The sequence below is a fragment of the Carassius auratus genome, chromosome 25 (genome assembly GCF_003368295.1).
Source record: "Carassius auratus strain Wakin chromosome 25, ASM336829v1, whole genome shotgun sequence".
Lineage (NCBI taxonomy): Eukaryota > Metazoa > Chordata > Actinopteri > Cypriniformes > Cyprinidae > Carassius > Carassius auratus.
In genome coordinates this window covers 12380498-12439549 of record NC_039267.1, presented here as the reverse complement: position 1 = coordinate 12439549, position 59052 = coordinate 12380498, and the positions used below count along the sequence as shown (strand labels likewise).

At 37.2% G+C, this 59052-nt stretch overlaps 3 protein-coding genes and 1 long non-coding RNA gene across 14 annotated transcripts; all 4 read left to right on the top strand.

The window, feature by feature from the left end:
• The first annotated feature begins 3675 nt into the window (after positions 1–3675).
• Positions 3676–20473, top strand: LOC113043374 (uncharacterized). Of its 10 annotated transcripts, none has more exons than XR_003275721.1 (7): positions 4002–5448; positions 5699–5716; positions 5922–7351; positions 10814–10916; positions 14997–15124; positions 18277–18372; positions 18724–20473. It is a non-coding gene; the product is annotated as an uncharacterized LOC113043374 (long non-coding RNA). The 10 variants fall into 10 exon arrangements; XR_003275722.1 differs by lacking the exon at positions 4002–5448 and adding an exon at positions 5459–5614; XR_003275723.1 differs by lacking the exons at positions 4002–5448; positions 5922–7351 and adding an exon at positions 3676–3988 and having other exon boundaries at positions 10803–10916.
• Positions 20474–22235: 1762 nt separating this feature from the next.
• On the top strand, positions 22236–37285 carry LOC113043362 (very-long-chain 3-oxoacyl-CoA reductase-A-like). Its single transcript, XM_026202695.1, has 11 exons — positions 22236–22537; positions 30446–30492; positions 31312–31387; positions 33173–33280; positions 33624–33688; positions 33778–33822; positions 34171–34205; positions 34667–34748; positions 35069–35134; positions 35908–36057; positions 36146–37285. Exons 1-11 carry the CDS (start codon positions 22360–22362, stop codon positions 36251–36253), a joined length of 960 nt encoding a protein of 319 aa, XP_026058480.1. The 5' UTR covers positions 22236–22359; the 3' UTR covers positions 36254–37285.
• An 819-nt stretch (positions 37286–38104) lies between these two features.
• Positions 38105–51522, top strand: LOC113043364 (alpha-ketoglutarate-dependent dioxygenase alkB homolog 3-like). Of its 2 annotated transcripts, none has more exons than XR_003275713.1 (10): positions 38105–38196; positions 38579–38671; positions 42407–42480; positions 42579–42613; positions 42707–42754; positions 42853–42959; positions 44610–44698; positions 44782–44991; positions 46167–46261; positions 48527–51522. XR_003275713.1 is itself a non-coding variant. In XM_026202696.1 (10 exons), exons 2-10 carry the CDS (start codon positions 38596–38598, stop codon positions 48629–48631), a joined length of 843 nt encoding a protein of 280 aa, XP_026058481.1. In that variant the 5' UTR covers positions 38105–38196; positions 38579–38595; the 3' UTR covers positions 48632–51522. The 2 variants fall into 2 exon arrangements, 1 of the variants encoding a protein (XP_026058481.1); XM_026202696.1 differs by having other exon boundaries at positions 46163–46261.
• A 3442-nt stretch (positions 51523–54964) lies between these two features.
• On the top strand, positions 54965–56321 carry LOC113043371 (uncharacterized protein C11orf96 homolog). Its single transcript, XM_026202709.1, has one exon. It carries the CDS (start codon positions 55203–55205, stop codon positions 55569–55571), a length of 369 nt encoding a protein of 122 aa, XP_026058494.1. The 5' UTR covers positions 54965–55202; the 3' UTR covers positions 55572–56321.
• The last annotated feature ends 2731 nt before the right edge of the window (positions 56322–59052 follow it).

Below are 59052 nucleotides of genomic sequence, written 5' to 3'. Positions count from 1 at the left end.
AAAACCACCACGACATGTCCACTAATTAACGTTATTTACATTAACAACTGTGCCATTTAATACAGCCGGGTCACCTGAGGTTTCACAAGACTCTATTGGGTTAAGTGAAAATATTTGCCTTTTTAGGACATCTTATTTAACATTTAAACGTTATAGTTCCGGTAACGTTATACGTTTTTGAATTCTTTCCCCGCCGATGCGAAGCTGTTAAATACTAGACACTGTTACATGCATTGCTATTAATTAACCACACCACCGATACTGTAACATACAGCGTGCTCCGATTCCTGAAGGAAAAACTTTTAAGATCCGTTTATGTTATACATTTATACATTTAGCAGAAGCTTTTATCCAGAGCGACTTACAGTGCATTCAGGCTATACATTTTTCTTACCAGTTAATTATTATTAGTTATTATGTTTTATTTACAAAATAAATAACAGCAGTGTAGTTCGATTTTCTAAAGTGAGTCGGTTCTTGTCTCAAATGAGTCGGTTGTTCATAGGAAATCAGTATAGACGGATTTCCAACTAAATGACTCATATCAACCGATTATTTTAAGTGAATTAGCTCTCAGTTTGACCAGTGTAGTTAAGTCCGATTCCCGAATGAAAGACTCTTATGAATCGATTCATTTGAGATATTTATAAGCAAACAGCATGATCAGTGAAGTCTGATTCCTGAGCAAATGACTCTTATGAACCGATATTTTTGAGAATTAAAAGCTGATTCCCGAGGAAATGTAATTTAATAGTTAACCAAGAAGAATTATTCTTTTTTTATATAAATTAAAAGCATTTAGCTTGACCAGTGTAGTCCAGTTCCTGAGTGAATGAATGCGTTTTAGTGAATTAAAAACATACAGAATATCCAGTGTAGTCCGATTCCCAAATGAATGCCTCTCATAAACCGATTATTTTCAGTGAATCGAAAGCATACAGCAAACAACGGACTCTAATATGGTTCTTTTTAGGGAACACTTAATGAATCAGTCAGAGCAGTTACTGAATAAACAGTAAGAGCTTTTATTGTTTTTATATTGTAGTAAATGACTGGTCCTTCATGTATAGTTAAACAAAAAATATTTTGAGTATCGCATACAAATAAATATTTTTATTTGATAAAATCTTTTATTAAACATATGATTTGAACCATTTACTGTTTTTTATTTATTTACTGTTTATATTGTATTTTTATTTATGCTACCTATTATATCTGATTTTTTATGTTTGTACACGATAAGAATAGCATTTCTTATGTCAAAATTGTCCCCCTTCAATGTTTCTGCTGTGATGCATTCAACTAAATGTCATTAATTTGAACACATATTCATTTGTTCGCAGCGTTGTTCTGCAGCAGAAGTTGAGTCGTCGCACCTTGCACAGACACGCGACACAAGTACGGCTGAAGAACTGCAAGAAAAGAATGCTATCCTCTTTTTCATGAAAGACTACTATCCGCCCCCTCATGTACAATGCCTGGAATAGTAACAGCACTGCCAGGCTTACTAAATATAGCAACCAGTGAGTGTTAACATGTCAACTAGGAACCCAAAAGAAGTGGTTTCCACACGTGTGGCTGTTGCTTTAAATAGACTAATAGCCTATGCAACGCCTTCAATAACTTATAACCCTCCATCAAATTGTTGCACATCAGTGTTGCTTAACCATGCACATGTCAGCTGTCCAAGTTATGTTAACCGTAAATACATTTTAATACCTTTCTCTCTTTCATGCAGGCTTGTTATGTAATGGGCTATGTATGTGAATGGAGACAAGGGGTTGGATGAAACGTGAAGGATCATGCAATGTGGGCAAAGCAGCAGCAGCTGAGAGATGCAAACAAGGCAGGACCCTTCGGGTTTTCGCTCGCACAAGTTAGTTATTTGCTATTTTGTGCTTCCGGGAAGTTTCAGTCCCAACTAACTTTTGAATGAAAGAATGAATAAATTAGAAGAAGGGAGTAATGAATCAATAAATGGCAAGGAACTTTATGGATATGGTGAGGATGTGCACATGAAAGCCGGTCTGACTTTCTTAACATGTTACGCAGGAGGAACATCATGTGACAGCTTGCCCGTTCATAAATATTCACCATCTCTATTCATGCAGACTCTTCTCTTGAGGTAGTCATTGTGCCTCGGCTCTCAACCATGTGATTCTGATGGGAGGGGGAGAGTCTATAAATAGCTCTATAGCTCGGCTTCCATTGACATCATTTAGGCAGGAGAGATGGAAAAATAAACAGAGAGAAAGGGCTATAAGGGCGGAGATTCTTAATCTGAACTTGAAATTCAAACAAACCCTCATCAATTTTGATTCCCCTCTCAACTCTCCAATTGAAACCACCGGGCCAGTGTCCATTTCGTAGAACATCTACGTCTCTCCCCGTGGTGGAACAGAACTGAGGAAGGAGAGAAGGAGGGAGGGATTGGGGAGGGGGACATCAAACAAAGGAAAAAGAAACGTGTGACGGAAAGCCAAAGCAAATATTTTGGATTATGTTATTAATGGGAACTGGAGGAAGATTATGTGCAAGACTGCCTATGTGTCAGTCTCTGTCAACAATAAAGATCGATGACATGCTGCCATCCCAGCAAATAAACTTCAGGAGTAAATACTGAATCGTTCATGTCTGGTCTGATACTGATGGTCGAAGAACACATTAAACATCTGAGCAATGCAAAACTTGATGCTTGACAAACGTTAGGATTGACATTCTGAAATATGATTCATTCAACACAATTATTGGCTTTATGTGTAATGCACTGAGAAAAACCAGGGTGTTTTTTGGTGAGCACACGTAAGGTGCCCAGGAAACCCATTTTGACCCCAAAATCATACATAAGGGGATGAATGCCTTTTTTGATCTATTAATTTTGACTTTTAATACTACCACTTGTGGAACTCAAATCACTATTCAGATAGTGGATTTGTATTTGAGACAGAGACTGTGCATCAGTCTTGAATTTTATTAAATTGAATTATATATTACACATTATATATTTTATTATTTCATAATAGTAATAATAATAATAATAATATAAAAATATTAATATCATAATTTACCATTATTGCAGTCTTGAACTTTTTATCATATATATTGTTCAGTCATATAAATATTTATTTATTTATTTATGGATTTAATTATGTATTTAATGATTCTTTCATACATTTCCACTTTATTTAATGATTTCATTTTGAGTAATTTGGCCCTCCATACCATATATATTTCATAATATATAACTGAATAATATAAATATATCTTTATTATAATATATTATATTAGAATATTATAATATATTATTTGTAAATATTATAATTTATTATTTATTTGTTTTTAAATTGTATATTATACATTTGATATTTTACTATATCATTAATAATATTAATATAGTTTTTATTTAATTAAAAATATATTATATATATATATATATATATATATATATATATATATATATATATATAAATAATTTTTATTATTTCTTTTAAATTTCCTTTTTTATTAAAAAAATATATGATTTAATTGTATATTAGATATGTTATATATTATTTTTTATCACTAATTATAATGATATAATACATTTATTTATATATGAAACATTCTTATTTTAAAAACGTATACATTGTTGCTCTTTTTGCAGACTGCTGTCCCTGTCAGATTTGAAGTAAGGTGGGTTAAATGAGAAGAAGCTCTGAGCGAGCTCAAGCCCACACAGCCGAAATTGAGGTATTTTTAGATTTAGCGGAGGGTGCAAACGTCCAGCTTCATTGTCAGATCAAAGGCGCCACTTATGGCACTCCTGGCAGAACACTGATGTATTTCAAGGGAAACATGATGACACATGCTATATTTACGCCCTTGATCTAAATATTTACCTATTTCCAGTTCCCCCCACACAACTCGTCACCGCCCGCTCATTCACGATCCTCCCGTTTTAGCAGCAGGAGTCCGACAAACACTCCGGAGCATCCCGAGTGTGGCGAAGGTAGGAGCATCCGTGCACACCGCAGTACATCGTGTTGTTCATGAATAGGATCTTCTGTTCATTCATACACTTGTAGCTAACATGTCAGAGCGATGAAATGGTGTCTCCATGCGTTTAATATATTATAAACAGCCTTTGCGTGTGTGAAACGTATTTAAAAAATGTAGCGTCTGTGGGGAAAACACTGCATAAAGCTTAATGTAATAGCCAAGTCAATATTTCAGCACCACGGACAGCGACACTCCAGGGGGGAAAAGAAAAACATAAACTCTGCTTGACTTTTGCCATATTTTTGATTATAACAATAAGTAATTTAACACATAAAGACACAAAAAGTAAAAGACTGTAATAAGTAGATTTTCAGATCAGTTTTAAGTGAACAGCGTTAGTTTTAGCAGCTCTCGGGTGGAGTTTGGCGACACCATGCGGCAAGACGCTCAATTTCTTCCCTCCCGTATGTTTCTACCGCACTGGTCAAATTAGTGTACTTTGTGTTCTGCACGTTCTCTTTTAGTGTTGTGCTTTGCAATTCGACAGCTTTAGACGCTGCAGACTTTCTGTGACTATTGCACGGTCGTTTATAACATCACATCTATTTAAAGCAGAAACTGAACATATTAGAAACGCCTCTTTGTATAAACGAGGCATCCCCAACTTTTCTCTCTTAATGATTTCCCTAAACAAAACCCCAACATGCGCAAAGCACCTACCAGGCTTAAAGAACACATATAGGCTAGTGGTGCGCGCCTGCCACTGAATCCATTGGCAAATGAGTTTTTCACGATGCCTGGCAACTGCAAGGAGTGGTTTCGCTCTGGGAAACCGGGGCTGTGGTCACTTGCAGCGCGGACACTGTCCGTCTTTCACCTATTTAGCCCGAGCCATTTTCATTAACGCGAGGCTGTCTGCAAGCACAACAGGGACGGTTGTTATCAGCAGCCATAGACTGTGAAGTGGGAGAACCTAAACGTGACGTCAATGCCTAGTAACTGACGCAGCCCTCAAAAAAAAGAGAGATTCTGCAAGCGTTAATTATCATCGTTTGAGTACTGCTGTAAAAACAAAAACATTCCGTTCGCAGTGCAACTGATTACTGTTGTTTGTGCGCGAGGGTCCGTCTGTGTGAGTGTGTGCGTGCGTGTGTTTTCTTTATGAGCTGCGAATCCGTCCCGAGTTTCCAAGCGAAAGTTGCATGGAGACACGCCGCGTAAGACGCGTATCATAAAGAGGATGGTGAGCAACATAAAGGAACGAGGAGAGCAGTAACAACTTGTGCTGAGAAAGCCAACGTTTAAGAAATATTTAGCCCGTAAGAAAGAGGGGCATTGAAGCAGTTCGTTTGGGGGGGAAATCACTGCAGCGATGCATCGGAGGCAAGTCGGAGCCCTTGTATGGAGTTGGAGAGGCAAAATTAATGTACATTACATGCACTCCATGTAACGCTCCTGAGCGATGTCTTTGTAAGTGTTTTTTTTTCTTTCTTTTTTTTTCTTACTGGGTGCTAAAAATAGCATCAGTGTTTGATCGTGGTCCAGAAATAGGCAGAGGGTATCACTTGTATAAAAAGGGACTGCGATTCTGAGAAAACTTCTCAGACGTGTTGCTGAAGATTGATGTGAATCAAGGGTAGTAATTGATTTTCGTCTTGCTTGTTGTTTTTGTTCACATATGATGGTTTTATACTCATGTCTGTGTTTTCCCTGCTTTCAGCCAGGGCTTCCTGCATTGGTAAGTACACATTCGCGACGATTTCTTTGGTTCGTTAACATGTTTATTTGATTTCTTGCACGATTTCTTGCATGCATTAAATAACGTGCCATTCCCTCACCGAACACCATCCATTCGTTTCACGCATACTGTGTGCACTTCTTAAACAGGTGCTTTGTTGTTTTCACCCACTTGTTAAAAATGAAATATACCACTCTCTCTTCAGACCAGGAATCTCGCGAATGGTAAATAAGTGAAATCCAAATCCAAACTCCTTTGTCTGACGGCGCTGTTGAGTCGTTTTTTGCCTCTTCGCTACAGCTGAAAGTGTGAATGGAAACCGATAACACTAGAAGAGTAAGGGGACATATCTCTCAAAATATGTGAAGAGGAAAACAGGCTAATAAATATAGGTGGAAGATGCTGCGCCAAAAGGAAAATCACCAGCAACAGCCGACGAGGGAAGCCCTGGTGTGGCGTCAAGGGGTTCCGTGCATCCAAAATCGCCCTTATATGTCCAGCCCTGTTTTGGCCATCACCCGCGAAAGGGATGCCACTAGGCACACGGTCTCAAAATGCAGCTTAAGGTTTTTTTTTTTTTTTTTTTTTTTGTGCAATGTTCCCGCTTACGTTGTTTGAACACTTCCATCAGATGTGCTCGAGACTGTGTAGCTATAGGCGGATTCACATGGATTACTCTTCCGCCCACGTCATTTTCATTATACAGTACTGCAATCGACTGTTTTCTATTGCTGTGGACTATAATACTGGTCTTGTGCCAAAACTAACGCGTCTGTGCAGTTGCGCAAAACAATCACGATGTGATCGCCAGTGTTGTTTTAATCAAAGCATCTCTTAATAAATGTCTAATTTATAAATCCTGCAGCGTGCACAAGTGCCTTAAGCGTTCGCAGACAGTATATTTCGAATTATTTCAGAGGGTTTAAATGGACATGTGCATGTATTCACAGGCAAAATTTAAATGTGAGTTCGCGTAAATACTTAAAACCGTACATGCCAGAGTAACGAGTCCAGGAATGACCGCGGATCTTTGCAGAAAAAAACTCATTACCTTGACCTTTTCAAAGACACTGTGGCTCTCTATACACCTATCCCAGACATAGCAAGATCTTCTTAAGTCAATGCTGGAGTTGTAATTTTAGTGGAAACACGGTTTTATCCGAGTCGTGACTGCTATAATGAGTAATATGTGCGCGTTGGCTGCGTCAGGAGATGCAGTCGCTGTGCGGTGCAGACAGAAGGGGGAGAATCGTGACTGACTGGAGACGTCCGCAAATGATACGACCACCAAATAAAATCCTCATAATGGTGGCATCTGCGCTTGATTTTTTTTCTTTCTTTTTTTATCTTCTTCCTTTTTTACACTTGTTACATCTCAAGCCACATCTCCTTTGCCTAGCCACCTCAACCTCCCCTTGCACCACGAAGGCGCAAGAAGAATATCAGTGATTAAGGGGAAGGGAGGGGGAGAGCTTGGTTCGGGATGAATTTAGACTGAGTGGGGGGGGGGGGGGTTGTCCAGATAAAGATCGTGACCCTCCCACTTCGTATAGTTTCTTGTAGAGTTCCGAGAAGAGCCACTCTTTAACAATTTTGACAAATGTTCTCGTTGGATGCAAGAAAAGAACTTCACTGGTAAGTGAAATGAAGTAACATTCCACAGCTGGATTGAGTTTATGGCCAAAATATACGACAGAGGGATCCCATTTTTCCTGTGTTGTCATGCCACTATTAATTGTTTCTCTCAAGTTCAGAGAAATGTTGATGCTGTTGATGCATTTGCAAAATGTTGTTGTTGTTGTTGTTGTTGTAAAGTTGGGTCTAGAACATTTATGTAACGTTGTTCTGATGCCAGTCGCCCAGTAACGCATCATTGTTTTGTTTGTTGTGCCTGCAAGCGATGATGCAACTGTAATGTATAGAATTTATGTTCTGCTGATAGTTTAGAGACCCCCGTGTCCTCACTGAGTGGTATCAACCAGTGAACTCTCTGTGGTCATGCAATGAAATTGCCTCAGAAGCCTGTCATGTTGTTGTCGTCGTGCTGGCGATGTGCTGCTTTGTTTTACATGCACATTAGAAAACCGACGCCTCCAAAATGTTAGTCGTTTAAAAAAAAAAAAAAAAAAAAAAAAAACACTCTAATGTCTGTTTTGAATGGATACGTGAAGATGTACTTGCAGACATGAATGCACGCCACCTGACATGGTGTGCGCGAGACGTAGCAACATGTTTTGAAACGTGACATGGCGAACAAATTCGGCTTCAAAACAGAAAATGATAAAAACATTTAATGTTATTGTCTTACACTGAATATTTTTGGTCACTTGCGCCAACTAGAATACAATTTGGTTTCCCCTTTCTTTCTTTCTCTTTTTTTTTCAAAAAGGGGGGTCCCTATATGAGCAAGAAACCGATTGGTGGATGACGATTTTTTGTTTGCGCCAATAAAATCTCTCGCTGCTCTCTATTTATTGCGGGCAGATTACAGACTGCTCTCTCCTCACCAAGAGCGCTTCATCAGCTCAGTTCTCCGGCTTCACGAACCAGAGGATGTATTTCATAGTAGCAACAAAACGGCGAGGCGAAAAGAAACGAGCTCAATGATTGCTCTATCATATGTGTTTCTTTGTTTAAATGCAATAATCGCAGCCCACGTCGGTAGGCACGAGCGACTAGAAAAACCAGCGAAAATAAACTACTGGGAAGGAGTGAATTCAGCACCGCGGACAGCGCTCGCACGCAGAATACAGGCATTTGGATGCTGGCTGCTCTCAAAGCTTCCCATGCTCGTAGAATGTGAATGAGTTGGATACAGTTCAGCCACGGAGAAGGGCTTCGCGGTCTCGCTTTTCCCGATGTCTGGACACAATAGGATTGGGAAACCAGAGCCATGCACAAGCCACCTGGATGCCACTGTTTGATGTCACGGACTTCAGACTGCGATTTGTCTTTCGCGAATCTTTTTGCGGTCTGGGCTTGCTGTTCATAAGTATCTAGCTGGGAAGCCCTTACCCCAAAAAGCATTTGCGGAAGGCGCATTCACCGACTGATGCTCCCTACGATGCGTGGATCAAATGATTGCATTATTATTGTTATTATTTTTATTACTGTATTTATTTTTTACAAACACTTTAATTTTTTTTACCCGCAAATATGTCATCACTGTATTGCGGCTCAAATGTAAAGCCGAACTTCTCTCCCACTTACGTCCCCAAAGTCTAAGATCCCTCCCTGTCGAGAATTATCTGGCGTCTCCATTGCCAGAATATTTGCTCTCGTTAATACGATTACAAAAAGTCACCCAAACAGAACCACAGTTCCACCAACGAGCCTCCCAGTTTGCACGTGGGAAAACACAGTGGTCCATTCGGGGAAGAGAGAGAGAGAGAGAGGGGCATCTCGTTAGTGTGCTATTCACTTAGAAGCCAAACAATGTTGAAATGACCCCACCCTGTTCGCAATAACATATAAGCTGTATAACACTGCCGGACGCAGTTATAGTTCTACACATGTTTAAAATTAAAATATCAGGCCATTGACAGAGTGCCAGTGTGTGTGTGTGTGTGTGTGTGTGTGTGTGTGTGTGTGTAAGAGAACACGTCACCGTAGGTGCCCAAAGACAACAAGGTTTTACCCAACCTCCTCGGTTTCTTTTCTTTTATTTCTTTTCTCTCCCTTTTTTACACACCCTCGTTCCTTCTCTTTCTCTCTCTCTCTCTCTCTCTCTCTCACACACACACACACACAGTATTTGGAAATATGACACCTCGATGAAATATGGCACACCTACGCACACCCAGGATATAACATGTAGACACATTGGGTGATAAAGTTTTTATGCCATGCAGATACAGTCCATTGAGAAATTCTCAGCAACTGAGAAGTGACGTGATCCGTGTCACTACCATCTTCAAGGCAGGTCCCCCAAGTACCTCATAAGTCATTTCCCGTTTTTGGTGACACTCACCTGTCCCCTGGCCTATATGCAAGAGGAAGTGCAAGTACAAATGCCCTTATTATATGCTACAGTATTTGGAAAAGGCTCCAAAGTCCCTTAGTGACGACAACCTTAAATTCCTTCAGGTCAGACTAACATTAATTTCGTCTCAACCGTATGTGTTCCCTCACACATTATTGTATTATAAGAAAGATGCATCGCCTTTGATTATATGGTTATAAAATTAGCACAATTAAAAATGACGCGAAGAAGAGGTCCTCCTGAAACTGGTGAAGAAATATTGGAAAACTTTAACTTTAAGGAGTTTTGCATTTCACTTAACCATTTTTTTCTCTCTTTCTAATACTTAAAGAAAATTAGTTCGACGTTATAGTGAAACTTTACAAAACCCTTATACTAAAAATGATCTTTACTGATGGCTAAACTGTAAAAGGCAATAATGTAAGTGTTCGTTTTGCGTTTATTAAAGTGATTCGCTTGATGCTTACTCGGAAGCAAGCGGAGAGTAAAGGTTAATTTGCAGATATTAGAAGTAAAAAAAAAACGCTGATTTTTGTTACCTAATAAACTTAAATCATTATATAATATTTGACTGTAAGAATCCCTGATTAAATGGGGGTTAGAAGTATTATAATACTGTTTAAACAGCATCAAGAGGACGCTCCTACGCCATACGTGCATTTTCTTCATTTTGCTTGAACAGCATGTTTATTAACTTATACCAATAGTTTCTATACTTTCTAATCGATTTCAGGAGATTTCCGAGTTTTCTGCACTAAGGGCTGAATTCCGAGTGGTCAAAAAAGTGAAAGAAACTTTTCTAAACTAACAAATTAAGCCAGCTATTACAGTTAGGTTTTAAAGTTTACAGGCAAGATTTTTTTTATTGACACATATGTCTTTTTGTACTGTTTAAACGCATTTAATAACACTTTTCTTGTGTCCGTCGTTAGTGAGTAAATCGTTTTCTCGTACTCCTCGTATCCAAACTTTTTTTTTTCCGTGGACAGACTAGCACGATGTAGCTGCAAAAGGCTTTTTTTATTATCCAGAAGAATTTAAACTTCTCACATTGCGCTTTTAAACGATCCTACTGTTATTTATATAAAACTTTGTGTTCTTGAGTTTGTGTACAGGGCAGGACAAAACCTGAGACATCCATCGTGTCAAGTAACGGAGGGAGAAATGAACGGCTCGAAATCGAATCAGAACGTTCCCAAACGTGACGTCACTGTCTTCGTAAGTTCATTCTTTCAGTCACAGCCCTTTGCGAGAGTGACCTCTGTTTATATCATTGTCTGTCATTAAGCATTTAAACCTGTAGCAGGGACAGAATGTTTTTATTTTTTGGTAGATTTTTGACAGTATTTACAATTAAACAGTCGAAAAGTTAGTAAAGTGTGTATATAGTGTGCATCAGGCGATGGGGGGTTCTAGACCACAGTAAAGGGGTGGGGGTCAGACAGGGGTCACTTGTGCTTTTAGGGGGCAGAATTTTAAAATTCATCTTAACGTACTTTAAGTATCATTAATTCACTCATTTGTCACAGTCAGATATCACTGCAATCTCTAGAAGTACTCTATAGCAGCTGATTACTTCTACTGTATTGTAGTGTCAGGGGCATCATTTTTGAGGGGGCACAAGTGAAGGCAGGGGGGCTTTCATGCTTGTCATGTGACACATGACACACAGCAGCCACAATACCACTGTATAACTGATATAGGCTTAAAACCTTAAAAGAAACACAACAAATAACATTAAAACATTACAAACCATTAACTTTTAACCATTAAAACCTTTAAAAAATTGTTTTCTGTAGTGTGTTTTGGGACAAATTCCATTAGGATTTATTGGTTTTAACAAGCCCCCAATAGAAGGCAACCAATTACCAATAGAGACCATCAGGGTCCATTACCATTTCCAGTAAAACCAATACAAGTCCCATTATAACCAGTAAAACCATTAAAAAATTTCTAATGGTGTCTTTTTTTTTCAACAGGGGTTTTATAATTCAAAATATATCATGAAATATCTTGATTCTCAAATATGTGTGAGTAAATGCATTTTGCACCTTTATAGATTGTGTTAGGTGATCTACTGTATAATGGGCGATGGGCAAAGTATCCTAATAGTGTAATCTAGTAACATTGTATAAAAATCTGTCTTTTCACTTAAGTACTAGATATGGGTGTCATAAAATATTTTTAATATGACTGAGTTTGTATTCAATGTGAATAAAAAAAAAGATTGTAAGTTACTAATTAGACAAAAACACTTTATTTGCACAAAAAGAGAGCAAGGAGCGTTCACATTGTCAAAGAACATTTTCACTGCGGCCCAGCAAGTTCAAGCACTCTCAAAAAGTCCTGTAATAATCTTTAAAGCTGTTTACATTGTGAAATTAATATCTTACTCATATTAGTACATCTTCACTTTGTTGTTTCTGATGAGAGAGTTAGCCAGTGCGCGTGGTGACGAAACAGCATGCTATAGATAGATAGATAGATAGATAGATAGATAGATAGATAGATAGATAGATAGATAGATAGAATTTACATCACAAACTGCGCATTTCATCCAAATTTGTTTGGTGTGATATGATTAAAAAAAGAACCGCCCCTGGCATCAGGACAATTACATGGTCCTTTAAAAGTAATTATTTTAGTCTTTACATGTGAGAATTATACATTTTGATAGAAAAGCTTATGAAACTTTTATTGGTATTGCTTGTTATGGAAAATACAGCATGATTTTTTTTTCTTTAGTGAACTGGATCACTGCTCTGGTTCATATGTTATATATGTATGCTTAATACACCTTAAATTTATTTATTGCACATTAGCATTAGTTAGTTGCATTAGTTAGAATGCAAATACATTATCATAAGTATAAGTGTACTTGATATGAGCGTAAATGCATACACACAGAGACACACACACTCATTTCATATATGTATGCATATGTAGATAAAAAAAAAAGATATTTTAGTGTTTTTAAGTACAACAAAAAGATTTAAAATATTTGGGAGTTTTTGTGTATGTTTTAACTCTCATTGCATGCTGCTACTTATATTACACAGACTTGTATTGTCTTAGTCTTAAATGAAATGATTACTTAAGTTATACGAGCATTCAGTTTAAGCTGCAAAATATTAAAAACGAAGCTATATATGCTGAAAAAGTGATATATGCATTTGCTCGTCAACAGTTTTAGTTTCCTGTGGTGTTAAAGATCTTTGTGTGTTACTTTCAACAGTATTTTAAAAGTATTGTTCATTGCAGGTGGGTTTAGAATAATATGCAAGGATTATTTAAGATCATTGTTTTTTAAACTGAAAAAATATAAAGGTATCATAAAAATATTTATCACCGACAAAGTAAGGGGCAGTTATTAACACAGGCCGGACGGTACGACAGACTCTAGAAGATAAAATTAGCCAAGCCTTTTTTTTCCTGTCTTCCTTTTTTTAAACAATCTGAGAAAAAGAGTTTTAATACAGATTTAGAAAGGAACAGTTACAGATTTCATATTTAACACACAATATATAAAATTTTTAGTGAAGCTAGAATTGGATTGCAGCACTGGCTACAGTGCGCTTTTTTCATTTAACAGTTTTTTTTAATTGCAGATTTAAACACTTATCAAAATGAATATTATTGTTATAATATCTCATATTTATCTATATTGTTTTGTTACACCTGTGGTCTGACACTTGAGATGCGTTCAGATCTCACCAGCACTAGACGTAGGTACTTTTTTTTCTCAGAGAGAGACTTAGTCCTGGCTATGCTGTATGTGTTTCATATGTCTCTCCCTTTTAAGAATTGATTCAAACAAACACATTTATTGAGAACAACTATGTTTTTTGATAACTTAGCTATGGGTTTCTTCATTGATTATCTGGGTGAGCAAAAGACGTCACCTGGTTTTATCACTTTTAGCTTATTAAAGATGCACGTCTCCAAGAAAAGACCCTATGGTTCAATGTTGTGTTTGTTTGTTTGTTTTAAACAAATAATGTGTCATTTAATTTTTTTATTTTCTACTTTATCGAAACGGTATTGAGTTCTTTTTAACACTCATAAATTCTTGTTAAACTATTAATAACCACAATCTAAATGAAACTGAAAAGCATCACAAACAAATTATTTATAGCTTCAGTTATTTATTATGATTCAAAATCTGATGTTGCAGTTATTAAACATGTTTTTTGTCACGGAGCACACTGTTTTACGCTTTTTTCTCCTCAGCTCATGTCCTGTGGTCCCTCTCAGCGTATTATTTTTCAGTCTGAAGGGGATATATCGTATCAAAAACATGTACTTTAATCTCCTCACATTTCATTATTATACACCAAATAACATTTTTAGCCTTTCCACCTTATTCTTCGACTTTCGTAAATTGTTTGCAAAATGACATGATGTAGATTTTTTACTTTAACTGTCATTTTAATCAGTCCACAGGAACAGGATGCCAACATTGACCTGCTCTAACAACAAATAACAATAACAAGAGGAATATTTTCATAGTTGGCCCGCGTCCCTTCTTTCCCTCTTTTCTTACAATCCCATATGCATGGATGAGTCAGGAAAGGTGTGAGGGATGAGTCAGTTCCGGGCGGAATTTTTAGGGAAGGGGAGTGTCTGCTTGTTCCTAAGAGGGTGGTCCCGTCATGTGAAGATGGCATGACCTCACTGCCGCAGAAATACACGTTCATGCATTCACTCGGCATTAATGTGCTCTCTACATAATCAGTGCAAAAGCAGATCATATTCGTGTCTACATACTCCCAGTTAATTCCAGCTTTTAAATATAATCTTTTGGTAAATTACATTATTTAAATGTGAAGTTTTCAGTTACTTAAACATCACTAAATGGCACCAAAACTCTTACTTTTCATAAAACATAAACATACGTATATTAAGATTTGGCTCTTTTTAAAAAAAATCTCACTATGATGAAACTGCTTTTAGTATTTCACAGCCATATATATATATATATATATATTTGGATATGATGCATAAAAAAACTTGTATTATGAATGGAGAAAATATTCTAACTTTAAAGTGTTAGAACACATTCATGTACATAGAGAACAATTGAAAATAAGAAAATATATTATAATCAAATCCATTAAAACTATAAAAAATAGTTGTTATTAAATATGAAATGACAGTACTATTATTGTTCTTTTAAGATCAACCATTTTAGCACAAATAAATATTGTAGATGCTGTGTGTGTGTGTGGAGGGGGGTTGTTTATGTTTGCCTGCATGTCTAAATGTTTTTTGGTAATTGTTTGTGTCTTTTGTTTGTAGAAAATCTTGCTGATGACTGGACGTCTATGCAAAAGTGAGATGTGAAGCCAAACGGATGGTAGGGGAGTAACAGCTGACAGGAATAGAAGATGTTGGAGGTTAAAAGAAGGGGATTATCAATAAACAAGGTATCAGCCAACACATATTTAGACTCAAAAACATCTACAGGGAAGCATGGGAGTGTCCGGCCCTCGAATGAGTTGTAATGCAAAACGCAGTTTCTGTCCCATGACATGCATTCACACCTTAGGCTTTGCTGATGGGTGAAACTTTGTGACTGATCAAATGTGTAACTGAAGAGATAATTTGGCAAATGTGAATCAGTTCTAGAGAATGTGCAAAAATTGTCATTCAGAAGACTAAAGACCTTTAATTTTGCAAGACACAATGAATAATAAGAAAAGAAGCAGAATTCAGGTTTTTGAGCAGATGATGCAATAAAATCACCTTTAGAAATGTAAAAATCTTTCTCTTTGTCGAGAAATCAACTAAGCGAAAACTTCATGTGCTCACATTCTGTCCTGTTTTTGCAACCTTGCATCGTCTGCTTCGATTGAAAAGTCTTCCAAAAGAGAAATTATCCTTATTACATGTGGTAAAAGACAAAAAATATATGTTTTTCAATGGTTGCTGATCATGTATATAAAGTTAAAAAACAATAGAGATGTGACAGGTCAGGTCTGATGGCTCCAGCGGCACATAAAAAGATGACGACGTACAGAGGAATTTGAAAAGTATTAATCAGTTTTGTTAAACTATTAATACCAGAAATCCAGAAGAGATGTATCAAAAACAGAGGCATTGCACAAAAATCTTTGCTGAAGAAATAAGTTAGAAATAATTCAATATATTTGTTAAAGTGAAAGCAATACATATTTACCTGTATGTTTGTACAAATTTGGTATTTCATAGTTGTTTAATGATACGTCGACTAAACTGACATTAAACAATGAATAAATACTTAGTATGGATTTTATCTGACATTTAGCTGTTCTTCTTTAGTAATGCAAAAACATCCTTTAAAAATAAGACTAACAACTGAACAGAAACTAGTTTTATACTAATCATGTGGAAATGAACAGAAACCAGTGAACTAATCAGCATTGTCACTCAGTTTCAGCCTACTGCAGACTTTGAGGTAGTATGCACATTTTTAAGCCATCACATGAGTTTTTAAAGTCTTGTGTGAGTCCTGTGGCCTGTTTTTGATCATTTTTGTGTATTTTTTAGTTTGTATATGAATATAGAGCCAGCAGACTGAGCAGACTGACGTATAACAAAACCAGACGTTCAAGCACGCAACCTCAGACAGTAGTACTTGATGCACTAGAATATTATACATATATATATATATATATATATATATATATATATATATATATATATATATATATATATTTATATATATTTATATATAAGAATTTTATAATATAAGAATTTTTGCAACCTATGAGATTTCAGCGTTATCATTATTGAAATATTCAGTTTATCATTAGGTTTATATATATAGAGAGAGAGAGAGAGAAAGAGAGAGAGAGTAAAGCTAATTGTCATCATTCTATCTGATTTGATATTGATACTTAACATACTATATATTGTACCCCTTAACTAGTATGTACCGAGAGAAGTATGGAGGATCTCAGGAAACATATTTGACCATAGTGACGTTGTTTTTATGACTGTCATGAGCAGATTTTCATTCAGCAGGCCAGATCTGTTTGTGTGTGTGTGTCTCCAGTGCCCACATATGTGAGATGTGTTGCTAGTGTCATATGTTTGCATACCCACACAAAATGCACTGGCAATGTGTGTGCAAGTGTCAGAATGCTTTGTGGATTGTGGATGTGTGTGCAAGATGTCTTGTGTGTGTGTGTGTATATGTCTGTTAGAGAATGTAAAGGCAGATGTGTGTGTTTCATCAGTGGGAGATGGGAGTGTGTGTGCGTGATTGTGTATCAGCAAGAATGCATAAGAAATGTGTGTGTTTGTGTTAGTTTAGTGCATACATATAGTTTAGTGCTTGGTGTTAGTTTGCATATACATGTGTAAAACATGTATAAGTTGCGGTGTGTGTATAAAAATCTACCAAGGTAAACTAATGTGTGCACCAAAATGAGCGCAAAAGCAACGTGTCTGAGTGTAGCATGTTCATTTTGGTCATTTTTACAGATGGTGTATGTGTGTGAAGTCGTATACGAACAAAAAGTGTTTGTGTGTGTATATATCATTATGCAAGTCCTCTATGTGTGTGTGCAAAAGGTTTTGTGTGAATAAGAACGTACATGAGTGAGTGTGTGTGTATTTTTCAATTGTTCTGACAATATAAGTGTGTGTGCTTATTTACGTATCTTGAAGAGCGCACATGGATGTGTCTGTTTGTGTTGTAAGGCTTTATGTGATTGTGTAGAGGCCCTAAAAAATGCTTGTGTGTGAATGCATGCATATATGTGTGTGTAAATGCAAGTGTGTGTGTAAATATGCACAGAATGCTTGTGTATGATTGCTTGCGCACATGTAGAGAGCTGGATGTGTGTGTACGTTAGTGAGCACATGGCCAAGAGGTCATGAAACATATGCGTGAGCTTTGAGAAAAAGACGGCAGGCCCGACGAGCCGAAGACATGCAGTTATAAAGGACGATATGATTTAGTTACATTTATATTTATTACATTTTAGATTTCAAATGCAATTTGTACAGTTTAGTAAATATATTTGACGCACGTCTTATATTTAAGTGTTTAGTAAGCTAACATACGTACTTTACAAGTTATTTTGCTACATGTAAGCTTCTTTTATTAAATAAAGTGACGCTGAATAATTTTAAACATTGTTATCTTAATCTAAAATACAGATTTACTTTACTTTAGTAATTCACAGCAGTTTTGCTTCAAAATATATTAATTTGAACAAATTGTAGATTTTTAAGAAAGGAACTAGCAAAGACTTGTAAATCACTAGCATTTGTACAGATGTGATTAAAATTAAAAGGCTGTTTGAAATCTAATAAAACCTATGAGATGAAAGTGGACATAATACACGTGGATGTGCATGAAAAAAAATGACATGATGTCTTTGCATCTGTGGTGCATGTGTGTGTGTGTGTGTGTGTGTGTGTGTGTGTCTGTGTGTCATATTGTTTGTGATCAAAAAAAAATATACAATATATTAAACACCCTTAACAAATATTTATATTGCTTTAAATGTTCTTAAATCACTAATGATAGATAAAATCATAAATCTTCATCTGTTTTTGCATGCTTTCTCTTTCAAACCCCGTCTAGCGTTGCAAAGGCCTCAGGCGTGAGAATACCGTGGTGAAGTCCTATGGTTAATCATCTGATCTACAACATTCACATGTCAGAGGGAAGAATTAAAAGGTATGTGGCATTTTGTCAGTGTTAGTTTTTATTTATTTTTTGCCAGGTAATGTGACCTGAGTCAAGCTGACAGTATAGTCTCTGAATGTGCCTCTCAGTATATGTTATAGAGAAAAATAATCATTTTCAGTTTATAAATGTACTATAAACTGTTGGATAAAATATTACATTTTATGAATGAGCAGTAGTTGTGATAACAACTTAAAATATGTGTTTTAAAATGTATTTTAGTGCAATATAGTACCATCAATTATTATCATTATGTTTTTTTAGATGATACATAAATGATGTATGATTGAGAGGATATTACGTTAATAATCACTAAAATGTGCTTTATTTTTTCCCCCATAGGATGAAAAACTGGGAAAACTTTACCTTGTATCCTGCACAAAAGATCAAGGTCAACCCAACGTCAGCTAGACTGCTTTACCCTTGTAAATGGATATTCAGCAAATTAATAACTTTGTAGGAACAACATAACGCCGTCAGGTATTTGCAATATTTGTCTGTAAACTACATGGGGTTTAATAAATGAGCTTAACTTGTTTACGTTGTCACTTGCAGACGTCTTTAACGTCTGAGACGCATGAGCTCTGAGACGTAAGGAAATATGGAAATTATGTAGTACGTATTTAAGCTTTAAAAAAATGTTTACTTGCACATAACACCATGCATAGATACATTTGTAGTAATTGATCACCTGAATGAGAGAAACTGTAGAGACGAGACGCACATGAGCGCTTGTGGTGAGTTGTGTAGTAAGTTACGTGAGGGCAAACGCAGTCTGATTTAATCGTATTGCTTCTAATTAAATAACAGACTATATGTATCTTGAAATGGATTTGTTGTGACTGTGATAATAAGAACATGTGCGTAGCGAACGTAGGAAACGTCTGCGTCTGTGTGGAAATTACAGACGTGAGTTTTTTTTAGCTTGTGGTGTTTTATAATTGTGAGGGTGACATGTTTTACATATTTGTGGGATTCTAATAGTTTGTTTAAAATGTAATATGAAGCTGTAGACAGTTGGAGGGAGAGTTTTAGCTGCCAGGCGCGCGCTGTTCACTACATGTGCTGCTGCTGACGTATCACGTACAAGGCCAGCTGAGCTCAGAACTCGAGATTATGTTGCTTTTAAACGTTTATCGCGAGATATGTTTATTAAATTGTTTACATGTAATTAGGTTTCATAACTAGTGTTTAGGGAGCATTTTGAGCATAGTAAATGTGAAATATGTATTGTTGGAATTACCAAAGGGTCAAAGAGGGCTGGGTAGTGCATGAAGGGGGACAGATAAATATGTTTAAATTAAAGAATAAAGATTATAGGTGTCGAGTTATTCTTACGATGTCTGTGGTAGATCAGTGAGCGTCGAGGACTGAAAGCTGGAATGTATAATGCGTTACGTGAGAGAAAACGTGTGTGTGATTGTGCGTGTGTGTGTGTGAGAGAGAGAGAGTGAAACAGAGAGAGGGAGAGTGTGTGTGTGTGTCTGATCTCGAAAATGTTGTGCTTTAAGGTTTGTCTAAGCAAAGATAATTAAGTAAAATATCTACATTTTGCATCAGTTATTAAAGTATTATTTTGTAGTATAATAATAAAAGTAAAAAAAAAGCACTGTTAGTGCACAGTTTGATTATTTGTGCCTTAAGTGTCTTTTCTTTTTGTTGCTTTATAATTATAATATCTGTATGCTTTGCTGTTGTTTATCATGTAACCCCTAAATGTGCTTAACAGTTTGAGCTGAATTGAGTAAAATGAGTCAAGTGTGGTTGCTGCAGTGTACACGACGTAAGGACGTAATAACGTGTGGGTTCTGCATTTCTCGAAATTTGAATGTCATTTCTGTATAGTTAACAGAGAAAAAAAATATGCTGCATTAACTGTTCGACCCTGAATAATTGTTGAGCTATTTTCTTACATGAAACAAGCTGTAGGCCTACATGTGGTGTGAGTCTTAAGTGTGATTTTGTTACAAGACCTAAAAGCTGGAGGTCTGTCGTTCATGTGACAAAGGTATGAATCACGTATTTTGTAATCAAACTGTTTGTTTTCTGTATTCCCTATCCCATGTCAGGGAAAATAAAATGTTTGGAGTTATTTTAGAGTCTGCTTGCTTATTTGTGTGGGGAAATCTGGACGATTCACACTATTTTGTGATACATTGAAAATGTTTTATGTGTGTTAAGAGCCTTTCGGATATAAGAAAAGACGAAACTTAGCGTGACGGGCCAATACATAGACAAAAAGGCTTCCACGGTGAGAGTCCCTTAGAACTAAAAATACAGACATTAAAATGTGTTTCTTGAAGACACCAATTCTTTTTTTCTACTAAACAGCATGTGGTTCACATGTTCCATGTGATACTTGAATTATTCACGTAGCGGTGGGCTTAAATTTTAGGTTAAGTTTCGGCTCGTGAGTGGAGCGAATGGCGACAGTGGACACGGATGTGTTGGAGTGATCCAGCATGTGTGTTAGTCTGACTGAATGTCAAACTGACAAGCTAGGCACAAGCCAAGAGCAAAACATCTGACTGACGCGAGTTTCGCCGCTTACAACACTTGCGTATCGCTTTCGTACCCGCATGCATGTGTAAGTCGATTAAAATGTGATTTACAACAGTTCACGCTGTATTTTCACATGTTGTTCAGCTGCATATCTACTGTGTTTACATAACCATCCTCTCTTCCGCGTTACTCACGCAGAGAGTTCTCGCGATATTTCGGCGCAGCGCTGTGTGGTAGTTGTAGTTTCATGTGGAGGATGGTCACCGTTTGAATGAATATAAATAATAAGCTTGTTTACATTATAAAATAAGCAGAGTTTGATAAAAATAACGCTGTTCAAATCATCTTATCTTAGGCTACATACGATATTCACGGCGTAAAATATCAATTGCTTCCCCTTCCAATGACGTATTGCTTGTTACTATGTAGAACTGGTGGTGCTAATGTATTACATTACGTTATTTTCTACTCGAGTTGCTTTATTCACATTATTTTCAATGATTGTTCTAATATGACTCATACTACAAGGTTAATTAATATCATGCAATTTTGGCTTAGTTTTTGCTTGATTATGTATATATCCATATATAACTAAGCATTTATGTACTGCATCACTCTGTATGTATCTATGTATTTATAAATACGATGTCTTTGCAATGTTCAAAATACATGAATGGTTTTTATGTTGTGTTTTACACTGTGAAAACAAACGGAATGTGTATTCAAGAGGTTTTATTTCATTCACGAATGTTTTATGTGCTTTTGGAAACGCAAACATGGTCAGGAAAATTGATAACTGAGTCATACATGTGCCTATCGAGCTAAAATGCAGTAAATAAGCTTGTCTGTCTGATTTTTTCCCCAAAGTATGACTCATTTGTGTGACAGCGCTGGTGAATGAATGTGACTGGCGCTCATGTCGACCAATAGTCTCCCAGTGACTGTTCAGAAGAGGCGGGACAACAGGAGCCCTCGTGGCCAATGAGCAACAAACTTCATTCATAAAATAGTGTGGGGGTGATCGTTGGAAGCGTGGGTTTGGAAGTTTCGTAACCCTGACTGAAACAGAAAAACCAGTTCTGAATCACAACCAATGACATTATTTGAATGGAGGTTACCGTAATGTTTGTCCAATCGCTTCTCACTCAGAAGAGTTTTCGGTCCGCCCCATTGAAACGGGCAACCGAATGAATGAGAATGGGCTCTTTGTGATTGACGTGCACAACAGCCAATCAACGGTAAGTTGCGGTTGACGGACGCGAGTTTCGGCCAATCAACAATGGACGTGGGCTCGCATGGGCGGCGACGGAGTATGTGGGAGGTGTGCACTTAAATCTGGATAGACTAGTATGTTAGAGGAGTTGTAGGGGTGTGATGCCACAACCTGCTTATAAAGGGGCGCACACACTGAAGCTCTAACGCAGTGCATAACGACTAATTCTGCAGGTCATTCACCACACACAGCCAGCCGTAGACATGGAGTCGTTTAACGCGGTGGGGACGCTACAGCCTGCCGAGAGAGCGCTCTTTTGGGTCGGTGCACTCGCAACGGCCTCGCTGGCGCTGTGGCTTCTGTACAAGATCATCACTGGCTTTAGGATATGGGTGCTGGGAAACGGGGATCTACTGTCTCCCAAATTGGGGAAATGGGCAGGTAAGTTGAAAGACATGCGTTGGGAATGAGAGCCTGTGCTGGCAGGACATGGGTGGGATGAATGCAGTGCGCATTTGGCGCAGCCTTAAACTAAATAAAGATGAACTTCATGGATTTGGAGGGAGGAGGGGCTCATAATTTCAACTTTTTGCGCAGCAGATGTAACGCTAATTGAAAACATTTCTGTCAGCGTTTACTAAGAGCGAATGTTTATCACTCACGCACATTTGTAGTCGTTAGGATCAAGCAGACTAATTGAGGCGTTAGTATTTTACGCGTATGGTCAGCGGATGAGACGTGTGTCTCAGGTTGACTGATTGCGCCATACGTTCATATATTATGCGCAGATAGCATGTCACTCTGAGTCATTCAGGTATTTCAGCCTGACATTTTTAAATACTATATATTCGGTCAAATATATGAAAATAGACTAATTGGATTAAAGTTTATAGTTCCAAACCATTGTCAAAATCTCGCATTTTATTTCAAATGCATATTTTTTTTTATAATTGTTGTTGTTTTTTTAAACAACCCTTTATTTATTTATTTTTTCGGCTGTTTATCATTTGTCGCATTTCAAGTTTTTCCTGAATCATATGTGCTTGGCCTGACCCAGTTATCCAGTTTCCCGGATGCGCTTACAACAAACGCGCTTTTTCTCGTCGCTTTGGCAGGTTTCGTGGGGGGAATGTCGCTTAGTCTTTGAGTAGGTGTCTTTTTTGGCCGGTGTCGTCCGCTTCATCCCCTCACTGGGGCACTGAGGTTGGTTTTGGCAACATGACGCAGTTTAAAACGCCAATCTTAATTATAATGCGGGTCCATACCACGTGCGACATGTGAGGGGAGATTTGTGTGTGAGCAAATGTTCAAAAGCCGTGAGGTACAGCACGAAAATTTGCTCCTCACGCAGTCGCACTTTCAACACTGTTACTTCAAAACTCATGACACACTGTTAAAGGTTTTGAAATGGCTCATCATGCCGAGGATGTTGCCTAGGCAGCAGGTGCACTGTTCAAGGCCCCTAGCGGTCAGCTTGGGTAGTGCACATGCGATGTGATTTGAGGGGCGCAGTGCTTTCTGTAGCGCGTGCGATGATTATATTTATTTAAAATCTATTTATTTTAAATTGTGTTTATTTATAAAAGATGATTTGGAAGCATCGCGGCTTAAATTTTTTGAACTGACAACCCTTAAGGTTTTTGGGTTATTCTCACCCGTTCATATATCACTAAAGTAAAAGTGGCCATTTTTTCCCCCCTCAAAGCCAGTATTAACTGTTTGATATGCTTCATACAGCCAGTTACAACTTGCATCATCTTGGAAGAATGTTGTTTGACTTGTTACCTGCTAAATGTATGTCAAAGGTGGCTGTTATTGCCACATTTAGTGCCATTTATCGATAAATGCAATATTTAAGAACCAATTAAATGTAAAAGTGGAAAATACTGTTTAATATATTAATGACCAAATCAATTATAGGTCTTTTTAGACCTCTGTTGCATAGACGAAGCCTAATTATTGAAATAATTGGATATTTTTCCACTGTAATTATTTTTCAAGACAGTTAAATATATTTTTTGTCAACCTACTCCCATTACATTTAATATAAATTGATATTTTGCTTGACAACTTATTTTGCTTTACAATTACACACACACAAAATAAACAATCAAGTAAAATATTAATAGAAAAAAAAATGCATCGATATATGGGTATGTCCTCCCAATCCTCTTGAATTAACCCTAAATGATCAAATACATGTATAATCACAATTAAAATTCGGGGATATTTTGCAGTGAAATATGAAAGGCACATTTTCCCAGCAGGTTTTGCAAGAATCATCCCTTTGCTCGCTAGATGCCACCACTCCCTTTCACGTTTTGAACCGTTTCCTTCGTTCATTCTGTCAGTGTGAGGTCAGATATGGAGGTGATGAATGCCACTCCCAGAAACTAAAAAGGGTACCAGTCAGACTCGTTCAGATTAACGTGTGCTATCGCTCACAGGTTGGGGTGAATAAGTGGTGATGGGAGGAGGAAACTAGTTCCCCTTCCAGCCAATCCAGAAGCACAGGTCTTGTCAGGTTGAGCAAGACTCTGTTTCCAGATCTCGAAACTCTTTCCACGTCGATGTGAATGTAACTGCTGGTTCCTTGACACGTTTGCAGTCCCCCTCCTCTTCCCCTTCATCTTACAGACTTGTTCGTTTGCATGTTGGCCCAATGAGGTCACATCATAAGATCATGTTGTTTTGAATGTATAATGTGCTGAGTTTGCAGTAACCTGAAGGTGAGTCATAAAGAGGAATGTATGAAGAAAAAAGGCCCTATGGTGTGTTCCTGTAGCAACAGGCATCCCTCGCCTGAGTCGCTTACTGGAGACCCCTGGTGTCTGTCTTGGGGACTGCACCGCTGTGGTAAAGGTTATAAGCCAGTGGTTTAGATATTGTGCATGATGTTCCTGCAGCAGTGGAAGCACAGCCTTTTTTTAGACCATTGTTAATAGTCCTATGTGGCTTCTCTCTCTCTCTCTCTCTGCATTATTAAATTATACATATTACTGAGGAAACCCAGAGCAGCATTCTTTTATAAGGAATCACAGATGTGTTAACGAACAATAGAACTATTAAACCTTAAATGAGTTCTATGACATCACTTTTTTTGACAATAAGCATCTGAGGTTCATTATCAGATCTCATTCTGATGATTATTGCATGTCTGAGTAGCACATTTAACCTCAAAATTAAAAAGGACATTGTTTTATTTATTTTGCATGATGATTTTGCAACAAAGCACATAGTATCACAGCAGTGATAAAAAAAAAAAATACATTTATTATTATTACTCTAAATAATTAGATTTCGTTCATTGGGGATTCCCATCCTCATGCCAATAGTCAATTTTTTGTGCTCTTTAATTTATTTAAATCTAGTATTAAGGCAATAGAATACTTTATTTTTAATAAAATGAACACGTACCGCATGTTGTATACACAGAAACGATAACGACAGCGTTTTCAAAAACTTGTACATTGAAACACGTTTTCAAAAAGCCGTTTTCAGTCCCCAAAGCACAGTTGTCGTATAAATGAACAGGCAAAATGCATAAAAAGGTTCCAGTTTTGAGCTGAAAACGTGGTGTAACCTGCTCCTCAGACGTGTTCACAACTGGTTTAGTAACATTCGCCTTTTTGAGAACACTTAACTTTGATTGTTGAGGAAGAGACTTCATCAACACCAGCAACATAAATTCCATTACGAAGCACAGTCCATCAGTGTGTTTCTGTATGGGTTCAGAGAGACTTCCTATTGTTGGTCCCCAACTAGCAAGTTGAGTTTATGTTGGTAGTTTATGTGTCTGGTGCAGTGTACTGTTGGCCTTTCTCTGTGATGCTGACCGAACAGCGCGAGGAAGCCAGAATTAGAGCTCCATCATCACCCACCCACCCTTCCCCATCTCTCTTGTCCTCCAGTGGCTCACTTCATCCTTCCTTAGAACACTAAATGTGTTTGAGAATCACAGTTATGTAACAGAGCTGCAGTCATTCATGGGGATGGGGGCGATTGTGTCACACAAACTTGCTTTGACATTCAAATCGAGGAGTTTTTCCGTTTTAAAACCCGCTCCTAAAAAGGCCTTTCTCTGTCCGGGTGAAACTTAGCAGCATGTTGACTTGTTACAATACAGCTAACACTCGACTTTCTTGTTCTTGCTGATTGTGAGCGCACAAGTTTGTGAATAGCACCGTTAGCCCATTCATGCTAGCTAAAAGGGGACAATGTGAATGAAATATATTCCCCGGTGCGTGTGAGCGAGTGAACGAAGACTGCGCAACTTGTGAATGTGTGAACCCTTGTGTGCGGTGAATGATGACAGAGTGTGACTGGCTCTTGTGTTCAAGAGGTGGGGGGGGCTTCAAAGGGAACGCTGCCGTTCATGTGACTAACACGCTTGTTGCCACGTGCCAGAACTGAGGATTCTGGGTAAAACTGCTACCCCCTCCACCTCTCTCTGTCTAAGCCTATCTCCATCCTCCATCTCTTGCTCATCCCCTCTGTCTCCATCACTAGGAGCCCCTCTCCCCCCTCCCAAATCTGTTTGTTCGCTCTCTGCGAGCCCCCACCATCCCTGTTCTGTTCTGTCACGACTCTGCTCCATTTATTTATTTATTTCCTGGAAAAGGAAATCTTCCATCTGGCGTTTAAACGTTACACTTACAATTCACATCCCATTCTGACCTGCTATCGTGAGGCATGGCGTGTAGCATACGTTTAATTGGATCTCGTTGGCCACAGTTTTAATTCGGTTTTAACGAGAGAAGGCACTATTTGTGCATATTTTAACCATTTCGATACCATTTTTCTTGTTTGCTGTGTGCTAACATTCAAACACAATGTGAGATTTGGAGAAAATGAGAAAAGTCTACATTTTAATCAACATTTGAATTCAGGTTCTACCAAAAAATTCACTATTTGCACTCATTTTAATGGTTTAGATCCTGTTTTAGCTTTCTTTTTGCAATTCGCTATTAAGCACAATATAGCTGCACGCCTTGAATGAAACTGAATGTTCTCTAGTGTCCTGAATAAGCCACTCATTTACAGTACTTTTACCTCAGTTGTCTGTGACCGGTGTTACTTTTGCACAAATTTAACAGCAAGGCATTTTCTCTAGCATCTACCTCCAAAAATATACCAGCTCTATGTTTGGATGTTTAGAATTATTTCTGCCCTTTTCTGTTCCAATTAATTTTTTGCAAGGAGGAGACTGTTGCGAGGAGAACCATTGATTTTTTTTTACACCTCTTTTTTTGGCAGGCATGTGACTCTTTGCTGCTATTTCTGATATTGCACCCTCTTACCCCCACATCGGTTTTTTTTCTTCTTCTTCAATCCACCTTTATCCGAGTATAGATGCTATTTTGGGTGCTGAACTGCTCTGGTGTGTGATTTTTCCTGCAGGCCACGTGACTGGCTTGTGCTATTTAAAGCACTATTCTGCTTTGGGGGGGGAGTGGGCGGAGGTGTTAGCATTCTGCAGTGCCACCGAGCCAAAAACGGGAATGGTTCATTCATGGAGGGAGAGAGAGAGGGATGTGACAGATTGCATACAGTAGCAGTCTGAATGTGGACTGCCGAATCCCTCTTTTTAATTACACTACACTGGTCTGTGTTTTTTTTTTTGGAGCCCGAAAGCACTGTTTTTGTTCACGATTGTCCTCTGCAAGCATAAAATCCCTGTCCCATAAGAACCGGTCAGCTTTCTCTTTTTTTTCCCGAAGGCTCTACAGTGAGCTGGGTTGCTGGGGGGGATGCAGAGAGAGAGAGATTGAGGGTGAGCGGGCAGCATCTTGTTGGTATTCAAGTGCTGCGGCTGTTCCAGACGAGGTAGCTATTTTTACTCACTCGGCTGCTTTTTTTAGCGCTGGAATATTGAGTCGGAGGAGGGCCTGTGCGGCTCCGTATTTCTGAACGCACTGTTCGTGAACATACTGGAGCACGACTGCTCGTGCCATCTCGCTGTTCTGGGCCTATTTTTATACATTTGTTTTTGTGCTTTTAATAATGTTCATGCCAACAAAATACTCACAGAAGTCTCAAGCAGCAGTGGCTTTTATACTGTTGCCGCTTACATGCATCTTCATGGTTTGCCACGGATTTAGGTGTTTCTGTGGGATAGTCTTGGGTTTTGACAGGCGGTGGTTTATTTATAATCATAGATCATGTATTAACATCGTCTCCCATTATGCTCCCCAGGTATCTAGGTAATCTAGATGTTGATTAGTCTTGGATTATGTGTCTTATTTGGTTGGTTTATGACTATAGCGATGGATTGATGGCCCACTGTGTGGCTGAACATGTTCTTGTCCTTCCATGGAATTCTGGGAATGGTTCCCAAGCCCTTCTCAGTCCATGTTTGAAGACTCTCACAATAGACTTTAAGCTTGGAATTCCTCAAGTTTAGGGCAAATGTGAAACCGGTGCCATATCTTTTGTGAAATGTGACCCCATGCATGACATCTTATCTCATTTTTGGTGACTTTTCTAGAGGAATGTTTTTAAGAATGCTTCCAAGAGCATTTTAGTGTTTGTTCTCACTTTTCGAAAATCTCTGCGAATATTCAGTGGATAGTTCAATAATGTCATTTACTCACTCTTATGTTGTTCAAAACCTGAATTACTTTCTTCTGCAAATCACAAAATATGCTAGTCCTATTTTGAAGAATGTTTTGGTGATCATTGATTCAGTTGTATGGACACAGACGTTCCTTGAATTATATTTATTCCACAGAAGAAAGTAAGTCATATAAGGGCGAGTAGATGACTTTTCAAAAATAATAGTTTTTTTTGATGTGACCCATCTCTTTATGTAGATTGGATGCGCTTCATTCTTAGGATGAGTTTAAAAAGATGATCTTGTGAATCACTTTGTCTTTTGTTCCTTCTGTCTTTCGATCCAGTGCTCTTACTCCCGTTGTCGTGCTCTCTCACTTTCTACCCACATCTGACTTTGCGCAGTCTCCCATCCCCCCCCCCCCCCTTCTCCCTCTGGTTTCTATTTTTAGCAGCCCCCAGGATCCCTCCTCACCCCTCCTGTGCTGTCGTGCTCTACAGACGTCATAACCCCCCCCCACACACACACACACACTCTCCCCCACAGCCCTGTTCTTGCGAATGACCACTGCCCATACCACACTTTGATCAGCCATCACACATTGTGTCTTAATGCTCGCTTTTTGTATATCTATGTACGTTTTATAAAACAAGAGCATCATGGGATATTAGTAATATTTAATACTCTGTGTCTGGTCAGACTACAAGCTGTTTTTAGGTCAGAGTGAAGTGCTATAGAAGTAAAAACAAAAGTCATATTTCTAGGTGGATTTATGGTCACTAAAACATTATTTTGGTTCTCAGAGGATGGTTGTAAATGTGAAGGCTGTCATTTCTGTGTCACTAGAGTCCCTAAATGAATGTCAAATATGACTGTTTTCGAACATGTCTCCCATCTGAAAGCCACACCCCCGACTCGCATCACTGGTTGAGCCAGTGTTGCTGGTCAGAATTTTTAAATGACAAAATGTTCTTTAAAATGCCTTGGAGTCACAGTATTTATACTTCGAGGAAATCAACCTGGAAATGGCTTTCATTGTCTTTTTTTTTTTTTTTTCTTAATGTGTTTAAGCTGAGATATACAAGCCAGTGTTGCCATGTTGGGCTTGTTGTGATTCTCAACAAATGCTTTGAAAATGCCACATGAAGTAAGTTTTTACACTTTGAGGACATTAACGTAGTAATGGTTTTAGTCTATTGTTGCCTTCACATGTTAAGCTAAGAGTATTTTAAGATAAAAAATTATGCATTGTAGTTTTAAGAGAATCGTTGTGTTGAGTGAAATGAGGCTGAAGTAAATGATTAATAACCTCTATCATCTGCCTTTGTTTGAACTGATAGCTCTACCTTAGGCCCATTACTTGAGCCGGTGTTACCATGTTGAGCTGGGGTGCATTTCCCAAAAGCATCATTAGCTACCTATGATGGTAATTTCCACTGAACTCTATTGATAACAACAGAACTTGTGACCATAGTTTGTTTTGGGAAACGCACCCCTGGTTGGGATTCTCAATGGTCAGTACTCATGTTTTCATGGAAATCAACCTACGAATTGCTACTTAAAACCGTTTTTAAATAATAAGCTGAAATATAGTACTTTAACATTATTTTTAAATCAAACCCTTTAATGCTATCTTCACTTAGATGACAGTTTGGCAGGTGTAGGATAGTTTTGATTTGAACTCGGCCTATCGGAGTAAACTTTGCCCAAATTTACCATTTGACAAGTTTTTGCTAAAATGAGTAATTACGTTGCCGCAAACACTGATTCTGCCTCTTTCTTTCTCCTTTTTCCAGTTGTGACGGGAGCCACGGATGGGATTGGGAAATCCTATGCGGAGGAGGTAAGGGTTTCTCTTCTTATTTATCTCTTCGCTCCACGGAAAGCACAGTGACTCATCACAAGACAGAGGTTTCACTCTGAGGCCATGAGAAGGAGGGTGACTAGAAGACTGCTGGTGGAAAAAGACCTGTTACCTCACATAACTCGTACAGTTAAAAGCTGTTCTTTCATGTCACTGCTCACTCCTGAAATTAACATTCAGCTTTGTATTTAACTTTTGCATAAATGTTAAAAGTAAAGAGAGTAATCCACATTTGTGAAAAAAGAATTACTGTCTTCAAACGGGTTTCCCTCAAACACTCCCCTCATTTGTCATTGGTCTAAAAAAAAAAAATAGCCCCGCCCCTAAACTCATGTCATTGGTTGAGCCACTGTTGCTGTGCTGGGCTGGTCGGAATTCAGAAAATGTTTTGAAAACAAGTGTTTACATTTTTGTTCAGTGAAATCAAGTAACTTCTAGCTTGCTTCTAGTTGTTGTACATATTAACCTTAGGAAAGGACATTAATTAGATTTTGTTATCTTAAAAATGATATTTTGTCAGTGCTAATTGTCTGTCAGATATTATATGGTAATATCCAACTCTCTAAAAAGTTATGTTGATACAGTTGAAATCAGGTTAATCCATATTTAGTTGTAGAATTGTGGAAAATCTGAATCAAATGTTCAATACTCCAAACTCAAGTATGCTTTTTACCATGAAAATGGACAAAGAAGCTGACATGGGCCACTTTTATGAGATGTTTCAATGGCAGCTGTTAAATGCTTTGCAATGTTTCTGTCACAAATGAGCTGATTTAAACTATCTCCTCTGTCTCTCAGCTTGCTCGGCGAGGATTCTCCATGATGCTCATCAGCCGTTCCCAGGAGAAACTCGACGACGTGGCAAAGTCTCTCGGTCAGTATTTGGCCGTCTGTGTGTGTGTGCAAACCGCAGTGCTCATCTCTGTGAATGACAGGCAGTCCTCCTGATGTTAATGAAATTGGGTTTATTTTTAGCCCTGGCCTAAGAGGCAGGGTGGGGGCCTGGTTCACTGACTGGGTGGAGAGCTGATGCAGCCTGGCAGAAGTGCACAGTCAAAGGTCCACGCCAAGCTCCAGGGGTCATGCACGAAACTTCTCAGAATGGGGCCGAACCACTGTTTGCCCTCTGTGTTCCAGTAAATGTGAATTCTTTAGATGCTAGATAAATGCTCAGATGATGTACATGTTAGCATGAAGGTTATTCAGTCTGTCACTGGTCCTCTGAGTGCTGTATGGCCAAACATCTACCGTTTAGACCAGTCAGACGTGTAAAGGATCACAACCGATATTGTTACCCGTACAATCAGCTGAAATTAAGTTTCTGTCAATCATTAATTTGAGGCATTTGTTAAGGCTTTCATTGTAAAAGCAATTTCTGCTTTATCTCTTCATATGCGATGAACCAAGCTAGCCTTTGTAATATATCAACATATAATAGTAATTAGTAAAGTTAATTTTGCGTGTTGTATTAATTGTGCAAAGTACTATTATAGTATGTACTAATATTTTTAATAAGCTATTTGGGTTTTTTTTCAGTTCGTTTGTATGGTTAATTATTTCTCTTTTTTTCTCTTTTTTTTCATCTACTGAAAATGTAATATTTTAGTTGTCAGTAGTTTTTGATTTTATATGAAATTATAATATACTAAATAATAATTTATTAGTAGTAGTAGTATTACCATTTCCTCCCCTTTAAAATTTTAAGGTGCTTATGCCTTTTTTATTTTTTTTTCTTAATTTTCAATTTTTAACCCTCCTTTCTTTCTGGTATGAATGGAGTATGACAGGCCATGAGGTTGTGAATGGGAGATATTTCTGTACACATCTGGCCTCAGTGTGTGCACTGAATATAATGAAGTAACAATGCCTTGCCAGAGTTTCTTATCTGCTCATGATCAGCTCTTGAGAGCACCCAATTTACTCAAACACCCTGTCAGGAATCATTTAAGCTCATAAACCAAATGGTTGTTTTTAGAAGTATAAAATGTTTCTATAATCAACTTTTAAGCGGTCTTAAATGTAGCCGCTTAACTGCTGAGGTTGGAAGGGGAAAAATCCCAGTCTGCCGTCACCACAGTCGTGCTGGCATCACAGAACGGTGAAAGCGTGGGGAGGTTATGGTCACGAACCAGAATGTAATTTGCCAAATTTGGTTCTCAAACCTCACATTTGCATTGATCGAACACTCCAAATGGAGGATGAAGTCACCCAGAGCAGTATCCCACAAGCCCTCTGGACAAAAACAAAAGACTTTGGAGCTGATTTATGTGCATTCTTGTTCTTAAAATAAACCTTCAATTAATAAAGTGCTTCTTGCTGCGAGACCTTAGAGGAATTTTCCTCTTATAACTCACTGGAACAGTGTTTAGACAAATGAGCCTTTGGACAATAAATTCTAATTGCTGCAGGCACCTCAAACAAGCAGAGGAGGGGAGGGGAGATGTAGGAAGTTCCTCTGACAGCCTTTCTTTGGTATGCAGCGCCCCCTGCTGACAAGAAATCTGTGTTTTGGTGCAATGGGCAAAGTCCCAGAGAAGTTATTTTTAGAACAGTAGCAATAGCAGGGATGCCTGCTCTTGGACAGAGTTAGTTTTCCAATGCCAATATAAGGTACTATTATAACTTATTATTATAAAAATGTAAATGTCTCTGTTTACAGAAAGCGAATATAATGTGGAAACAAAAACCATCGCAGTGGACTACAGTAAGAATGACATATATCCTAAAATCGAAAAGGGTCTTGCTGGACTGGAGATTGGAGTCCTTGGTAAGTGTGTGGTTTTTTTTTTTTTTTTTTTTTTACGTCATTACATCTTGTAAGTAAGCCAAACCTCAAAGTTGTCGGAAAGCTGACACGCACGCAACTTTCTTTCACGATTCTCTGTCAGTGTTGCTTTGAAACCTCTTTTATTTGGCCTCATCTTCTCAGAAAGGTTTTTTTTTAGTTCACCTGAAATCGTGATAGTTTTATTTACCATGTCGTTTAGCGCTCGCGTCTCATTCCTTATGCTTTACCGCCACCTAGTGGTGATTCTTAAAACATGTTTATTTCAGAAACTAAATCATATTCAACCACATCTAATTTTCAATTTTTGTCTCTTGTTTCATAGTGAACAATGTAGGAATCTCCTATTCATACCCTGAATTCTTCCTCCACATCCCTGATTTGGAAAACGTGAGTCATTTCTTTGTCTGAGAAGGAAGGTTTAATCATTAGTAGCCATTGTCGTTTAGAAATATTCACCTGTTAATTTCCTTTCATAGTTCATCACCACCATGATCAATGTCAACATCACCTCAGTGTGCCAAGTAAGTAGACACAAACAACATACTGTGCTGATGAAGCGTTTCAGAATCTGTCATTTTGAACATTCTAAATTGTAAAAGTTCTGCAACGTGACCGCTTTGATGTGCTCCTTCTACTGTTGTACCTGTTCTCTCTCCCTGTGTTTTGCTGATCTCCACCAACGCTCCCCGTGTTCACCACCCACGCCTTCTCTCTCTCTCTCTCTCTCTCTCTCTCCCTCTCTCTCCCTCTCTCGCTCCTTCACTCCCTTTCTCTCTAATGCAGGAGTGAGATATTAGTGTTTCAGATTTTTTTGTTGTTGTCTCAAGTCATTTTAGAGCATGTGAGAACTCGTTTTTTTATCTTTCCAGATGACTCGTCTGGTGCTGCCTAGAATGGAGGCAAGGTGAGTCCTGGTGTTTGATATAAAAACCTCTTTCCAGCATCTTACTGGAATTCCTAACACAGCCGCCGTCACTAACAAGGAATTCAGTGCAGCTTTTAAAAACAGGGTTTTTCCTCCCCTCCTGTTTTCCGCACTCTTTGTGTGAAATTGAAAAGCAGCAATGCACTGATCCCATTGGCTGCTGCTGAGTCACGTGCAACTCTGGGGCCAATAATGGAGCTGGGTAAATTGTCCAAATGGGTCCAACCCTCTGCACTCCCCAGCACTCTGCTGCAGCTGCAGGGGTATTGCATGAGAAAGCTGGTGCCATGGCAACACACATGGCGACCATCATTAGACGTGTGTTTTGAAGTACATTGGGTGACGGTGGCTTTCAGGTTTCCACAGCTGGATATATACCTTATTTGATGCCAATGTCAAATGTGATTAGTTGAAATAAAGTTAGCTTTTTTCCATTGCAGAGCTAAGGGTGTCATCCTCAATATCTCCTCTGCCAGTGGCATGTTCCCCCTCCCACTCCTGACCATCTACTCCTCCACCAAGGCGAGTGTCTTCACAATATACTTCACAGAGATACCAGTGGTCATAATTATGGAAAAAACTTTAAGTTGTTAGTACTGAACAATCTAAAGCGAAGTTATTAGATTTATTTATTATTTGTATCAGTCGTTAGTGGATATGTGTGCTCATTTTCATTTGCTGTCTTTTAACGCTCGCTTAAACAGAATTTGATGTACTGTAATGTTATGATGCCTTAATTTACATGTTGCATTTTAGAAAATATTGGTTTTATTTTTGGTCTTATATTTTTTTTAGGTTGATTTTTATTTATTTATTTATTTTTACTTGTCATCCATCTATAGGTTTTTGTGGACTTCTTCTCACGTGGACTTCAAGCAGAGTACAAGTGCAAAGGGATCATCATCCAGGTGAGAGAACCAGCATTAAATTAAATGATTGTGATTTTTTTTTTTTTTTTTTTTAAATGCATAATAGTTCAAAAGTTTCAGGTCAGACTTTATTTAAAATGTTAAAAGATTTAAATAAAGTAATTTTGACCTTTCTATTTATCAGTGAACCCCTAGATAAAATATGACTTTTCCATCAAAAATATAAAGCAGCACAACTGTTTTCAACATTAATAATAATAATAATAATAATAATAATAATAAATGTTTGTTGAGCACCAAATCAGTTTAATTCTGTAATTATTATTTTTTTATATTACAATAAAAATTTCATTTTTCTATTTCCATGTACCATTACTATACACAAAATATTCGTATTTTTACTGAATTTAATTAAATGCATTCTTAGTGGGCATTTTTTTTTTTTTTTTTTTTTTTTTTCTCTCGATCTATCAGATATGAATAGTAAAGATTTTGCCAGATCCAGCCAGTCTTAAGTACTCTTTTAGTCAGAAGTCAGAAAGAGCTTTATTACCAAGTTTACACACACACACACACACACACACACGGAATTTGACTTGGCAACAGGAGCTTCCAGTGCAGAAGAAAGTACATTCATAGTGCAGACATACATGGGAATTATACAGTAGAGACAGAATATAGCACTTATACAAAAGTAGAAATATAGAGAAAAAACATAACTGTTTAAATGAATGTTATTTACAAGTGTGTAGTTTACAAGTGTACAATTTGTGAATATTTTAGTGAATAACATCAAATCTTTCTGTCACCAGAGTGTGCTGCCTTTCTTTGTGGCTACCAAGATGACGAAGATCAGGAAGCCCACCCTGGACAAGCCCACCCCTGAACGCTACGTAGCTGCTGAACTGACCACAGTGGGACTGCAAGACCAGACCAACGGCTATTTCCCTCACGCCGTCATGGTGCAACAGCCTAAATGTCTCATCCAGCGCTGTTTTATGCAATCACTGACCGTTGTCACCCTAACCTTCTTATCTTTGTGTCCCACAGGGCTGGGTGATCCATGTTCTGGCCCCCATCAAGCTGGTCCTCTACCTGGGCCTCCGCCTGAACAAGTCCCAGCGCGGCGGATACCTCAGGAGAAGAAAGCTGCGATAGGTTGAGGACATTGTGTGACGGAAACCAAACTGGATGAGATGTTTTACAGAACACACGTACTGAGATTTGAGATTCACTTGGAGTCGTTTTGAATCTCACATCTTTGAAGTGCTTCCTCTTATGTAATGTATTTGTTGTGTGTTAAATGTTGTGCATTTTTTTTTTGTTCTCTTGGGATCAATATCTGGACATGCTCACGTTCCACAATGACTCATTATTATTGACTTGTTGCTGATTGCCAGAAATGGAGACCAATCTTCTTTATAGGGTGAGAGAAGTGTGTTGGGAGGGTTTCGTGTCCACTGCTGTTGTAAGCAGAGGGTTATTTATATGGTGATGGTGTTTTATTTATTAAACACTAATTATGCATTTTCTTTTTATCTGGGACTATCTGTTCACACTCCTGTTAACTTCCAATCACTAGTTTGCATTCGTGCCTTAGACCTTCTGATTAGTGATAAATGGGTGCTGGCCTTTCTTGTTATTAATTTAACATGCAAATCTATAGTGGCTATTTTTGAATCTTGTACTGTATCAATATAAAACCAAAGGTCTGATTTAAGTGTATTTTTGTACATTAGTGTACCTGTCAGAATTGGGTTATTTAAAACCTGTGCCTTTTTATAGGAATATAAAACTTGGTCACGTTAATGAAAGGAGATCTTCCACATGTTTACATGATTTTCTCCACTGAAGACTTAAAGGTGTGGTGGAGTGTCACCGATGTGTCTTGGGTTTCATCCAAAGCTGGATTTGAGGAATACCTCCATATCTTAGATCTCTGTATGATTATTTATGGACCAGTGCCAGTCAAGTGAAAATGTCCAGGTGGTTAATCCTCATTAGTCGCTCCTGGTTTAAAACTTGAATGTTCCTTCCAGACGTGTTGAAGAGTGGAACACCACGTGCTGCTTTACTGATGCCTGACAATCTGAAACATGTTTTGTTAATAAAAAAATGATTTCTGTAGTGATTTTGTATTGGTCTTTTTTGTTGTTGTTGTTTTTTTTAAAATAAATTTTATGATGCTGCCGATGGTTTTGTGTCTTTTTGTTGGTTTTAGGTTCTAAATGTTACAAAGATTTATAAAACGACTGGCCTTAATTCAACACTAATCTCTTCATGTTAAATCATGATGGTTTAACACACGTTTTAAAGCGTTCTGATACTTTTTGTACTCAAGGAAGGCAGAAATGTATAGATGCATGCTGTTCTTATTCTTGAAACATTACATGATTTCACATATCCTTTCACGGAATGGAACACAAATACCTACAGAATTAAGTTTACAAGGAAATTAATTTATCCTAAAATGAATTTACGAATGTTGTCAACATTTTCATGAGTAACTAATTTAGCTTTTTTTTCTCCGTAACTGTAACGTGTTACAGCTACGTTTAAATTGTAAGATTTGCTGAAATCTATATTCAAACAATCATACGACCTTTTTGGTCCGCTATAAAAAAATATCCGTCCTTACAGGCCTGACGTAATCATCATTGTACACACCTGACTACAGGTGCTGTTTTTTTATTACAAGGTATTAAATATTAAATATATTTTTAAAAATCTTGCCTGGTGCCTTAATTTAAATTCACAATAGAAGGTTGCTATAATTCTAAAGATTAAACTATTCTAAATAGTTTATAGATAATTGAAGTTATAATTCTGGAAAACTACTAAAATTTGTCTTATATCAAGTTCACCTTAAACAAATACACAATATTATATTTGTATTGTACACATATTTGATGTACATTATATACATGTTGATAATAATATAGCAGTCTATTTAGAAGAATATCGTCTCTGTAGGAACTATTTTCTCCGGTCATTGTAGTAACACGGACACGTTTCGCCGGACACCAGAACTGATTGTGTTTCTATTACACAAATGTTCAACGCTTTGAAAAATTAAATAAATCGCCTTGAAACTAATGTGTGTAAGTATTTTTTAAATTGCTAAATTTTTGTGACAACGCTGTCAGGTTATTAAAACTTGATTGAAAACGTGAAAACAGTGTCTCATTCTGGGAAGTGTGTAAACTGTATAAAGTGTATTTACATCAGACATAATTATGCATTTTATAATATAGTTCTCAGTGCTCATATACACTTTTGGAAAGACTGGTTTTAGAAACCGACCCATAATCATATTCCAGAATGAAATGTGAGTACTGTCCTTTACTGAGTGATGTACTGTACTAACATTACCTGAAGATGGCAACAAATTCCTTCTGTTGTCAGTTGTAAAAGTTAAAATAAATACATTTTGTCCTTCTAAAGGATTAAAGGCCACTGACATCATATGTTTTGTCTTGTCAGATAAGTTTCAGCCTTTGATGAGTGATAAAAGGCAGAGAGCGAGAGTCCAGGGCTCCTGGGCCAAACCTCTTCACAAACCACAACAGCCAACAGGTATGCCAACTTTACAAGGATTTTACTATTAAAACTCTTCTACCGCAAACATTAAAGATTTCACAAAATAAATAAATTATAAGTTTGATATCATATGTTTACATATTAACATCTGTTCAAGATTCCACAACTTGGTCCTGACCTGTACAACAATATTTTTACAGGCATTAGAAAATAATTTGCAAAAGTAATGAAAATCACTTCCATTTTGAAAAAGAAGTCATGGAATAATTAAATAAATGGTTTTATTTTTATGATTTTTTACTGTAAATAATTACAGTAAAATAATAAATAAATAATTTTAATAGTAGAAGTAATGAATGACTTAAAAGTTGTAGAAACGTCATAGACACTTAAATAAATTAAGTTACTAAGGACATTATAACTATTATTTTCCAGAATTTTTTATTTTAAATTATTAAATGCTTTTAATGCTTTTACTTTTTTGCAGTAATGAAAGTGTTGAAAAGTCATGTAAATTCACGAAATCTTAAAAAGTATTGGAAACTTAAATAATTATTTAATTTAAATTAAATGATTGCTTAAATTATTTTACAAAATGATTGCATAGTCATGAAAGTGTATTGTATTGACAGAAATGTATTGTTCAAAAGAACTCTGGAATAACTGCCAATACCCAGTACAATTATCATATAAAGGTAACTGACTGTAACAAGGTTCGTAATAAGGAAGGAAGGAAATGACCAAGGTTGGCGTTTGGAGATTCGTGGAAGTTTATTCAAAAACTCAAAACTCTAACAAAACAAAAGTAGCGCTCCTAGCATGTTCACACAATGCCAATGGCACAAATTTAGTTCCTCAGGTTTCTCTCCAGGCAGAGCAATGTGCACGAGTCTCCATCACGTCTCTCTCTGCCAACACATACTTCAGCCTCTCTTTTAACTGGTCTCTCCAGGCCAATTACTGCAATCAGACACAGGTGTTCATCATTTTGCACTTGACCTACTTACTCCCTGCTCGTCTCCCTTCCTTCTCTCCCGCTGCAGACATCGCTGAACCATGCCCCCCTCACCACATAACCCCACCACCCGACTCAGGCCAGGGAGCCACTGCAGGGGTGCGTGGTCCGAACAGACAGTGAATTCCCATCCTAAATTGAATGGAAATACTGAATTGACCCGAATATAAGACGACCCTGATTATAATATGACCCCCCTTTTTCAGATGTACCTTTGGGAAAAATTATTTTTGAATACCAAATCATTTGTTTTTACCAAATCATTTGAATACCAAATCATTTGTTTTACCAAATCATCAGACGAAAACGCAAAGACGGCGTTTTCAAATTTATCCACTCTGGGACCTGGTTTCAAAAAATAGCGGTTTCACCTTGCGAAAACGCCGGATCCATGTAGACGAAACGCCTAAACGATAAAAAATATGTGTGTATTCACAGAAACGCGTCTCCGTGTGAAATGTTTAACAGTAGAAGTGAAATTTTATTGTAGTCTTCAAATCTGGGTACTGTCTTATGTTTTAAAATCACTTACAGAGGAAGTTTGTTCCATCACCATAACATTATAAGTCACAAATCATGCTGCTGTAAGCTTTTCTATTTTCTTTTGCTTTCACTAGTGATCTTTACAACACATTACATTACATGTTTCATGGCACACTTGTTTGGCGCCACCTGTTGTTGTGGTTGCATTACTGACATGTCAAAGTATAGACCCTGAATATAAGACGACTGGGTTTTTTCCAAGACTGATGTATTTCCAAGAAAAAAAACATCATCTTATATTCGGGTCAATATGGTAATAGCGAAGGGTGAGAACTGCTCGCCGGATCACCAAGCACTTCTTCTCAGGAGAGTGTAATAGTGGCCCACCACACAGAGCAGCCTTTACCTAAGTGAAATCCTGCTGACACAGCTCCATCCACTGGGCCGGATCTGGAACTTCTTTTTAGAGAGGTCAGTCAGCGGGGTGGTAAGGTCAAAATAATTAGGTATAAACCTTCTATAATATCCTGCCAGCCCCAGGAACTGCCTCAACTCCTTTTTGGTCTTGGGCCTCAGACAGGTCATAATTGCCACCATCTTACTAAATCATTTGCCCATGACCCAAGTTGAAGCCCAGATACCTGACCTCCACATGCCCAATCGCACACCGTTAGCCCGGCCCCTCTCAGCGCTCATAGGACAGCCCACAGATGCGGCGTATGACGCTGCCAATCCTAACTGTAAATGATGATGTTATCTAAAAGTGATAGTGGCCGAAAAGTTGCTGAAAAGTGGCCGGTGCCCCAAACAAAACCGAAGGAAAGGGTAACAAATTGCTGTAATCGAAGTGGTGTCATGAAGCTTGTCTTTTCTTTGAATAAAGAAAATATTCTTTGGTTCAGTCCAGATCCAATCAAGCAATTTGTCAACCCTGCGGCATTGGATAGGTGTCAAATTTCGACACCACATTCACCTTGCGATAATCCACACAGAACCAAATGGAGTATCGGGCTCGCCCCAATCGCTGTGGGATTCTTCAATTACTCCCATCTCTAACATCGCCTCTAATTCAGACTGAATCACTTTCTTTTTGTGTTCAGACATCTGATACGGCTGACTGCGTACAGCCATGCCCGGCTCCTTCTCAGTATGGTTTGTTAAAAGAGCAGGGGTGAGAACACGTCTGCAAACTCGGCTTGCAATTTTGCAACATCAGTGAGCTGGGAGGGCGAGAGGTGATCTCCCCCTGGGGCCAGAGTGTGGAATTGGATTTTAGTGTTTACTTCTGGCCCGAACTCTTCCTCTCTCCCCATTTCTAAAGGAGGTTAAGATGGTAGTTTTGACTTGCCCCACTCCTGTCCGACCGAATTACCTCATAATTGAGATCTCCCACCCGCCGTGTAACCTCAAAGGGTCCTTGCCACTTGGGGAGTAATTTAGAGCAAGAAGTTTGGAGTCCCGGTGCAAAATCATGTAATCTGGTTCCCTGATTATACTGCCGGCTCTGCTTGTCCTGGGCCTGTAACTCTTAGAGAGCTGTCTCAAGGTGTGGAGTTTTGTTCTCAGGTCTAGCACATGCTCAATTTTGTTTTTGCTATCCGAAGTTCCCTTCTCCCAAGCCTCTCTCAGGACGTCCAAAACCCCAAGGGGCTGGTAAAGGAGCTCAAAGGTTGAAAACCCGTGGAGGCTTGTGATTAAATTCCACCAGTCCATCTGTGAGTGAGTGATAGATGCTGGTGCGGACTGATTTAATGCCCAATAATTCATAAAGTTTGCATATTGTATGTGAGATAAACGCCGTGGTTTCTCTCCCAGCCAGCGTAATGTGCACGAGTCTCCGTCCCGTCTCTCTCTGCCACCACATTCTCCAGCCTCTCTTTTAACTGGTCTCTCCAGGCCAATTACTGTAATCAGCAATTCATTTTCATCATTTTGCACTTGATCTACTTACTCACTTCTCGTCTCCCGTCCTTCTCTCCCGCTGCAGACTTCGGTGCACCACGGCCCCCTCGCCCACACTGACATATAGATATCTCAAAGGTACAATTAGCTAAAACAGTGTTTTAATTCACTTATTAAAAAAATAAGAGTCAAAGACATGCCTTTTTATTATTATGTTATTTTAATAAATAGACTTCAGAGGAAAACAAGCAGTATAGGTGTAGTACAGTATATCAGTGTATTGTTTTCTTCTTCTTTTAATTTTGTTACATTGATTAGTGTGAATTCTAAGTGGCTCATTAAATTAAGTGTATTTGCATTTAATGTTTCAGCTCAAGATGTCCAGTCAGTGTCAGGTTCATGGAGATGTGTGCCACGATCATTTGAGTTCCATCAGCCTGCTGATGTAAGCGTCATTATCTAACTATGAAATGCTGTTTTTGTTTTTTGTTTTGGACAGGACAGTAGCCTTCAATTTATCCTTTTTATTTTTTATTTTTTTAGCCTATCAGAGAGATTCCGGCAGAGAAAGTGATTGAGTGAGTGACTCAGTCCTGGGCACTTTCAAGCAATAAAACCTGTTGATTGACACACCGTGTATGTCTAGTGTGTTAATTTCTTCTCTTTCTCAGAAATGCCGGTGACTATGAGATTAGTCAAGGGCCTACTGGAGTGTCCAGGTAACAATGCTAAGATTTAACGTGGCCTAAAATAAAATAATTACCTTAAGAAGAACATTTCCTACGTTACAGTAATTGATTACTGTTTTTCCGTCCAGACTGCGACTCATACCAGGGTTTCTACAGCAGGAGGAGGCTGACTGGATGTTTAGCAAGCTGCTTGCTGAACTGCCATGGTCACAAAAGACCAATTATAGGATGATGGGTAGGTTGCATGTTGAGTTAAGGGAAATTGAGGAGGAAAAATTGTGTTTTAACCTCTTAGTGAACTGGAGATTATCTCTGAGATTGACAAAATAATAATCATACAAATTATATATATATATATATATATATATATATATATATATATATATATATATATATATATATATATATATATATATCATATAGTTTTTTTGGTGCTGATATTTCTATATTTATATGACCAGAAAAATTTGATGAAATTTTGATGGCTTGTAATGTAAATCAATGAGATCTTTATTGCAGACTACTTACATAAAATATCATATTAATATCAGTTGTATCTTCCATTAATATGTCTTAGTAAGATGATATTTATAGGCTTCGTTCTGTGATCAAAGCTCTGTAGTTTTCAAAACATATAATGCAATGAAATATAATTATGAATGAGAGCTGACATTTCTCAAGAGCCTGATGTATCATATTTTTTATATTTACATTTTGATTATAAGTGTTCCTGTAGCTCAACTAGCAAGCAAGCAAGCGCAAGGTTGGGGGTTCGATTCCCCGGGAACACATGATATGTAAAAATATATAGCCTGAATGAACTGTAAGTCGCTTTGGATAAAAGCGTCTGCTAAATGCATAAATTTAATTTAATTTAATTTTAAAAAATGACCCGTGAAACACAAACTGAAGGGAGACATTATTATTACGATTACACTAAAAGGCCTATTACTTGATGAAAAGGTATAAACTATCAATCAGATGGGTTAGATTGTGTACTGCATTTTTGGGGGGGTTTTTTTAGTAAAGATTGAATCATGTTCAGATATCAAATATGATAAAGTAGGCTTTATAAGGTTAAAAAAAAAAACGTCATAAACATGGGGTGTTGTTTTGCAACAGTCCCAACACAAGTGAAGTAAACTTTTATAAGTGGAGAAAACAATGAAGTTAAGTTGCTTATTTTAAAGATGCTAACTGACCAAGCAGCTAAAATGTTATTTTTCAGTAGTCTAATGAGCATATGTTGAGCCTTGGTGCTAACGTGAGAAAACCAAAACAGAAGAATCAAAATAAGCATGTTTTTGTGCACACATGATGGCATTTTGTGTCTGGCTCACTCACATGTTCACAAAGTGCTCTTCCCACAGAATGACTCACATTTTCCAGTCCTTCTTCATCAGTAAATTGGCAGGAATGCCACTGCCTCCCTGTTCCCTCATCTGTTTAGCTTCTCCGGGACCGATATCATTTGAAAAAGTCCCAAATATACCAAATGTTCAAATATTTGCTTTGGACCAATAGTGACTGTAACTGATCGAGATCATTTTGACAAATAAGTTCTGGTTTCACAAGCTTTCAGCCTTTATTTGGTTTGCTGAAGATCAAGGCGGTTTGTTGAGGAGAGATGTGCTATTTTGAAATATGATTTTACATCTTCCAGATCATAAGACAGGTGAATAAAATCTGTTTGAGATAGGGATAGTAAATAACCACCCTGAACAGCCTAGAAACCACATTTTAACATGCTAAATCCATTAGGTACATTTTTCATTTTTGGCTGAACCATCCCTTTAATTATCTTTTAAACCCCAATAGATGTTAAGCAGTATTAGAAGCACATATAGCTGCACATACTACATATTTAATATTTTTTGCACTTCAGGTGATGCATATGAGGAACCCAGACTCACTTGTTGGTATGGAGAGCTGCCATATACATATTCACGCTCCACTATGCAGGCCAATGCTCAGGTATATCGCTATTCCATATGGCAAATGACGTCTATCAATGTGTAAAGCGAAGCATGTTTATCCATGGTTTTCTCTTATTACAGTGGCATCCAGTTCTCACCACTTTACGCCTGGCTGTCGAGGAGAAGAGCGGCCACACGTTTAACTCATTGCTGTGTAACCTGTACCGGGACGGTAAAGACAGCATTGGCTGGCACAGTGACAGCGAGCCATCATTAGGACCCCAGCCCGTCATCGCCTCTCTGAGTCTGGGCGACACTAGAGTGTTCAGTCTCCGAAAGCATCCACTTCCTGTGAGTCTGCCAATGTCAGGCTGGGGTTTAAATGAGGGGAATTTAGTGTTTGGATGCACAGTATCTTATGGCTGCGATTAATCATGATAGAACCAGAATACAGATCAGTGTTGGCACCTGTTGTCAACAGAAGAGAAGCTTTAAGTGCTTCCTATGGTTATATGCTAAAAAAAACTCAATGCTTTAACATTTGACAATTCAGAAATGAAAATATTAGTTTTGTAATTTCACAGTTCTGTTAAATAGAATTATTATAATAATTATAATTTTTTTATTTAACACTGAAATGTTACAGTGGTAATATTTCTTATTTTGTTCATTTTTAATTTTTAATGTATCGATATCTGTCAATATTGGATATTTGATTTAATATATTTCTAGTTAACTAAATCTTTTAAAACTCTAATAATAACTTTTAAATGCAGTGTTTGGATGATTAATTTAATATAATCAGATATTTAATATATATTGGATATTTAATTTAATTCTAGTGTAGCATTTTATTTTAATTTTAATTCAATAAAAAGTTTATTGTCTGCCATTTATTATTTTATTTTTATTTGTAATTTATAGATATCTGTCAATATTGGATATTTAATTTAACATATTTCTGGTAAAGTTCATCTTCAAAAATGCTAATCATTTAATAACCTTTAAAAGTAATGTTTGGCTATTTAATTTAATATGATCGGATGTTTAATTAATATATTTCTCATAAACAAATTTAATTCTATTGTAGCAAATCATTTCAATTTTCATTTATTAAAAAATATTAATGTCTGCCATTTATCCATTTTTTGGCCATAACATAAATCGTTATTGACTACAGTTTATAATTTTAAAATCAGCACATCTCTAGTTTTAAAATCCCAAATGTTAATACTTTTACCAGAGGCCCGATGATGTTAATGAAAGTTTCTGGCTGTTGTAAGTGAGTCCTTTTAAACTTTTTAACCTTTACCCAGGCTTCATTTTCTTCTGAACTCTGCCTACACTGATTATGTTTTCATAATGTGTCTCATTTTTGGTTTGAAGTGAAAAAATATTAGTGAAACATTCTTTAGAGCTTGTTTTCCAACAGGTGACTAAATGTTGCGTCTGCTTAAGCTTGTTTGAAGAATGAACAGAAGTTGAATTAGAGGTCAGGGTAGATTCCGTGTATGTGTTTCAGCAAGACAAAGGAGACTACACCTATGTGGAGCTCATATGCATCCCGTTGAGCCACGGGACACTCCTGCTCATGGAAGGCTGTACGCAGACGGACTGGCAGGTATGTCACTTTTAACTGCCTTGAAGAAAGTGTTCGCGCTCACTGATTTTGGTAATTACTACAGAATAGACAAACCATGCTAAGTTTCAACACAAGCTCAGTTGGCAGCAGCAAAAGCAAATACAAAGATTTCACTAATATTTCGGATAGTGTAAAGTGATAATGTCCATCAGTAAATCTTACAATCCTTCTCAAACTCATTTTAGCCATTTCGCATGAACTTTTACACTGTGTGTATCTTCAAGATTCAATGTGACTCACTAAGAACTGGCAGGAGCTCTTGTTTAGTCTAATGTGAGCGGTTAGGTTGCCAGTTAATAACACTCTTCTGAACGCTGATGATAAGCCAGACAGTGACGAAAGGCTGAAAATGGCTAAATCGATGTGGAGGGGCGGAGATGGTGTTCCTTTGTTTTGGCTTGAGTCACATGTGTTAGAGATGATCTGGAAAGGTCACACTGTTCGCCATCCAGAGAGCGTTAAGTGCAAACACTGTTTTCTGCTGATGTGTAACAGTGTGAAAGGGGAAAGTGAACGCATTTCTTCCAGCATACTGAAGCAGACAGTGTTTCCAAAAAAGCAAAACATTACTGTAATACTACACACAATGAGGAGAATTCACAAAGCATATGATATCAGAGCAGAAACCTGCGTCTTAATCACTACGTACTGGAGCACAAAACCAGTCTTAAGTCGCTGGGGTCTATTTGTAGAAATAGCCAAAAATACATTGTATGGGTCAAAATGACAGATTTTTCTTTTATGCCAGAAATCATCAGGATATTAAGTAAAGATCGTGTTCCATGGAGATATTTTCTAAATGTATTATACTGTAAATATATTGTAAATATATTAAAACAAAAAAATTTTGATTAGTAATTTGCATTGCTATGAACTTCATCTGGACCATTTTAAATCAGATTTTCTCAGTATGTAGATTTTTTTTGCACCCTCAGATTCCAGATTTTCGAACAGTTCTATCTCTGCCAAATATTGTCCTATCCTAACAAACTTATTTATTCAGTTTTCAGATGATGTATAAATCTCAATATCGAGAAATTGACCCTTATGACTGGTTTTGTGTCCAGGTTCTCATATATAGTTTGTAGCTGTAAGATAGCAATGCTTTTCATTTAAGTTAAGTCATTATAATCACTCTTTATCTTCACCTTATCTGTTAATATGATATAATATGATATGATGATTGTATTTACTTATAGTTGTAAAATAATAGAAACATTTGTAAGGGCTGTGATGACTTATTCATAAAACTAAGAAACTGCTGAATGTAATTAAATGTTTTAGTTTTTTTACATTTTTGTACTTTTGCTTAATAATTTTTAAATTTTTGTACTTTTTTGTCATTTCATTTAACAGGTTATTTATTTTACATTTTGTAATTTAATTTAAAAGTTTTTTTAAAACATTATTTAAAATTTTGTAGTTTCATTTAACAGGTTATTTTTACAGTTTCTTTAATTTTCTTGAACTTTTTTTCATTTATGTGCATGTTTGTAATATTGTTCAAATGGGTTTGTTTAACTTTTGTGCAATTATTTTTTTAAATTTCATTTAACATTGTTCGTGCATTTTTTAATATTAATTTGACAAAGATATTTAGCAATTTTTTGCACTTTTATAATTTAATTTCAAAAACCTGCTGGAAGTTATTTTTGCTCTGTTTGAGTTGTTTTTGGATTCTGACTCCAAGACAAACCGCAGGCCTTTGGTGAGGCACAAAGAACAGAGAAAGGTCAAGAACATTTTATGGCGACATCTGAAAACTGTTTAAGAAAGGTCACTCCTGGATTGTGCCAAAAAGCTTTCAGACGATCTTATTAGGTCGACATAACTCACATTGACCTGTCAAAATAAAACTAACTTAACCCACATGTATGGCTGTTCGCAGTTGCCTTTAAAATGTGCACAAAATATTTATAGGATTAAAAATCTGTTTCATAACTGTCAGAGTCATTCGGGTCAAAAATATAGCAGCGGACACCAATTCAACATTGTAATTGTGTTTGTATACATACCGCTTTTGCTTAGTAAAGCTACGTTCTTTATGATCTTTCTGTACAAATATATATGACACAATGTGTAATCGTATATTTGAATTATTTAATACACATCATGCATCACCGCTGTCTTTTGAGGTAGACGCCAAGGCCAGTTGGAGTCTGATTAACCTCTTTTAACTTTGTCCAATGGTTACATTGCCTTGTTGTGAGTGTATTTTTAATATTATTAATGCTTTTTAAATAGCACCAGGTGGCAAAAGAGTACCATGACCATGGGCCTCGAATAAACCTCACGTTCCGCACCATATACCCAGAGCCAGAGCGTCCCAGTGGGAGATTTGTGAGGTGATCACTGGGAGAAGACACCACAGGTTTGACGAAATCTGTCTCATTCACAGAGCACTAGTGGACTGTTAAACACATATCCATTCTGTTTGATTCTATTTATTTAATTGTGGTAGTTGGCTTTTGACCCTGCACAATGATAAGCTTGTCTGGCTATGATGGCATTTTTGTTTACTTAAATTATTCTTTTCTCACAGCAATTGTCCACAAATTGTTTATGGTATAAGAAAATGTTATTGTTATTACTTGTTTGGAGAATATAAGTCAAAAAAGCAGTGCCAAATGGCCCATATTTCTGTTACAGCCCCCCAAAGGCTCTTTTTCTGGGTGAATTGCTGTTTTAATATTATATGTTGTGCAATTTTTCATTCATAGCTTGTGGTGAATAAACCTGAATTACAAACATTTGTTCAGTGTCATTATGGGGTTGGTTACACTACCGTCCAAAAGTTTGGAGTCTGTAAGATTTTTTTAATGATTTTGAAGTCTCTCATGCTCACCAATGTTGTTTTTGTTCATCAAAATGTCTTCTTTTTTAAGATATTTTTCCTGTGATGCAAAGCTGAATATTCAGCATCATTACTCCAGTTAAGCTTTACATTTGACTTGCTAGCCTCTTCTCATTGTTGATGAGTCATGGTCGAGTCCTTGTGTGGTTGGTTAAGAGCTGAATGGCTCTCTCTGTCACAACAAACCTCAAAAGATGACTACGCTATTTTGTGAGCCAGAAATGCTATCAAAGAAAATTCTCTTAGTTCATAAACAAATATTATATAACATGTTCTTGGGTGTCTTTTTAAATTGTTCCATATTCATCTCTGGGGTGAACAAGGCCCAAAGGTCAGATATGGGCCTTGTTAGGTCACCCTTTTAAAGACAATATTCCTAAATATGGGAATGCCATTGAACATAGCAGTGTTTTTGGCAGCTATGCAGAGATTATCCAGAGAACTTCAAAATGTTTTGAAACCGCAAACCGTAAATCCCGTACTCTTGCATGTGACTTCCAGTGATTTATCGGAGCTCTTTAATTTGAGTTTCTTGGTGTTCCTTTCTGCTCGCCTGGCAGAGCTTCCCCATAAAGCTGCTTCTGTTCTGGAATGCAGGGACCCTCGCTGTGTAATGGGATCATTGGCCATTATTTTTCCAGTCCAGTTAAATTTTTGTAAGTTTCACTCCCAGGGTTTGCAGGGAGATCTGTTTGGGAAAGTTGTGTATGCAACAACTGTCATGATTGAGCTCTTAGTCAGAAAAATATCCTGCCCTCGCATTTAAAGGGATAGTTCACCCAAAAATGAAAAGTCTGTCATCCTCATCCTCAAAACAAATATAACTTTTGTTCACCATTGAAACACAAATGAGAATATTTGTATGAATTTTGAAAGATTTCTGTTTGTTGTTTAAATCAAATCAAAACTTTGCTGCCTCAAGACGTTTATTAAAAGATTGTAAAATAAGTCTGTATTAATTGAACAGTTAAAGGGCTAGATTACCCCATGATTTACTCACCCTTAAGCCAGAAAAAAATACAATTGGACTTATGTTAAAAATGTCTTGGCTCTTCAAAATTTTATAATGGCTTTTAAAAGCTTTATGAAGTTGTAAATATGGATATTCTTTTACACAAATGCATCGATTTCAGTTCAGAAGGTGTTTATTAACCTCCTGGAGTCGAGTCATGGAGCACTCTTTATGATGGATGGATGCACTTACTTTTGCTTCAAAATCTCGACCTCCATTCACTGCCATTATAAAGCTTGGAAGAGTAATTTAGTTGAGCAACACAAACTTAGAAATCATAAAATGTGGTAAACAGAAACTTGTTGCTGTCACACAAACACATTTTTGGCTTTCAGCAAGAACCAATGCAGTTTGTTTTCGCATGTCACACAAAAACATTCAAGTTACCTCAAGAACCACTGAGGTTTTTCGCATTTTGTATGAACATGTTTGAACTGTTTTGTGTTGATAAGTGTTTGTATGTGTAAAAAAACCTGTTATCATATAAAGTATCCCTTTATATAATCATATAAAATCCCTTTAACATACATTGATTTTCAAGCCTTCACAGTACCACTGGCCAGAGCACCTTTAAATAACCTTCTGGCAATTTGTCCAGTATGCTTTTAGCATTTCCCAGTTGCACTAGGATCATAACTGAAAGACCAGTGGGCAAAAACTGCATGTTTGGAAAGTCCAGTGAGCCATGTCCTGCCAGGGTCTTCACTCCCAGTAGCCCTTCAGTGGCCTTTTATTAACAATACCACATGTATTTTTTGTTAGCACCTGTCTGAAACCGCTCTCTTGTGTCCAACCGCAAGGGTCTGATTTCAAGTTACATCAAGAGTCATGCAAACCATGCCTCTCGACCCCTGTTTGTCATATGAGTTGGACTTGGAATCAAAAGGATGTTCATAATGACAGCTATTTTCAGCAAAAGACACGACTGGAAGTCATTATGAAAGATTTGACATGGATTGTGTTCTTGGATGGAAAGTCCACAACTTTTTGCCACATAAGGCTAACAGCAACATGCACGGCGTGGGCACAATTCCATCAGATGTTGGCAGTTTTTCTGATGAAGTCAAGGCCTGTGCTCCGTCCCATGATTTCTCGTTCCCACCAATACAAAGACCCAGTTCTCTCTCTGTCTTGAGGGAAAACTCCTCCTTTTCCCAGAAGAACTTTGTCACAAAAACATGATGCATGTAGATCAGGATTATTTACTCCCACAATAAAGCGTGCAACAGAGCTAATTAATCGTGATTTATTCCATTACTTCCAAGAAGACATGGACTGAATATGAAGGCATATCTAGGAATCCATTTAAAGGCCCTGATATGATCTTGTTTGCAGTTTATATAATTTCTGACTGTTTACACATAGGGATACACAATATATCATTTTTTAATTTATTTATCAGTGTCCTTGACATTGCTATTTTTGCCCCTCAGACTCATTATTAATTACTCATACACTAACATCAGCTCATGGTTTGTTAATGCATTATTTTGTCAATAACTCAACTCATGGTTTGTTAATGCATTATTTTGTCAGTAACTCAACTCATGGTTTGTTAATGCATTATTTTGTCAGTAACTCAACTCATGGTTTGTTAGTGCATTATTTTGTCAGTAACTAAACTCATGGTTTGTTATTGCATTATTTTGTCAATAACTCAACTCAGGTTTGTTAATGCATTATTTTGTCAGTAACTAAACTCATGGTTTGTTAATGCATTATTTTGTCAGTAACTCAACTCATGGTTTGTTAATGCATTATTTTGTCAATAACTCAACTCATGGTTTGTTAATGCATTATTTTGTCAGTAACTAAACTCATGGTTTGTTAATGCATTATTTTGTCAGTAACTCAACTCATGGTTTGTTAATGCATTATTTTGTCAGTAACTCAACTCATGGTTTGTTAATGCATTATTTTGTCAATAACTCAACTCATGGTTTGTTAATGCATTATTTTGTCAGTAACTCAACTCATGGTTTGTTAATGCATTATTTTGTCAGTAACTAAACTCATGGTTTGTTAATGCATTATTTTGTCAGTAACTCGACTCATGGTTTGTTAATGCATTATTTTGTCAGTAACTCAACTCATGGTTTGTTAATGCATTATTTTGTCAGTAACTCAACTCATGGTTTGTTAATGCATTATTTTGTCAGTAACTAAACTCATGGTTTGTTAATGCATTATTTTGTCAGTAACTCGACTCATGGTTTGCTAATGTATTATAGTCAGTATGATGTTGCCTCTGTTAAGTTTGGATGTTATGTTGCGCGAGTGGCCTTCGTGGGAATGTGTCTGAGTTGTGCTATAAATACATGACTTTTCGGACGCTGTAATGTATTCTAGGTCAAATCCAAAAAAATTAATTGGCTTGTGGTATTTTCACCTCTTTTTATCTTGTTAACAGACTCACTGCTTAATGTGGAAACAAATTTGTTGATCCTACTTATAAGCACAAGAGACACAAATCAAGCTGCAGCGTCCCTGAGCCAACATGTCACTTTCTTACTTTTACTGTACGTTATCATACTGTTTATGGATGAAGAAAATAATTTTCATCAAAGTTCTCTTTATCATCCACTGTTGAGTGAACCAATCCTCCTTAAACAGGAACTAAACGTGTTGAGGCATTAAAACATGAAATGAAATGTAATATGAAAAAAGTAATTAACATTTTTATTTTAAATTAAATAGTTAATAAATGTTTTACATATTAATAAAAAAATTGGGACGTAATTTAAAAAACAAACTGATACAGGAAAATGTAAGTTTTAACAAAGTTACAATTTTGTAGATATTCATGCATCGTGATTAGCAAGAAAGCGTACAATTTGTAATCAAAGATAAGTGTGAGCAAAATGTACAAATGAGTTCAAGTTGCCACTGGTTTAGCAAAACAGAAAGTAGTTGTGAAATCTCATGAGATATTTGATTTTGATTTTGCGTGCTTCTGTGACATTGAGGTCTGAGTTTGAGGATGAAGAGCTCCTGTTCAGTTGTTTATTTACAAAACATTTTCTAAAGAAGGTGGTTTAATGTTTCAAAGGCATAATGTAACACTGGTGCATACGTGCAATTTGCTTTGCAAAAACATGCGTCTTTGCTGTCTTTTACATACTTCCTGCATTAGCCTAGAAACAAGCTATTAATCAACTTGACATGTTCCTGCAAAACGTGGTGTGTAGTTGTCCTTGACATCATCACATTATGTCAGCTGACTGATTATACCTCAGCGGTTGGATGAACAACTGCAAGAGCTGGCTTCTCTGTCCCAAAATAGATGTTACTCAAAGCAGACTTGACGGTAACCGCTTGACGTCTGATATATGGGACAAGTAGGAGTGAGCTGAGAGGGTGAGGTGGCACCATTATGGTTTCCTGTTTTGCTTTTAAAGGGTCATCCTCAGAGTCCATGGCAAAACTGGAGACACCATGGTGTGGTACGTCACAATGTCCAGCCCCCAGTTTCACACACTTTTCCCAAAATATCTCTGGGCTCATGGGACATGCCTGGCGTGGAGCGTTCGGGGGTTAATGACAAATCTGAATGGCACAGGAAGAGAGTGAGAGGCTGATGAAAGCTAAACTCATTACGATAGTGAGATCATGGTCGTGGCACCGAGAAGAGATTCCTGCCATGAACATGTTGCTGAGCTTACAACATATCTAGTAAAAGAAAAATATAGTTCATAGATCATCAGCCCTCCATGTCCTTGTCCTTATCTGGCCGACTTGAAAAGGTGGCATTATCCTTCACTTTCCTATAAATGTGTTATATATTATAAGTCTTTAAACACACACACACACACACACACACACACACACACACATACATATATATATATATATATATATATATATATATATATATATATATATATATATATTATTTTTCAGTTTTATTGTCATTTAATTTATTATTCAATTGTATATATGTTCTAATCTGTAAGCTTGATCCTCATTTGGCATCCTCATTTAATTTCCTTATATAATATAATATTATCCAATATAATACTACTAATAATATTCTACATGTGCGATTGACCTATTTAAGTAAAACCTAGTCTTTAAAAATCTGTAATGGTAATAATAGTAATAACAATAATAATAATATGATATATATTGTCTGCATTCTGTTTTTAGATTATCTGTTTTCTATTATATCTATCTATCATTAATTTTTTAAGCACATATGGTAGTACTATATATATATATATATATATATATATATATATATATATAATCAAAATGTTTTACAGTATAACAGTATTTGAGTATAGTAAAGTAATTGAGAATAATGAGAATTGCTAATTAATAGGCCAGACATATTAGATCATTTTTTTAAGGGAAAATTTGCTTAAATTTAAATACAAATTCTAAATTGTCTTATAACAGCTTCATTATTTTAACAAAAAAAAAGTTTTCTACTTTTCATTTTGGTAAGACCTAAACATGTTTTATTGAGATTCGTCTCCACATGTATTTGTACTGTATGTTGTGTACATTTCTCCAAAGCTTCTAGATTTCTAACTACTTTTTGTTTATCTCTTCTTTGCCCGTGACCTCTCACTCCCTATTTTTCTGTTTCTGGCCATTTGTTTATTTCTCCCTTTTCCGATCCCTCTGTTAGAGCTGCATGTATCGGCCCCTCTCGCCTCTCTGCTTTCCCAACTCCCTCTCTGGCCTGCATTTATTTCAGGGATCTGATTCGGAGGGTCTGGTATGGCAGCCGGAACCGTGACGCCTCACAGTGGGTGGGCGGAGCCAGAGCGGAGTGGGGAGATGTTAGGAGAGTGAAGCAGTATAAAAGCCAGAGCAGTCAGTGGCACGCTCAGAAACCACAGACAGAGAGAACAGAGAGAAGATTCCCTTCACTCGTCTTCTGGAAGTCGACTTCTCCATCTGTGTGTAAGCTTCACCTTCTGTCAAATACAGACAAGAAGGATATAAGGAAAGTGACTTCAAATCCTTCACCACACGGAGTCCTGGAGAACTGCAAGCCTCTCCAAACGTCTCAGAAGCCGAACGCCCAACCCTTGCCATCCAGACACATGGCTGCACGTCCGATGGAGACGGTGGGTTTCGCTGTTCTACCCGCACACATCTTGGCATCCGCCATGGAGGAGTTTCCCCAGCAGCTACCCGTCCCCAAGTGTCTGGCTCGGGGCCGAAACCGTCCCCGGCGGCCCCGAGACGCCCGCTTCAAGACCCAGCCGGTGACTTTTGCAGAGATCGCCGAAGTGGAGGAGGAGGGGGCTTCACCTCTGGAGGAAGAAAGGGCAAGACAGTCCTACCTTCAGTCGCTGGAGAGCCTCAGGAGAAGCACACAGACTTTGCACCACGCAGGATCAACACAGAGCTGCCACACAGCGTCTGCACAGGCTAGACTGGACTCCAGCGACTCAGACTTGACACACTGAGAGAGTGAGAGGAAGGTCTGAAGGATGACAGGACTGGAACTCAATGTGTTTCGCACATATCTTCCTGTTAAATTCCACTTTCACAGCCGTTAACCTACAGTAGTTATGCATTTATGTGCAGATTCCAGTTGAGAAACACTGGCACAGCGATTGTTTAGCTCCTCTGCAAAGAGCAAAGCTGTAGCATGCTGGAAGATTTCAGAAACCACTTAAATGCTTACGCAAATTCCTTTGTTTATTCTGAGACTCGAGGACTGGTGAAGTTTCATCTGTAATGAACTTGACAGGAGAGGATGTAACATGTCTGATTCAATTTTAATAGACTGTTATTCGTATCCCTTGTGCCTGCTTAAGATTGCACAGTTGAATGGGTTCTTCACTGCTGGGCAGGATGTAGACTGTCACATTTTGTTATAATGCATTGCTGTGCTGACGAGCAAACTAAAACAGAGATGTATTTTTTACAGAAAATAAGGTTGCAAACCTTGATGTCTACGTCTGCCAGAATGGTGAACTTACTAAGAAACTCAGTTAGGAGCAAATTATTGTACTTTTCAAATGTATCATATTTATTCACAAATTATTTTGTGATAACATAGTAATTTTAGAGAATTGTAATGTTGACACTGTGGACTTGTAAAGTCACTATCACTGTAAAAAAAGGCCTTTATACTTCAATTTGACTTGTTCTTTGTTAATTTGTTTCATACTTTCTTTCGTAGTAATATAAATAAACTTTATAACATTGGATTCATCATCTCATTTGTCTTTTGATGAAATTGGTGTGCTGTTTTCAGAGACTTATAAAAAAATAGTGCTAACAAGTGGGAAAGTGTTACATGAACGAAAAACGAAACGAAGAAGTGTTTAAAGTGTGGTTAAATAAAAAATTAATATAAAAAATGAATGCTAAATGAAAACAGTAGTCATCATAACTAATTAAATAATCTAAATATTCATTTATACATATATACTGTATATACAGTGTCGTGAAAAGGTTTTTGCCCCCTTCCTGGTTCTTACAATTTTTTGCGTATTTGTCACACTTAAAAGATTCAGGTAGCACTTTATTTTACAGTCCTGTTCCTCATGTAAATACTATGTACTTATTATAGTAATTACAATAACTATGTAATAACTAGGTACTAACCCTGAACCTACCCCTAAACTTAACCCTACCCAAACTATTTACCTTGTATTACCAGAACGTTCTTAGATAAATACACTGTAAGTACACTATAAGTACATGTTAGTACACGTACTGTAAAATAAAGTGCAACCAAGATTCAGATCATCAAACTAATTTTAATATTACACAAAGATATTGTAAGTAAATACAAAATTCAGTTTTTAAATGATGATTTCATTTATTAAGTGAAAAAAGCTGTCCAAACCTGCCATTATGTGAAAAATTGCCCCGTCCTGTTAAATCAAAAAAGAAGTGTGATTAACCACATTATTTTAGAAAGCTGAGTTAAATATAACTATATCCAAACCCAGGCCCGATAACCGCCAGACCTGTTGAATCAAGAAATCACTGCTGTCTGACAAAGTGAAGCATGCTTAAAGAAACAATGGTGAACCTTCAAAGGAGTGTCCGACTTACCAAAATTACTCCAAGAGCGCAACAACAACTCATCCAGGAGGTCATTAAAGAACCCAAAACTACATCTAAAGAACTGCAGGCCTCACTTGCCTCAATTAAGGTCAGTGTTCATGATTCAGCAATAAGAAAGAGATTGGGCAAAAACAACTGCTGATCTTACATTTGCCAAAAATGATCTTGATTATCTGTGGACTGATGCAACAACATTTCTGAAGGTATGTGTCCCGTCACATCTGGTGTAAAACCAACACAGCATTTCATGAAAAGAACATCACACCAACAGTCAAACTTGGTGATGGTAATGTGATGGTCTGGGGCTGCTTTGCGCCTTCAGGGCCTGGATGACTTGCCATAATTGATGAAAACATTAATTCTTCACTCTATCAGAAAGTCCTGAAGGAGAATGTCTGCCCATCAGTTTGTGATCTCAAGCTCAAAGCGCACTTGGGTTAGGCAGCAGGACAATGATCCCAAACACACCAGCAAGTTCACCTCTGAATGGCTCAAGAAAAACAAAATGAAAGTTTTGGAGTGGCCAAGTCAAAGTCCGGATTTAAATCTGACTGAGATGCTGTGGCATGACCATAAACAGTCCATTCATGCTGTTAAACCCTCCAAAGAGGCCGAATTAAAACAATCCTACAAAGAAGAGTTGGCCAAAATTCCTCCACAGCGATGCGAAAGACTCATTGCCAGAAATTATCATTTAAAAAGTGCACCTTGTATTTACTCAGGTTATCTTTGTGTAATACTAAAATGTTTAGTATTAAAATTGTTTTAAGATCTGAATTATTTAAGGATGACAAATATGCAAAAAAAAAAAAAAGAAAAAAAGCAAAACCTTTTTCACATCACTGTATGTATAAATAATTTTCTTGTGTTAATAACATTTTTATATTCTAAAGAAACTTTTGTACATTAGAGAGGTTTCATTGATGTTAAACAGTTTTTAGGGAACCATAGATGACAATAAAAAACATTTATGGAAATACAAAAATATAAAAAAATGGAAATAAAGTGAGCATAAAATGGAAAAGAAAACTTAAGTAAAGTCCAGTTATGACTCTTCATTATAAATAATATAACGGTCATACATAATAAACCGTTTCAGCTTCTCACAATAATGATCAGGCATAATCTCAGATGTGAGCAGGTGCATACACTGTGTCCACATCACAGCACAAAAACACATCTGTCTCTATCTGAACTCCCTCAACATCTGATTTCTATCAGCCAGTACAGATGCCATGTAAAAATAGCATCTCCCTGCCTTGCCTTCTGATCTAGTTACATGATAGGAAATCATGCCTCACCATCCAGCTGGGGATTCTGCAATGTTGTGATAGACTATGCTTGGCACCAAAACGGTATGACTGGGCAAATTTATGTTTTTTACCCTTCAACCCACTTAGACAGACTACTACATCATCTCTGTCCTTTCTGACTGGAGAGAAAACATTTCAATCAAATAGTATTAACATTAAATTTGAAACCTATAAAATAACCCAGCAGATGTGCAAAAACATTTTCATACTGGTATATAAATTAAATTAAATTAAATTAAATTAAATTAAATTAAATTAAATTAAATTAAATTAAATTAAATTAAATTAAATTGATGCATTTAGCAGACGCTTTATCCAAAGCGACTTGCAGTGAATTCAGGCTATCAATTTTTACCTATCAAGTGTTCCCGGGGAATCAAACCCCCAACCTTGCGCTTGATATCGCAATGCTCTACAATGCTCTATATATAACAAAAGTTATATATATATATATATATATATATATATATATATATATATAATTTATGGAAAGAAAAAATTCATAGTAGTGCACCCTTTGTATCTCCGAAAAGTCTTTAGTTTATCATAT

What these genes read in the sequence shown, in the direction of transcription:
- LOC113043371 (XM_026202709.1), top strand. Translation starts at nt 55,203, where the DNA reads ATGGCTGCACGTCCGATGGAGACGGTGGGTTTCGCTGTTCTACCCGCA.
- LOC113043364 (XM_026202696.1), top strand. Translation starts at nt 38,596, where the DNA reads ATGAGTGATAAAAGGCAGAGAGCGAGAGTCCAGGGCTCCTGGGCCAAA. An exon ending in CAAACCACAACAGCCAACAG is followed by an intron (nt 38,672 to 42,406) that starts GTATGCCAACTT and finishes TTAATGTTTCAG; the next exon opens with CTCAAGATGTCCAGTCAGTG. An exon ending in GTACGCAGACGGACTGGCAG is followed by an intron (nt 46,262 to 48,526) that starts GTATGTCACTTT and finishes CTTTTTAAATAG; the next exon opens with CACCAGGTGGCAAAAGAGTA.
- LOC113043362 (XM_026202695.1), top strand. Translation starts at nt 22,360, where the DNA reads ATGGAGTCGTTTAACGCGGTGGGGACGCTACAGCCTGCCGAGAGAGCG. An exon ending in ACTGGAGATTGGAGTCCTTG is followed by an intron (nt 33,281 to 33,623) that starts GTAAGTGTGTGG and finishes CTTGTTTCATAG; the next exon opens with TGAACAATGTAGGAATCTCC. An exon ending in GCAAAGGGATCATCATCCAG is followed by an intron (nt 35,135 to 35,907) that starts GTGAGAGAACCA and finishes TTCTGTCACCAG; the next exon opens with AGTGTGCTGCCTTTCTTTGT.